Source organism: Lampetra fluviatilis, chromosome 52 (assembly GCF_964198595.1).
Source record: "Lampetra fluviatilis chromosome 52, kcLamFluv1.1, whole genome shotgun sequence".
NCBI classification, from domain to species: Eukaryota; Metazoa; Chordata; class Hyperoartia; order Petromyzontiformes; family Petromyzontidae; genus Lampetra; species Lampetra fluviatilis.
Genome location: NC_136326.1, coordinates 7,336,530 through 7,408,618, shown reverse-complemented (window position 1 = coordinate 7,408,618; position 72,089 = coordinate 7,336,530). Strand labels below are relative to the sequence as shown.

Here is a 72,089-nt window from a genome sequence, read left to right as displayed (position 1 = left end):
GGCACTAACACTAGATTAGAGGTATGCCTATCCATAATGAGCACATCTTATTATTATACCCGATGTTATTAAAATCCAATGAACGGGTTCATGAAGATTGGGAGGACAACATAAGGCGAGATGGATGCGGATGGGTCCCAAAATAAGTCCCCGGAACAGAATCCCAAACGGCTTCCGGCTGATCACAAGCGCTGGCTACGTGAAGCAAGAACCCACCACCACCACCGCTGCTCCCACCCCAGCGTGGACGACGTAGCGAGTCAGTCCGAGCACGTTTCACACGGTGGAATCCCGCGAGCGAGGTGGATGAATAAAAACACTGGTCAACACACTTTTTTCTGGCATAAGGAAATTCCAACGGTTCTAAGGTAATTTTGGGGTGCTGATTCCAAATCTGGCATCAGTTTTTTGTCTATCGCATCAAGTTTTTGAGATATCAAATATTGCATTTTCAATAAAAACCGCAGAAGAAAAATATTAAATAAATGTGGATATCTACATAAAATGATATTATAAACACACTATCCTAAAAATACAGCACCATATTTTAACACTAAAGCAGTCACTGACTCGTAACAACTTGCAATTATAAGTGACAAAGTTAATTTCGGGTAAAATCAATGAAAATGGGGTATGCCCATAGCATAAAAATGAGATGTGATAGAGCAAATCTGAGATCAGATTTGAAATCAGCACCCTGAAATGAGTCTAAAACAGCTGCAAAAGTCCAGGCCAGAGAATTTTTTATTTTTTTGTTGACCAGTGTAATTGATGTCTGTATTACAGCCCTCATTGGCTGACATGTGCGAAAAGGACTTCGAACGAGCTCAACTTTATGGTTTATCCGCAGATAATGTGCAGAAACAGAGACCATACTTTGAGGCTTCACTCCCGAATGTGCCCCGAGATCTTTCTCGCCCCCCTTTTTCTAGAAGATTCTCACCTTTCTTCCAATCCCCTTTTCCCTTTCCCAACAGTAATCAACAATAAGTAATATTAAAAAAAAACTTTTCAAAAAACACGTTTTAATGAAATGTACCGTACTAGTAATGTAAGAACTCCACGACTCCAGGAAGTGGCCCTGAAGCTTGCCATAACGTACCGGTCCGTGGTGATTTAAGGCCAACGTCAGTTGAGCGTGGATAATTATACCCAAGCCGAAACATAACATGTAAAAAAGAATGTTTAAAAAAATATATTTTTAATTTCTAATGATAGAATATAGTATTGTCATCAGTATGACATAATTATACCAAGTTTGCAGTCGATACCACATTGGGAAGTGGGTACAAATTTAGTTACAAGATTTGAGGATACAATAGTTAATAAAAAGCGTGTAATAAGAGGTTTTTTGGTTCTGGGTTAGATTGTGTAAATAAATAAATGTGTCGCTAAACCCGCCACCACCCGACACAGCCAGTTAGTAAGGGTTGTCACGCAAACAGAACGTGGCCAATTCGTCACAAGTACAGCACACGGGTGTGTTGGAGAGCAAAGCCACAACATTTACAATCTGAGTACGACGTTTCGTCAGTAATTACACAACTAGCTTCATCAGGCGACAGTCACGTTTGTGAAGGAACCTTCCTGTTTCGTCCCAGAGAGGGGCAGATGTGATGCCAACACTTGTGAGCACTTTTTTTATTCTTGGTTTTTTTGGTAAAGTCGCGTAGAAGGGATATAATAAAATAAAATAATAAAAATAAAACATAATAAAATAATTCTATTATTTTAATATGTTATATTTTTATCATTTTGTATTCTTTTATTATTTCCCTTCTACGTGACTTTACCGAAAAAACAAGAAGATGAATCCCTGCAGTCACGAAAGCTTTAAATCGAAATTGTGAGCACTTTCTAATTATTTTAATATTCCCGCCTCTTCCCTTTGCACCAATCTATGATTTGAATGTTCCGATGCCTTCCAATCCGTTGGTGGCGTCACCGACCAAGTCGGTTGTCAGTGGCTCTGTTACTTATAAACTTGGCCTGCCTGTGAAGTCGTTACGACTTCTGGCAGGCTACCCCACACACACAAAGGGTTGGCCGCCGGCATTAACAGACTTACACACATGCAACGCCAACGTCAAAGAGCCATGTCGTGATCACGCCAACTATTTATTTATCGTGCCCACTCGCGCCAAGCCACGAGGCAGCTTCGTCGAGCGCCCGATCTGCTGCCTATCGCACGATCGCAATAGCGATTTCCCGTGTACGGGTAAAAACACACAGAGTACGTAAACGTAGTAGGAGGCTTTTGCGACCAATATTATCAATGAGGTTTTTTTTTGGTTAAATCGCGTAAATATCTGTCGTTAAACCCGCCACCACCTGACAAAGCCAATTAGCAAGGTTTGACACGCAAACAACAACGTGGCAATTCGTTATTAGTTCAGCACACACACGGGTGTGTTGGAGAGTAAACATTTACAATTCGAGTACGACGTTTCACCCGGTAATTATTTAAGACCAAAACATGAGGATTTCTCCACGACTCTGGCTGTCGCTTCACAAGGATGGTTTTTAATTAGCGGCGAAACCTTTTGACTTAAAGCTTTCGTGACTGCAGGGATTCGTATTCTTGGTTCTTTCGGTAAAATCACGTAGAAGAGAAACAATAAAATAATAAAAATATAAAAATATAAAACAATAAAATTCTCACGACGTTTCGATTGCAACACAAGCAATCATCATCAGGTGTGAAAACCACAGCAAGAAAATGTTCTTGCTGTGGTTTTCACACCTTGGTTTACTCTCCAACACACCGGTGTGCTGAACTCACATCGAATTGGCACACTCTGTTTACGTGACAAACCTTACTAATTGGCCGTGTCGGGTGGTGGCGGGTTTAACGACACAAATTTATAATTACGCGATCTAACCAAACCAAAAAAAACCAACCCTATTATGGATACGTACAGATATTTATCTTCCACGAATATCGCGGGTGAGAGCCTTTGTCTCGAGGCAGGGTGAGAGAGCCACCTGCCAAGAGAAACCATGCGGTCAATCCCTCCTCTGCTCAGAGTAGGGCCTGGGATAAACAGCCTATGCGGGAGCGTGGCGAAACACAAGTGTCGGATTTCACACAGAGAAAGAGAGAAGAGAACACACATCGGACGAACAAGAAAGGGTTTAAACATACGGGCTAACCGCCTTGAATTGTTGACACTTTGCCCAGTTGTCTACACCGACGAGTTTGGTTATCTCTCCGAGGTATGGTAATCTCTCCGAGGTCGGTAAAAATGAGACGCCGCTCTGTAGGCAAGTCGACAGTTGGTTAAGCTGTGGACAAACTCACCCCCTGCCATAGGAACGTGGAATACCCACCACTGGCTCAGGGCTGTAAATGGGAGGGATGAGCACCCAATGCTCATTTGAAGAGGAAGTCACCGATGGCGAGTCCACACGTGGACACTGACCGGCGTGGAGAGGTACGATCAAACAGCCACGGACAAATCCGCGTGACGTGGAGAAACCATCATCCAGGAGTGGATTGACAAAGGGCGGTACATAAGTACAAAGCTTGTCCGGCGGTACTGGTAAAACCCCCATTAATCAATCAACTACTTAACTGCATTTCCACCTGCATGACTGCATGCACTCGACACAACTGAAGCATAAAGGTGGACCCGCTTTGCCAATATTTAAGTGTGAATTTTTTTTAACAGGTTTTACCCTTTCTGCCAATAAAACATAAAGGGTGAAACCTATTATTATTACTTTTAGTTTTTTTCGGTAAAGTCACGTAGATAAAAAAAATGAAAACCACTAAATTAAATCACGACGTTTCGGAAGCAACACAAGCCCCCGTCCTCAGGTGGAACCGCCACAACAAAATTGCTGTAATTTAGTTGTTTTCATTTTTATTTATTTCATTTTTCATCACCGTGACTTTACCAAAAAAAACAAAAGTATGGATCCTTGCAGTCACGAAAACTTCAAATCTAGAACTATTATTATTACTTTGATACTGGAAAAAAGATCCCATTTCATAGCTGCTCACCCCTAGTTATAAATGCTCTGATAGTGCATTGTCCTTGTGCTGTTCGCATTTTGGCATCCTCTGGTCTGACACTGCTGAGACAAGGCCCTAAAGAAAGCTGCCGTCTCTTGTGCAGGCCAACCATTCTCAAAGACAATGCCCATATATTATCCGAGCATGTTTGTTTGCATGTTCACCACAAGTAAAGACAATGCCCATATATTATCCGAGCACGTTTGTTTGCATTTTCACCACAAGTACGTGGTTAATGCAGACTTTATTCCTTGCAAAAGGTTTTAATTTGGCGTTTGAACATCTTAACACCTCCTGTTTTATTACCAGAACGGTTAAAACCTATTCTTATTTGTTCGTACAACGGAAGCAGTGCACGTGTACGAATATTGAATGAGCAGGTTTACAATAGGCGCTATATCGAAAACCTATACACACACAACCTATACCAAAAGCATGCACATTATTAACCTTTTCTGTTTTAAAAAAGTACAGACGCTTTGTTTATCCACTGCTGGATAAAGCCCCAACCCCAAGCCGTGCAGATTATGGGGCTTGTGGTGACCATACTTCACCACACCACCGCCAGTGTGGGTTTGAAGGGTTGGCGGCCAGAAACGGGTCCGGGAATCGAAGGCGGTTCGTAGGGCAGTGCGCTAACCACTGCACCACCGCTCCTAGGTCGCAAAACATTAATTACACCCGATAAAATCCGATTACATTCCCATACACGCCGATCAATATCGATCGTCGTAATCAATTTACATTCTATCGGGAACGTCACTTAGACGGTTCATAGATGAATAATAAAATAGCCCCCCGCATTCGCTGATTCGTAAGAATATTGTCGCTGCGTTAACCACTGCATCACCGCTCCCCACGCTGCGTGCACCTTAATTAACGTGTTAATTGGACACAGCGAGTAAGCGAGTGTTATATGGGGGGGGGGGGGGGTAATGTGTTCACTATGATGTAGGTAGGGAGGGACATTTAAAGGTAAATGTGAAAGACTAAACCGATAGCCACGTGTCACACAGAAAAATATCCCCCGTATAGCACCGATGAAAGCCGGCACGGCACACGAGGTAGCCAACACCACGCCCGGCCGCCTTTGTCTCCACAGTGGCGATGTTTACTACACACCGCACCGGGTACTCATTTGAGGCCGAGTAGACCTAGGGGAGGAGGCCCAGGATCGGTTCAAATAATCGTCACTGGTGTTGGCCGTGATCTCGGGTAGCCGGCTTCGTAGTGCAGCGCGCTAACCGCTACACTACCGCCACGTGTCTCACACACACACAGACACGTGTCACAGACACGTGTCACACTCAAGACACGTGTCACACACACACACAGACATACGTGTCACACACACACGTGTCACACACACACAGACAGGCAGACACGTGTCACACACACACACGTGTCCCCCACACACACACACACGTGTCACACACACACACGTGTCACACACACACACACGTGTCACACACACACACACGTGTCACACACAGACACGTGTCACACACAGACACGTGTCACACACAGACACGTGTCACACACAGACACGTGTCACACACAGACACGTGTCACACACAGACACGTGTCACACACAGACACGTGTCACACACAGACACACACGTGTCACACACACACGTGTCACCCACACAGATACACGTGTCACACATACACACACACGTGTACACACACACACACACGTGTCCCCACACACAGACACGTGTCACACTCGCACACACAGACACGTGTCACACACACACAGACACGTGTCACACACACACAGACACGTGTCACACACACACAGACATGTGTCACACACACACACAGACGCGTGTCACACACACACAGACGCGTGTCACACACCCAGACACGTGTCACACACAGACACGTGTCACACACAGACACGTGTCACACACACAGACACATATCACACACACAGACACGTGCCACACACACAGATACACGTATCACACACACATAGACGCGCGTCCCACACACAGACACGTGTCACACACACAGACACGTGTCACACACACACAGACACGTGTCGCACACACTCCTCCAATACAGCACAGCGGCGCTTAGCTCGGCAATGCCCGCGTTTAAAACGCAGGCGTATTGCGCTTTCAACGCAGGCGTATTGCGCTTTCGAAAGTGTCAACAAAGTCACGCCAAAATGTGGTCACACGCAACATTAGCACAAGACGCGCCTTCGTGTTTGCATATTCTTTGGTTCGTTCGGTCTAGTCGCGTAGATGTATATTTTTATATCTACGTGAACATACCGAAAATAAAAACAAATAATATTAATTCCTGCAGTCACGAAAGTTTCAAGTCAACATTTAAATTCGTATTTGCGGTAAAATATCCGCTGAACGTGTCACACGGCGCGTACGGCGACCGCGATAACCACGGCCACGAAACGCAGCGCGGCCCCCGGGCGAGGCGCCTCGTAGCCGGGCGGGCGAACTCAGGCGAGCCCGAGGCTGGCCCTTCTCGATGAGGCCTACTCGGGGTGGGGGGGGGGCTACCGCCGAACTCGTCTCAAATCACAGAAACATTTCTCTGTTTATGGCGAGTCGCGTCGAGTCGTCCCTCGGTGGTGGAGCGAGGTTGTTGGTGGTGGTGGTGGTGAGGGGTGGTGAGGAGTGGTGAGGGGCGAGTGTTTGTGTGGCGGGTGAGAGGCGAGCGAGCGAGCGAGCGGTCCAACTCACCCTTGAGGCGCGAGACGTCTGCAACAAAAGGCGCCCCGGAACGCGCATTGAGGAGTGCACGCGGGTGGGGGTGGGGGGTGTGAGGGTGGTGAGGGTGGGGTGTGGTGGAGGTGGTGGTGGTGGTGGAGGGGGTGGTGGGGTGACGGTGGGTGGTGGGTGCGGGGGGTGTGAGGGTGGTGGGGGTGGGGTGGTGGTGGTGGAGGGGGGTGGTTGGGATGGGGTGATGGTGGGGGTGGTGGGGTGCGGGGGTTTGTGAGGGTGGGGTGGTGGTGGGGGTGGGGTGTGGTGGGGGTGGTGGGGTGGGGGGTGTGGGGTTGGGTGCGGGGTGGGGGTGGTGGGGTGTGGGGTGCGGGAGCTTGTGAGGGTGCTGGGGGTGCTGGGGGTGAGGTGGGGGTTGTCGGGGTTGTGAGGGGTGGTGGGGGGTGGTTGGGGTGGGTGCCCGGGGTAGGGGGGTGGGGGGCGGGGGTGGTTGCCCCCGCCCCCCACTCGGGCGACTGGATGCGAGCCACAACGGGGCACTGCCCGCAACCGCAGACAAAGACAAAGCTGCCCCAGGTGGAACCCGCGCCGACTGGGTGGGTGTGGGGCAAGTGCAGCCCGTTCGGGAGTTCAGCGAGCCGAGCAACCCCCCCCCCCCCACCTATAAAGGCCGGGCACGCAACACGGAGGTCAACAACAACAACAACCTCCATTCGCCAACCAAGTGGCGGTGACGTCGCCACGCCGCCTGTGCCAGGCTAAGTGCACCTTAAGGCCACGTGAAGTGCCGCACGCCCGCTGACATGCATTGACTCGCTGAGATGACCGACTGAGATGACTGAGATGACTGAGATGACCGACGGAGATGACTGAGATGACTGACTGAGATGACTGACTGAGATGACTGAGATGACCGACTGAGATGACCGACTGAGATGACTGAGATGACTGAGATGACCGACTGAGATGACTGACTGAGATGACTGAGATGGCTGACTGAGATGACTGAGATGACTGGCTGAGATGACTGAGATGACCGACTGAGATGACTGAGATGACCGACTGAGATGACTGAGATGACTGAGATGACCGACTGAGATGACTGACTGAGATGACTGAGATGGCTGACTGAGATGACTGACTGAGATGACTGGCTGAGATGACTGAGATGACCGACTGAGATGACTGAGATGACCGACTGAGATGACTGAGATGACTGAGATGACCGACTGAGATGACTGACTGAGATGACTGAGATGGCTGACTGAGATGACTGAGATGACTGACTGAGATGACTGGCTGAGATGACTGAGATGACCGACTGAGATGACTGAGATGACTGAGATGACCGACTGAGATGACTGACTGAGATGACTGAGATGACCGACTGAGATGACTGAGATGACCGACTGAGATGACTGAGATGACCGACTGAGATGACTGAGATGACCGACTGAGATGACTGAGATGACTGAGATGACCGACTGAGATGACTGACTGATATGACTGAGATGGCTGACTGAGATGACTGAGATGACTGACTGAGATGACCGACTGAGATGACCGACTGAGATGACTGAGATGACCGACTGAGATGACTGAGATGACCGACTGAGATGACTGAGATGACTGACTGAGATGACTGACTGACTGAGATAACTGAGATGACCGACTGAGATGACTGAGATGACCGACTGAGATGACTGAGATGACTGAGATGACTGGCCGATGCAACCACCCGTGCCCCCTACTGTGGATGACGAGACAGAGAGTGGCCAGCACCACGCCCGGCCGCCTTTGTCTCCCCAGTGGCGATGTTTACTACACACCGCACCGGGTACTCATTTGAGGCTGAGTCGACCTAGGGGAGGCCCAGGACCGGTTCAGATAAATCGTCACTGTGTGTTGGTGGCCGTGAGCGGGAATCGAACTCGGGTCGCCAGGTTCGTAGTGCAGCGTGGCGCTCCCACTGTGGATACCACCACCACCACGGCCGCCTTAGTCTCGCCCTGGTTCTGTTGTTACGAAACCACAACCATCGTTGAAAACCACCGATTATAAGCCCAATTTTAGGGCTGAGTCGACCCAGAAGAGACCACGCGACTGGTTCGAATAGTCAAATTTTCGTTGCTGATGTTGGCCGTGCAGTTTGCAATCCGCTAACCACTTCCGCCCTAACAGGCTGTTGTGGCAAGAGTTGTTAGCGAGCACCTATTAGGGTCAGCACGGCACACGATGGCAGGGTGGCGTGGCCACTAAACACACCCGGGCCGCCTTTGTCTCCCCAGTGCTGACGTCTTACTACACACCGCACCAGGTACTGATTTTTAAGGTCGAATCGACCTAGAGGAGGTCCAGGACCGGTTCAGATATTTGTCGCCGGTGTTGGCCGTGATCTGTCATTCGGGTCGCCGGGTTCTTCAGCGCAGTGCGTCAACCAGTGCGCCACCGCTCCCCCTAAACACGCCGTGACGACACTCGGAAACACAACTGTGTGTGGCCTGAAACCAATATATAATAGGCGACGTTTTGGGCAATGGGCCTTATTCAGCTCCGGCTGAAATGCATCCTTGATTTTACAGCGATAGGTGTGATTATAACAAAGGCATTTAAACAAAAATACATAGTGCTTAAACCATTAACGTTACATAATTTGTGCGACTAAATACACATTCTATTCAATTGCAGTATTCTCGATTGTTATTCACCTCTGTAAACCGGCCGCCTTTAGTTCGAATTCCCGATCACGACTCACATCAGTGGCGAGTGTTACCTGAACCGTGGGGAGGAGGTCTTCATCCAGCAGTCGACTGACCAAGAGAAAATATGTAAATTGATCATTATTGGCTAAATAGTTTTTACTTAAATCAAGGTCGTTGAATGAACTTAAGTTTATAAACAAAAGTGCAGTGGCGCTCATCTATCCAGTTTAACTGCCCCGAGCCAGTGTTGGGCATTCCACATTGCTGTGACGGGAGCCAGTCCAGCCATCTGACAACCAATGTGGATGTCACGTGAAGTGGCCTCACGTTCGCTCAGCGCTGGCACGTGGAGACACGGAGACACACGTGGAGATACGGAGACACACGTGGAGACACGCGTGGAGACACGGAGACACACGTGGAGACACGGAGACCCAAGCCGAAACATAACATAAAAAATAATGTTTTAAAATATGTTTTCTATTTTTTATGATAGAATATAGTATTGTCATCATTATGACATAAGTATACCCAGTTTGCAGTCGATACCACATTGGGAAGTGGGTAAAAATTGAGTTACAAGATTTGAGGATACAACAACAACGACGACAACAACAGACAGAGTGAGTTCAATGAAAGCGCGTAATAAAAACATAAATTGCCACGCGTGCACGCGTTTAGCGACGCGCCAACTCCTCTTCATCTTCGTCGCCGTCATCTCCGGAAACTCGTGGCCGTCAAGGATCACAGTCCTCCATCCACGTGGGTGGCTCACGGAGATCGGGTGCCGCGCGTTCCGAGTGGGCTGGGTGGCGCCGGGTTCGAGTTCATTTTATTTGTTGCACGGATGACGGTTCCCGTTCAGCCCGTTGTCGGGGCTGTGTCGCGCGGCAGATCCGGAGTGCGTGAGCCTAGCAGCAGCAGCAGCGGCAATGTGGTTCAGGAAGATCGATGCCAATGTTTGCTGCTGAGGAGTGTTTTGTGAGTGAGTTGGCAGGGGGAGTGTGAGCTGTGAATCCATGAGGCGGAGTGTTTTGTGAATGAGTTGGACGTGGGAGTGTGAGCTGAGAATCCATGATGCGGAGTGTTTTGTGAATTAGTCGGCCGGGGGAGTGTGAGCTGAGAATCCCTTCAGAGGAATGTTTCGTGAGTGAGTCGGCCGGGGGAGTGTGAGCTGAGAATCCCTGAGGCGGAGTGTTTTGTGAGTGAGTCGGCCGGGGGAGTGTGAGCTCACCATCCCTTCAGAGGAGTGTTTTGTGAGTGAGTCGGCCGGCGGAGTGTTTTGTAAGTGAGTCGGCCGGCGGAGTGTTTTGTGAGTGAGTCGGCCGTAGGAGTGTGAGCTCACCATCCCTTCGGAGGAGTGTTTCGTGAGTGAGTCGGCAGGGGGAGTGTGAGCTCAGCATCCCTTCAGAGGAGTGTTTCGTGAGTGAGTCGGCAGGGGGAGTGTGAGCTCAGCATCCCTTCAGAGGAGTGTTTCGTGAGTGAGTCGGCAGGGGGAGTGTGAGCTCACCATCCCTTCAGAGGAGTGTTTCGTGAGTGAGTTGACCGGGGGAGTGTGAGCTGAGAATCCCTTGAGAGGAGTGTTTTGTGAGTAAGTCGGCCGGGGGAGTGTGAGCTCACCATCCCTTCAGAGGAGTGTTTTGTGAGTGAGTCGGCCGGCGGAGTGTTTTGTAAGTGAGTCGGCCGGCAGAGTGTTTTGTGAGTGAGTCGGCCGTAGGAGTGTGAGCTCATCATCCCTTCGGAGGAGTGTTTCGTGAGTGAGTCGGCAGGGGGAGTGTGAGCTCACCATCCCTTCAGAGGAGTGTTTCGTGATTGAGTCGGCAGGGGGAGTGTGAGCTCAGCATCCCTTCAGAGGAGTGTTTTGTGAGTGAGTCGGCCGGGGGAGTGTTTCGTGATTGAGTCGGCAGGGGGAGTGTGAGCTCAGCATCCCTTCAGAGGAGTGTTTCGTGAGTGAGTCGGCCGGGGGAATGTTTCGTGAGTGAGTCGGCCGGGAAAGTGTGAGCTCAGCATCCCTTCAGAGGAGTGTTTTGTGAGTGAGTCGGCAGGGGGAGTGTGAGCTGAGACTCCGTGCGGTGGAGTGTTTCGTGAGTGAGTCGGCAGGAGGAGTGTGAGCTCAGCATCCCTTCAGAGGAGTGTTTTGTGAGTGAGTCGGCAGGGGGAGTGTGAGCTGTGAATCCATGAGGCGGAGTGTTTTGTGAATGAGTTGGACGTGGGAGTGTGAGCTGAGAATCCATGATGCGGAGTGTTTCGTGAGTGAGTCGGCCGGGGGAGTGTTTCGTGAGTGAATCAGCCGGGGGAGTGTGAGCTCAGCATCCCTTCAGAGGAGTGTTTCGTGAGTGAGTCGGCAGGGGGAGTGTGAGCTCAGCATCCCTTCAGAGGAGTGTTTCGTGAGTGAGTCGGCAGGGGGAGTGTGAGCTCAGCATCCCAAGCACTGCTGCTGTGTGAGTGCCCGGCCTGGACAAGTCTGATCTTGCCCGCGATTGTTCAAATCGCGAGCCCTCACAGCCGGCAGCGTCACGCTACCGCGATACGATATCGAATTCCACGATGTGGCGATTATCGTGATATCGGGTCGTTCGCCCATGAACGTTGTAATCAATAGGGGGGGGACTGCCCCCCCCGCCCCTCTCACCTTTGACCTTGAGACCCCGAATATCGGTGTTAAATTAATAGTTCTAAAGAAAAGCCTACCGATATTGTTTGAATGCGACAATCAGTTGATCGATACGTTCATTCATTCATTCATTGATGCGAGGGTTTGATCAACGTTTCGTGACCGCACCCCCCTCTGGGAAGTGTCGATACCCCCCCCCCCCACCACTTTTTATAGATTTCACATTTGATTAGTGTATCGGTTTTTGTGTGCTTGTTCTGTGGGTTAGACTCGCTTCCCCTCCCACCCCGCCATGCGAATGTGGAATTTCCACCACTGTCTCTGCACGGCTGTAAAAAAAAAACCAGGAGGTGAACACAAATGCACCTCCCATTAGCGCGGTTGGCTACGTACGGTGCAGAAGAAGTTCAATGTACAATGCAGATGGCATCGCACGCTGCTCATTCGCGCAGCGGATAGCAAACACACAACACGGAACAAATTCGTCAATGGCAACACAAGTTTGTCTTCCATAAGATGTTTTGTTGGGTTCGATCGCGTTGATATAAATGTGTCGTCTACCGCTTTGGCGGGAGTGAAGGCAGCAGTGGAAGTACCTGTCCTCGTCATAGACACGTAGAATTGCCGTCACTGGCTCCAGGCCTGCCGATGTGTGGCTGCTTGCAGCATGAACGTTCAATGTAAATAGAGCTGGGACGACCTGTAGTGAACGCTCTGTCCGCAAGAGGGCGCCGCGCCCCAGCTCCCCTCCCTCCATGCCCCCCACCACCACCAAGTTCATTCCACTGCTGGATGAGAGCTTCCCCACGCTCCGTCGACCATACTTCACCACGCTGGTCAGGGATGCGGCTGCTGGAGAGGGTGTGGCGAGCCCACGTCGATTTCAAGGGCGTCGTGGTGACTGGGAGATGTTTACTACCTCGCCTGGTATGCAGGAGGTCGTGGGTTCGATCCCAACGCTGACATCTGCTGTATATTTGGAGTCTGCGTGTCTCTCTCTCTGTCATCATCACGGTGGCTAGGAGATGTTGACTACCTCGCCTGGTATGCAGGAGGTCGTGGGTTCGATCCCGACTCCGACGCCTGCTGCTGTGTATTTGGCGTTTGCATGGTGGCTAGGAGATGTTGACTACCTCGCCTGGTATGCAGGAGGTCGTGGGTTCGATCCCGACTCCGACGCCTGCTGCTGTGTATTTGGCGTTTGCATGGTGGCTAGGAGATGTTAACTACCTCGCCTGGTATGCAGGAGGTCGTGGGTTCGATCCCGACTCTGACGCCTGCTGCTGTATATTTGGCGTTTGCATGGTGGCTAGGAGATGTTGACTACCTCGCCTGGTATGCAGGAGGTCGTGGGTTCGATCTCGACACTGACGCCTGCTGTATATTTGGAGTTTGCACGGTAGCGAGATGTTAACTACCTCGCCTGGTATGCAGGAGGTCGTGGGTTCGATCCCAACGCTGACATCTGCTGTATATTTGGAGTCTGCGTGTCTCTCTCTCTGTCATCATTACGGTGGCTAGGAGATGTTAACTACCTCGCCTGGTATGCAGGAAGTCGTGGGTGCGATCCCGACTCCGACGCCTGCTGCTGTATATTTGGTGTTTGCATGTCTCTCTTTAAAATATTTGGCTGCTGTGAATTCCCACGCGGTGATGATGAGTCTCGACTTGGTTGAGCTCTCACTTGCGGCCAGGTCGCTTCTGAAAAAGAGCCACGGAGCTCAGTGGGGCCTTAGGGGCCGTCCATAAATGACGTCACGCGATTTTGGACGATTTTTGACCCCCCCCCCATCGTCACAAAAAGTCAGACCCCCCCCCCTCAAATATGACGTCACAAAACTCTGCCCCCCCCCCCAAACAAAATAAAAAATGCTTCAAATCGCTTTAAACTATTGTCATTGTAGCGCGTATTTAATGTGGCGCTGCACTCTGATGTTGTAGGAGAAAACATTTATTAAAAGTCTATTTAATTAAGTGGAACGTGTTGTCTATATTTATTTAAAGTTGCGCATTTTGATGTGACGTCACGTTTCTCAAACCCCTCCCACCCCTCGTCACACATCGTCACAAATGTCTGCCCCCCCCTAGGTGCGTGACGTCATTTATGGACGGCCTTACCCGGTACAAAAAAAACCCAGAACAGCAGAGTAGAGCTTGGTTGTAAATTTTCGCTCACGGCCGACCATCAGTGAACCCAGTCATGGACCTCTCCTAGGTCGACTGGGCCTGAAACGAGTACCTTGTGCGATGTGTAAACATCGGCCCGGGCGTGGTGTTGGCCGCCCACCCAGCCCACCCAGCCCACCCAGCCCGGGTCGTGCACCTTCCCTTACTGGACATCTGAGAGAAAAAGAACCGAGCTTCCATAGCTCACCGGATTCCTCCGCTATAAAGATTCCGATTCTTATTAATAGGTGCTCGCAAACAGCACCTCGCGCCAACAGTCTACGTCGGCGACGCGGGAGGGGGTGGCGGGGAGACTCGGCGTCTTCTGTTTTGGGGAGCGGTGGTGCAGCGGTTAGCGCTACGCTGCGTTCCGCAACCCGGCGACCCGGGTTCGATTCCCGTTCACGGCCAACACCGGTGACGATTATCTGAACCGGTCCTGGGCCTCCCCTGGGTCGACTCAGCCTCAAATGAGTACCTGGTGCGGTGTGTAAAAAATCATCGCCACTGGGGAGACAAAGGCGGTCGGGCGCGGTGTTGGCCACCCACCCCCCTCGTGTAGCCGCAGTTCCGGTCTTCATAGGTGCTACTCGCTAGCAGCACTTGCCCCAAGTCTGTTGCAGGCTACACGGTTGGGTCTCTGTCTTTGTCTTTGTATTGGAACAATGCTGCTGCTGCTATTTGGACCAAATTGCTGCTCCACTCCAAAACGCACCCGCCGTGGCAGCGGGGGCGGCAAGGGGCAGCTAGGTCGGGGATGCCGCAGCTGTTTCCAATTCCAGAAGAAGACAACACAAAAGAGAAACCTCTCTCCGGGTTGCGTTCTGCAGAGAAGCAACGCTGCCGTGATCTATCCGCAGCTGGGCGAAAGGCCTCCTCGTTCACGTGATCAAGTTCATTTATTTATATTCTTTACTTGATTACAGCTATCGTGCTGTGACGGTTCCACCTGAAGACGGAAGCTTGTGTTGCCTCCGAAACGTCGTGATTTTTATTTCATTTTACTTTTATTAATTTAGATTTTTTACCTACGTGACTTTACCGAAAAAACCTAAGAATATGAATCCTTGCAGTCACGAAAGCTTCAAATCTAGAATTCATGTATTTATTCAAGTTCATTTATTAGGTATAGCCCTGTGAGCCATTCGGCTCTTGAATCGGGTGCAACCGCAACTAACATGATGCAGCAATAATTCGCCCGAACACGCAGTCGGCGTTTCGCGAGCAATATTAGATCCCTGGGAGGTTTTGTCTGGGTTGGAGCGTTAAATGTGCGTCGCTAAACGCGCCACCACCCGGACACGGCCGACCAGGGGAGACAAAGGCGGCCGGGCGTGGTGCTGGCCACCCACCCCCCCTCGTGTAGCCGCAGTTCCGTTCTTCATAGGTGCTACTCGCTAGCAGCACTTGCCCCAAGTCTGTTGCAGGCTACACGGGTGGGTCTCTGTCTTTGTCTTTGTATTGGAACAATGCTGCTGCTATTTGGACCTACTGCTGTTCCACTCCAAAACGAACTCGCTGTGGCAGCAACAAAAACCGTGGCAATTCGTTGCTAGCAAGGCACACCCGGCGAGGTGGAGAGTAAACACACAACAACATTTAGAATCTCGATTTGAAGCTTTCGTGACTGCAGGAATCCATACTCTTTGGTTCTTTCGGTAAAGTCACGTAGGTAGAAATAAAATAACACGAATACAACTCCTTTGCCCGATGACGACCGCTTGTGTTGCGCGATCGAAACGTCGTGATTTGTTTGATTTTATTTCTAACTACGTGACTTTACCGAAAGAACCAAAGAGTGAACATCTACAATCTCGAGTCCCGTGACGATGCACCGGTAATGATTTAAGATCGCCTGATGATGCTGCTGGTTGTTGTTGTTGTTAGCGGCGAAACGTCACGGTACTAGAATTGTAAATGCTGTAGCGAGGTTTACTCTCCGACACACAACCGGTTAGCGCTGACCTAGAAACGAATTGGCACGTTTTGTTGACGTGGCAAACCTCACCAAATCGGCTGCTGGGTTGCGGCAGGTTTGACGACACATTTATATTCGCGTGGTCTAACCCAACAACAACCTCTGTTTTGTGGATAACAGATCCACCGTGCTTCGTCGCCACGAAATATTAAAAAAATATCTTCTTCCCTAAAATGTTAATCCGCCGTCACTGACTGAACACAAAACGGAGCTCCGTTGACGGTGCTGAGAGGCCATCAAACAAAGATCCGTTCGAAAAAGAAAAATTCGGGTGGGGAACGTCCGGCCCACGGGCCGTATGAGGCACGCGAAATCATTTGGTGTGGGCCCTGCCAAAGCAACCGCAGGCGGGACTCGAAATTCAATAAATCTAGGAGCAAACCTGGAAAAGCAGTTGCGAGTAGCAGCAACATCATCAACACCAGCTAACATCGCACGCAAAGAGAAGCAGTTCCAGCCATCGCATTAGGGGTGAGTTAATGAAATGTTTGACCAAATATAACGGGCTAATTTTGAAGTTGATAATTTTGTACGGCCCGCGAATGATGTTATCAATATCCAAATGGCCCTTGGCAGAACAAAGTTTCCCCGCCCCTGGCCTGGACGGTCCCTGTAGAGGACAGCCAAGTTTCGGGGGGGGGGGGGGGGGTCCTTCTTTCACTCGTCAGGGTGGCCGGGTGACCGCACCGACGTTGCAAAACTCCCTTCGCCTGCAACGTGGGGGGGGGGGGGGGGGTCTGGTCGAGGAGGCGCCGTGGTTCGGCTCGCCAGGAGAAGGTGAGAGAGTGAGAGCGAGAGAGAGTGAGAGCGAGAGAGAGTGAGCGAGAGAGAGTGAGCGACAGAGAGTGAGCGAGAGAGTGTGAGCGAGAGAGTGTGAGTGAGGGAGAGCGAGAGAAAGTGAGCGAGAGAGAGTGAGCGAGAGAGTGTGAGCGAGAGAGTGTGAGCGAGAGAGTGTGAGTGAGGGAGAGCGAGAGAAAGTGAGCGAGAGAGTGTGAGCGAGAGAGAGTGAGCGAGAGAGAGTGAGCGAGAGAGAGTGAGCGAGAGAGAGTGAGCGAGAGGGGGGTTACATAGAGCCCAGTAAAAAAAAATTACGAAATGATGAACGAAACAAAGTGCCGAATACACCGAGCATCTTCTTGTTTCCACTGATCGTAAAAAAAAGAGCGAGAGTGAGCGAGAGGTGGGGGTTTACATAAAGCAAAGTTATTATTAATTTTTTTTTTACAAAATGATGAACGAAGAAAAGTGCCGAATACACCGAGCATCTTCTTGTTTCCACTGATCGTAAATAAAAAAGAGAAGGCGACACGCAGCAAAATGCGGACTCGCCTCCGCCCCCTTACAGTTCCCTTGGCCCACGAGAATGCAGATCGGCAAAGTGCCGGCTCGCACCACCCGTCCTTCCTGTATGGGATAGCGTGTTGCCCCCTCGCTCGGCCGGTGGTGGGAGTTTTCCCTGGGTCCTCCATTCTCTCCATCGAGATGAAAACATCGCCCCGGGTGCTCATTTGAGGCCCAGTCGACCCGATTCTCCGCTGGTGCTGGCCGCGAGCGGGAATCGAACTTGGAGTCGGTGGGGCTCGTCACGAAGCACACTAAACCCGCTGCACTACCGCTCCCACACATTCACCACACTAAACCCGCTGCACTACCGCTCCCACACACTCACCGCTCCCACACACTAAACCCGCTGCACTACCGCTCACACACACTCACCACACTAAACCCGCTGCACTACCGCTCCCACACACTCACCACACTAAACCCGCTGCACTACCGCTCCCACACACTCACCACACTAAACCCGCTGCACTACCGCTCCCACACACTCACCACACTAAACCTGCTGCACTACCGCTCCCACACACTCACCGCTCCCACACACTCACCACACTAAACCCGCTGCACTACCGCTCCCACACACTCACCACACTAAACCTGCTGCACTACCGCTCCCACACACTCACCGCTCCCACACACTCACCACACTAAACCCGCTGCACTACCGCTCACACACACTCATCACACTAAACCCGCTGCACTACCGCTCACACACACTCATCACACTAAACCCGCTGCACTACCGCTCACCACACTAAACCCGCTGCACTACCGCTCCCACACACTCACCACACTAAACCCGCTGCACTACCGCTCCCACACACTAACCGCACTAAACCCGCTGCACTACCGCTCCCACACACTCACCGCTCCCACACACTCACCACACTAAACCCGCTGCACTACCGCTCCCACACACTCACCACACTAAACCCGCTGCACTACCGCTGCCACACACTCACCACACTAAACCCGCTGCACTACCGCTCCCACACACTCACCACACTAAACCCGCTGCACTACCGCTCCCACACACTCACCACACTAAACCCGCTGCACTACCGCTCCCACACACTCACCACACTAAACCCGCTGCACTACCGCTCCCACACACTCACCACACTAAACCCGCTGCACTACCGCTCCCACACACTAACCGCACTAAACCCGCTGCACTACCGCTCATACACACTCATCACACTAAACCCGCTGCACTACCGCTCACACACACTCACCACACTAAACCCGCTGCACTACCGCTCCCACTCACTCACCGCTCGCACACACTCACCACACACACACGCCACTTATTATACACATCCGGTGGAAACTGCTGGCGGAAATAGCCGCAATCAGCTGCTTCGTGACCTTTACGAGACGTGGGTCGTCGGGGTGGAGCCGGCGGCAAGAGCCACAGGTCACGTGGTTGCGCGCCGCTCAGCTGATCCACGGCGCCATTGAGGCTCGTCGACCTGCCGACAGCCCTGCAGAGCGCAGCGGCCGCCATTCCACATTGCTATGGTGGGGGCGAGATGATCCAAAGGAGGGCAACATCTTGTTTGACTTCCCCACGAACGTGGAGCTATTTTATCGACCCGAGAGGGGAGGTGGGGGGGGAATGATGGGCTGAGTCAATGCCACCAACCAGGATTTCGAACTCGCGACCTTCCGATCGCGAACCGCTCGCTCCGAGCCAGTGGCGGAAATTCCACCTTCCTATGCTGGGGGCGAGATTATCCATAGGGGGACAACCACCGTTGACTTACCGACGAAGTGGTGCCCATTTTATCGACCTGAGAGGGCGGGGGGGGGGATGATGAGCCGAGTCAATGCACCAGCCAGGATATTGAACTCGCGACCCTCTCTCTCCGCGAACATCAACGTGGCAGCGCCGTTGTTCGAATCGACCCGCGCGGTCCCCCCCCAGCTCACGACGACTCGACGAGTTTCCACGTCGCCTTTATTGCCAACGGATGCCGCGAGCCGGCGGCAGACCGACAAGACCACACCACGGACCCCTGCGACGCGACCGCTTGCCCACACAGCGGCGGCGGCGGTGGGCGCTGGTTCACATCAATATATTATCGTCATTATTGTTATTATACCGTACCGTAATAGACATCTCATCTCGGCCATCATCGCCACACTCGTACACCCAACGGGATTCTTTAAATACACAGCGACGACGACGCGTAGGTAGGTGGTGGTGGCGGGGGGGGGTGTAACGTCGTTCGTTTAAAACGCTCCGGGCCGCCCCCGTTATTCACCGCTCCACGCAAATCTCCGGGCAAGGGGGGGGGGCACCGCCACGTCGAGACCCACGGTGGGGGGGGGGGGGGGCGAGGGTCTCGTTCCATCGCGCGGGGAGTTTAAAAGCATAAATAGACCAGGGTGGGAGTTCACTCCCGTGCTGGATTGTGGATCGGAGGGAGTAAGGGGAGCAGAGAAGCTGTCAGCGAGAGTCTCACCCCACCCCCCGCGCTCAGATCCATTCGTGAGTTCCATCGCGCCGTCTGTGGGACGGCGGTTTGCTTAGCGACTTGTTAGCGGCGTGCGTCGCGACGAGGCTTCACCGGTTTTCCAGCTCGGTTCGGTTCCTAGGAGGCAACAAACATTGGTGGTGGTGGTGGTGCGGGCGGGGGAGGCGGGAGGGGGTGGTGGAACATCCGCTGTGTGGCACGCTGCCTCCTCTGAGAAGCCGTGCGGCGAGGGGGATATGGGGGGTGTGTGGGGGGTGAGAATCCCGTCGCGTGCCACCAACCCCGGGCCCCCCACGACTTGGGGCGGCTCCTCTCGCTCCTCCACCGCGGCGGTGTCGACGTCGCCACGGACGACGCCTCCCGCAGCCGCCCGGGCGAGAACGACGAGAAATACAATGAATAAATAAAGCCTCACCGCAGCAACAACAACCACAACAACAAAATGAATCCCTCCGAGCAGCGACGACGAGCGGCAGGAGGAGCCCGCCAACACACGAGGCACCGCGGGCACCACGGACCCGCGGCAGGGGTGGGGTGGGCGGTGTGCGAGGGGGTCGATTTCTCTTTTTCCACTACAACACGCGAGCCGGGGGGTAGTGGGGGCTCTCACACGATTGGCTGGCTGTCCACCGGACTATTCGGCGTGCCGACGCGGAACCAAACCATGCCACCGCGTGGCTACGCAAGGCAACAACATCGGAATCTGGCTCGGGGAGGGGGGGGGGCAAGCAGGGCCAGGGGACGGTGCGTTGCGTGCTACGTCCGCCGGCGTCACCGCGCCGGGTGCATCTCGGCGTCGATGGCACGGATTGGCTGCCGCGGTGGAAAAACGGACCAGAGGGGGCTTTGCCGAGCCACGCCGCGCCGAACGCCGGGCCTGTGGCGTGCGCACACCACAGGCAATACTCTGAACAAAACCCGTGCGTCCGCCTGCACGTGTCCCAGCAAGCAGCGATCACCACAGTGCAATGACCTCGGCGACCCGGGTTCAAATCCTGAATGGACGACGAAGCTGCCCTTAGGTCGACTCGGCCTTAAAAATTTCCACGGTGCGGTGTGTAAAACATCAGTACTGCGCAGGCGAAGGCAGCCCCGGGGGGGGGGGGGGTGGGGGTGGGGGGCCCAAGGTTCTAAGCGGAACCGCCGATGTGCCGTTCCGGCCTTAGCAGGCGCTCGCGAAAAATGGCGCTTTCCTTCACAAACGGGGGGGGGGGGGGGGGGGGGGGGGGGGGGACACGCGCTTTGCCTTCAAGGTGAGCCCCGAGGCACGAGCGCCGAGCCGACGGCTGCCGTCGTGGCGGAGTAGAGAGTCGAGATTCAGCCGGGCCACGCTGCAGGAAGCTGCGAGTGGCCCGGCTAACAAAAAAGAAAATGGGTCGGCGTCGCCTGCTGCAGCTCTTCATTGAAATGCGGAGATCTCCCCCCGCGGGGATCGGCCAGATCAATTGGACAAACGCGCCAGGTAGCGGTCGGGGCTCGGTAGCGGATCCGCCTCTCTCCCGGCTGGACTTGCAAAGGGGGGGGGGGGCAGTGGCACGGGGTGGACAGAGACAAACGCCTCTATCCTCCCCTCACCCCCCCACCCCGCCCCCACGCCCCCACCCCCCACCCCCCGTTGCCTTGAGACTGTTGGGGCAAAAGTGCTGTTAGCGAGCAGCGCCGAAGAAGGTGAGGTGGGGGGACCACACGCACACGCACACACACAAGACAAAGATCTCCTGTGTAGCCTTAACAGGCTGTGGGCGGCACGGAACACAAGGGGGTGGGTGGGTGGCCAACACCACGGCCGGCCGCCTTTGTCTCCCCGGTGGCGATGTTTCACAGGCCGGTTCAGACAACAGTCACCGGTGTTTGCCGTGAGCGGGAATCCAACTGGGGAGTTGCAGGTCTTCGTAGCGCAGCGCGCTATCCGCTGCGCTACCGCTCCCCACCACCACCACCACACACACACACGCACGCGCGCGCGCATGCACGAACGCGCATACGAAGACCCTTAATTCAAGTAATTGCCGAGGGCTGCACGCGACTGATTGTGCAGCAGCTACAACCCGGCGACACCGAATCGCCGACGGCGGCGGTGCGCGTGGGCGATCGCTCTTCTACGCTGGTTAATGCACATTTCTCCGAGGCACCGACGGGATTTGTATCGGAGGCAAATCGAGGATTCCGTGTGTGGGCGAGATCGGGATGGTGGTGTGCATCTAATCGACGCTGGGCGTGCTTGCGATCGGACAACACCCGGGGTGGGTTCTATGATCGGATGACACGGGGGTTCCGTTTCAAATCACAGCTAATATGGCAAAGAGAGTCATTTTAAAACCGTTGTCACCGCAAACCGCAATTCGAGAACTACATCAATATTTGTTACAGCCGCTCCATCCATCCGCCTGCTGGATGAAGTCATCGCTGCGGCGTGTCAAGTCACGTGGGTGGTCTGACCATACTTCACCGTGCCGGCGAACGGAACGGACACTTGGGGAGGGGGCGGGGCGGGGGGGGTGACGGTTCGGACGTCGCTCGCCACCCACCGCCTACCGCGGCCTAAAACCGACGGCGCCGCGGACGCGAGGAACCCACACGGCGACGCGTCACCGGCACACGACGCGTCACGGGGCGAGCGGTGGGGCGCGCGAGCGAGTCGGAGGGAGGCGGCGACGAGCCGAGCGCGAGACGTGGAGCGAAGTGGGCGACGCGCGACCGTCGCCATCGGCGTCGTCCTCGTCGCGGAGACTCCGTTGCCGCGGCGAGCGCGTTGCCGCGGCGACCCTGCTGCCGTGGCGACGCCGCCGCCGCTGCCGCCGGGACTCCTCAGTGGTCCAGGATGCGGAGATTGCCCGACACGATCTTGTTCTCGAGGAGGGCCCCCGTGGGGATGTCGATGCGGTCGCCGTGGTTTGCGATGATGATCACCGTGCCCTGCACGCCAACGCACGCCATGGGAGTCATCGGCAGGCCACGTCTGGATTCAAATTGAACGACGTTCATGTCGCCTCCACGGCGGCGTTTGGTTCCGTTCACAGGAGGCCGAGAAGGACGCAGGCATCCAGAACGAACGCCTCTGTTCCCAGAGCCAAACGTCATCGCTCCGTCCATGAATGGAACGTCACAGGAGGGAGGAGGGGGAGGAGCAGAGGTCGCAAACGGGTTTTGATTCCTTACCCGTACCCGGCCGCACCAGGGTCGCAAATGGGTACCCGTACCCGGCCGGGTACGGGTACCCGTTCCATACCCGTACCCTACCCGAAATGAGTGACAAACGGTTACTCACCAGTGACTCACAGCCTACCCGTACCCGGCCGCACCAGGGTCGCAAACGGCTACCCGTACCCGTACCCGGCCGGGTACGGGTAGCCGGGTATCGGGTAGGGTATGGGTATCGGATACCCGGTTGCGACCTCTGGGGAGGACGAGGGAGGGGGGAGGAAGAGGGAGGGGGGAGGAAGTGGGAGGAGGAACTGCAAAATCGAGAGCATCATCGCAGCTGGCGTTGGCCAACGGAGCGTGGGGCACGAGCCGAGGGAAGGCCCCGTCGGCTCGCCGCTCACCTTGAGAACGACGCCCTTGCCGAAGGTGACGTCCCCGGACACGGTGAGGTGGTCCAGCTCCAGCATGTCGGGGATGCTGGCAAAGCGGCGCAGGTAGTCTTGCACCTGCGCACCCCACAGGCAAAAGTTCCCCCCGTCAGCACGTGTACCTGCGTGTCCCACGTGTCCCACGTGTCCCGTGTTATCCACGTGTCCCACGTGCCCCGCATGTCCCACGTGTCCCACGTGTCCCTTGTGCCCCGCGTGATCCACGTGTCCCACGTGCCCCCGGCGCGTGCCTTGGTGAAGGAGCTGCCGAGCTTGACGAGCGGCACCGTCTTGAACTCGCGCGCGTCGCTCATGGTGAGCGAGCCGGCGCTGAGGCTGTACAGGTTGGACATGACGAGCAGCAGGTCGGAGGTCGTCTTGACGGGCAGGAAGCGCGAGCGGGGCACGTTGATGCCCAGCGCGTTGTCGAAGTTCTTGAGCGCCGCGCCCACGGCCGTCTCCAGCTGGATCACGTTCAGGCCCCCGTCCAGGGTCTGCGCCGTGTGGGAATGGGAATCGTCGAGATTTTTGACACCGCGGGAGGATTACGATGAGCTACAAAGATTTTTTTCACCAGGTGCTCAGTAGCGCGTGGGGGGGGGGGGGGGGCACGGGGTCAGAATGTTACGCCAACGACAAACACGCCCCCCCATACCCCCCTCGCACGGCTGCTCAGAGGAGCCAGTGCCACACAACGCATGTTCCACCAAACTACGGGAAAGGTAAACAGGTCCCTTTAAAAATACATATAAACACAAAGAAAACGAAATTTTTTTTTATCTTACCACTGGAACTATTCGCTTATTCTTCTTGGTTCTTTTGGTAAAGTCACGTAGAAGGGAAATAATAAAATAATAAAACAATAAAATTCTCACGACGTTTCGATTGCAACACAAGCAATCATCGTCAGGTGTGAAAACCAAAACAAGAAAATGTGAAAAAAGTGGCGGGTTTTTCAAATTTTCTTGCTGTGGCATTTTTTAAAATTTTCTATTTTATTTATTAAATCGAAATTTATTCGCTTATTTTTCAGGTGTGCGCAGTGCGCGCAGTTGAGCGGGTGCAATTGGGGACGAGCAGGTGTGCGCGCGCTGGGGGCACGGGGTTGGCGCCGGAGAGGCGGGAGATGGGGGCGATGATTGGGGATTAGCGAGTGTGCGGTTTATTCCGGGACGATGAGTGCGAGTAGCGGGAGGGGTTGTTCGCGGATCAAGAGAGGAGACGTCTCCGCTGGCGACAACCGTCAGACCCCCTTCATGCCAGACGTACTCCCCCTCGCAATCCTCGCGCGCTGCGTCACCACAGCTGCCACTGGGGGGTCCGTCCCCCCGCCAGGCCAGACCACGTAGCAATCGGCGACCCCTCCCGGGCAGACTAATTCCCCGCTCTGCGGACCACGTGCCGAGTCACCTTGCCCCGCACGAGGACGGCTGCCACTGGGGGTGCCCGCCACGCCGACGCGCTGCGGTGGGACGCCCTCCCCAAGGGTGGCACAGTCAGGTTTTTTTACAATCGGGTTTAATTGTTAAATCCTTTATATTAAGTTCGCGTGCTTGCTTGCTTGTTTGCGTGCTTGCTTGCTTAGGACCGTGCAAATCTTTCGGTCGTTTTTTAACCCACTTCCCGTGATCCAATCGAGCTGACATTTTCCACACAGACTCGTTGTGCGTGACAATTAATGTTCGTGAAAAAAAATTCCCCAAATTTTACACTTTTTAGGCAAAACAAAATTATTTTACATATATTCAAATAGAACGCATTCATGGCTTTGGCTGAACGTCAGAGTGTAAGAGCCCAGAGCGTAACCCCTCCACAGGCCGTGGCGGAGTAGCGCAGTTGGTAGCGCCCTCGCTTCCCATGCCAAAGGTCGCGGGATCGATCCCCGCGTCCTCCACAGGCGAATATATTTTTAAATCCTTTATATTAAGTTCGCTGCCACGCATATAAAGGATTTATAGTGAAAAACTTTGTTTTTACGGGTTATACTTATCTTTTTATATTAAACCCGATCATCTGAGATTGGGTGAAATCCGGTTTAATTGGTTCTAATTGCAGATCCGCACTTCGCCAACTTCTCAACGATGGGCTTCATCCATTCCAAGCTAAGGAACTCACTGGCGCCCACGATTGTGGAGGAGAAGCTCGTGTTCATCAAGACCAACCTGCCCGCCGCATTCTACGACTACCCCGTGCCCGACGGCCCCCCGAGTACGATGATAGCAGCACCGACGAGGAAGCAGCCTCAGCCTTGGATCAGAGTTTCGTATTCATCAAACCAGGTTTTAATTCCCCGAAATCGGGTTTAATTGTATTAAAGACAAAACCCGATGCCTGTCGCTGGAAAAATCGGGTTTTTTCCACCCATGGCCCTCCCTAGCAGCAGTGTGCCAGGCGAGGGGTGGAGGTGAGTGGTGGAGGTGAGTGGTGGAGGTGAGTGGTGGTGGTGAGTGGTGGAGGTGAGTGGTGGTGAGTGGTGGTGGTAAGTGGTGGTGGTGAGTGGTGGAGGTGAGTGGTGGTGAGTGGTGGTGGTAAGTGGTGGAGGCGAGGGGTGGAGGTGAGTGGTGGTGGTAAGTGGTGGAGGCGAGGGGTGGAGGTGAGTGGTGGAGGTGAGTGGTAGCGAGGGATGGATGCTAGCGGTGCAGGTTCGTAGCGGTGGTGGTGGTGGTCGTCGAGGGTCGAGATCGCACCTTGGGGTTCACGATGATCTCCATGTCCAGGTCCGTGTTCCTCTTGATGGCTCCGAGCGAGATCCACAGGTTGTTGGTGTTGAAGATCTTGAACTTGGTCACCGACTTGAACTCGTCCACGCGGTCCTTGGGCACCTGCGCGATCTCCAGCAGGCGCAGCTTCCCGTCGTACTGCATCAGCGTGCCGCCCTGCAAGGCCGCACGGGGAGGGGGGTCACGGTGGGGTCACGGCGGTGGTCAGCGGCGAATGGACGCGACGCGTGTGAGAAGCCGGGCCCGTCGGCGCTTCGACCTCCGAGCCGCCTGACCTCCGAGTTTGCCGGTGGCTTTTATGCGAGTCGGCGGCTCTCCGTTTCGAGTCGACGGAACGCGGCAAAAAAAAAATCGGTAAGCCAACGTCTCGGTGGTGCCGGCTCAAGCGGCTGTTGGGGCAAGTGCTGTTAGCGAGTAGCAGCACCTATGAAGGCCGGCACGGCACACGAGGGGGGTGGGTGGCCAACACCACGCCTCGCCGCCTCTGTCTCCCCGGTGGCGATGTTTACATTCTGCACCAGGTACTCATTTGAGGCCGAGTCGACCTAGGGGATGCCCATGACCGGTTCAGATAATCGTCAACCGGTGTTGGCCGTGAGCGGGAATGCAAACTCGGGTAGTGGGGTTCCAAGCGCAGCGTAGCGCTAACCGCTACTAACACTACCGCTTCCCCACACACGTACACATGCGCGCGTGCACACATGCACACACGCACACGCGACCAACCTTGACGTCGGCGCGTGTCTTGTCGGTGACCTCCATGACGAACTCGCAGCGCTTGCCGTTGGGCGGGTTCACCAGGTGGTTGAGGATGTGCAGGTCGACGGTGGCGCCCAGGTTGTCGATGTTGGAGACGAACAGGAACTCCTTGCCCTGCGCCAGCAGCTTGTCCAGCAGGCCCGAGTTGCGGAAGCTGTCGTAGATGTCGCCGTGGCCCGGCGGGTACCACGCCTCGTTGGCGCCGCCCGCGCTCGACACGTTCTCCGCCACGGGCAGCAGCGTCTCCTTGTTGATGCGCGGGTACCTGGGCGGTTGGGGAGGGGGGGGGGCGGTGGGGGAGACGCGGGAGGTGTCACGGGAGGGGGGAGACGGGGTCGGGAGACGTGGCGACGCCACGTGGTACGGAGGAGGGGGGGAGACGCGGGGAGGAGAAGGGACAGAGGACAAGGACGAGGGACATTGACGTGAGATGGAGGGGATCGGGGCGAGAGGCGAGAGATGCAGGAGACGGAGAGGGGGGCGTGGGCGGGAGACGCAGGGTACGGTACGGAGACGGGATGCGGGACGCGAGAGAGAAGATTACGGGACAAAGGGAAAATGCGTGGGACACAGGACACGAGACACAGGACACAGAGTGGGGGACAGCAGATACAGGACACCGATGAGGAATAGAGGAACACACGAGAGAGAGAGAGAGGGAGAGCGAGACATCGGCTAAAAGGCACGCGGAATGGATTTAGAACTACGATTCGGACAGAAATAAGTTTGATTCCACCAGGACGGGGAAACCGGGGCACGAGACGTTGTGATTGCTCCCCTCCCCCGCGGAACGGCGCTGGCGTGACCCAGGCGGCGTGGCTGTGGCACGGGGTGGAGGGGGGGGTGGCGACTATTCTTATCCCCGTGCCCTCTCTGCCGTTGCCACGTTTAGACCGCTCGGCAGGGAGTGGCCTCCGTCCGCGTCTCTCGCTGCCCCTTTATTTTGGGGTCAGCGATCTTCATCGAGCCGCCCGCCGTCCGTCCCCTTTTTTAAAAATAAGCGGCTCATGCGTGCGTCTGCACGTGCGTGCGTACGTGCTGGTGCACACGCGCGTTTGTGTACGCACGGAAATACACACACACGCGTACGTATGCGCACGCGTGTGTGTGTGTTTGTGCGCGCGTGTGTTTGTGCACGTGTGCGTGTGTGCGTTTGTGCGCGCGTGTGTGTTTGTACGCGCGTGTGTGTGCGTGTGTGTGTGTGCTTGTGCGCGTGTGTGCGTTTGTGTGTTTGTGCGCATGTGTTTGTGCGCGTGTGTTTGTGCACGCGTGTGCGTGTTTGTGCACGCGTGTGCGTGTTTGTGCACGCGTGTGCGTGTTTGTGCACGTGTGTGTGTGTTTGTACGTGTGTGTGTATATGTGCGCGTGTGTGTGTTTGAACGCGCGCGTGCGTTTGTCCGGTGAACGCCTCCCGGACCGCTCCACCAGCAGTTTCAACGACTCATGTTCCATCTGAAAGTAGTTCACGTGAACCGATGAATTTGTGTTCCCTCTGGCCCGGCGATTCGGCTTATTGGCCCCGAAATCAATTAACCGCGAGTCCCATCTCAAAATGATACAGTGGATAGGCCGGTGCTCTGGGGGGAGGGGGGGGGGTGACGGGGGAGGGGGAGCGTGTGGTGCAGGGTGAGATTCATCGGGGAGTCGACGAACAGCGACGGGCTTCTCACTCCGTCGTGTAAAAGCTGGAATCGCGAGGGTCAGGCGGGGACTCATTAGGTGAGCGTTACGCGATTTCATTTTATTTTTGTTGTTGTTCAAATCTTCCGTGAAGCTTCTGGGCCCCTACCAACCCCCCCCCCCCACATCCTGAACCGCAACCACGCAAACCCATGCCAAGCAGCAGATGCGGACACTCGGTGGTGGCGATGGTGATGACGACTACGACAAAGCACAAACGGGAGATTATAAACTCTGTGCAGCGACTGTGGTCACCGCCGCCGCCGCCGCCGCGGCCACGCAGAACGAACGGAACCATGGAACATAGAAACGCGAAGGTGGCTCCTGACGCGTAATCGCAGAGACCACAATGCCGTTTGCTCCTGACGCGACCGCACGGCTTCGTCAACCACCTCCACGCTAAAAACAAAAGAAAATCACGGCCGTTGTCCTCTCTACATGAACATCCGGCGGCCGCGTGAACAAGAAGCAGCAGCGGCAGCAGCTTTTGTTGTTGTCGTTGTTGCGACTGCGCGTCAGAAACCGGGCCCCTGGCTTACGTGCCGTTGCCACACGACCAGCGGGACGCAAGGTGACCTTGGGGAGAGCGCGCGTGGGGGGGGCGGGGTGGAGGAGGGGCGTGCGGGGGCAGGTGTGGAGGAGGGGCGAGCGGGGAGGCGGGGGTCGAGGGAGCGCGTCCGACCTGACCCCTCGCTGCTCCCGGAGTGAGCCGTGCAGTTTATTTCGGGACGACGAGTGCGAAGCGCCCGGAATAACTGCAGGAAATGTCACGGCGCCAGGAATAGGGCGGCGGCAGTGAGACGAGTTCGCAAACAGCTGGGCGCGTTTGCAAACCGCCGTTTCCACACGCACGGGGGGGGGGGGGGGGCGCAAACCAGCTGACCTCCACCTACTCGGAGAAAAGTCAGCCCAGTACGCGAGCCCGAGCCGCGACTGTCAAACGGCCGGCCGAGTCAAACGAGTGCGAGGACGCTACGGCTGCAGTCCTTTTGGGAAAGGGTCATCGGCCTTCCCTCCCGTCAGATCGATGCCCGCTCGCCGGCCATGTGCCGGAGTTGCCCAAGGCGAAACCACGAAGCAGCGTTCGCCGCCCTCTCCCCTGGTAGACCCGATGCCCGCTCGCAGACCGGCATCCGAGCCACTTTCTATGCCACACAGTGACAGCTACCCAAGGGGGTGCCCCCCTCCTCTCGAAATGATTTGAGACGCGACGCGGGGATGTTTTGAGAGGCAGGGGGAGTTCACGCGGGCGTCACCAAGCGCCCAAAGATGACTACCCATCAAGATTGTTGTCGCTATTTAGGGATTTAATGCAGGTGCAATACCAATTAAAGATCAAGTTACTAACGCAGCGGGCGCTGCCGTCTTACCGTGGATTATTACACCCGAGTTCATCTCCCGACTGGAGCGATTACACAGTAACCATGGTAATAGATTAACAGGGTGCCCCCCCCACCCCACCCCCCCAAAGTCAAAGATCCCCCGTGTAGCCTTAACAGACTGTTGGGGCAAGTGCAGTTAGCGAGCACCTACAAAGGCCGGCACGGCACTCGAGGGGGCTGGGTGGCCAACACCACGCCCGGCCGCCTTTGTCTCCCCAGTGGCGATGTTTACTACACACCGCACCAGGTACTCATTTGAGGCTGAGTCGACCTAGGGGAGGCCCGGGACCGGTTCAGATAAACGTCACAGGTGTTGGCCTTGAGCGGGAATGCGAACTCGGGTACCCGGGCTCGTAGCCACTACCGCTCGCCACCCCCCCCCAACCACGCCCGCCAGCGATCGCTCGCCGTACTTTGTGCCACACGCCTGGGCTTGCTTTCCGAGGAGGCCTGCGCCACACGCTGGGGCACCGTCGTTCTCACGCGGGTCCAAAGGTGCCAACGCCGGGGTGAGGGCGCGGGGAGGAGGAGGAGGGGGGGGTCACGGGAGTCGGCAGTTTCGTAACGAGCTCCATTAACGAGTCATGAAAGATAACGTTTTCTTTTTCCACATCCCATCAGACGCACACGCGGCCGGCCTACTGCTAAGGAGTGCGTCTTGTCCGTCAGTTCTCATGTCAAGGCCGAGGTCGGCTTGGGGGAGGGCCCGTGCTAGCAGTGAGCGGGAATCGAACTCCAGTCGCCGCTGCGCAACCGCCACGCGCGCACACACACGGTCTCTCGTACACATACGTACGAGCTCACACGGACACGGCAACGTACAACAACCGCCATTCGCCACCAAGTGGCGGTGACGTTACCACGACGCTTGTGCCAGGCCATGTGCACCTTGAGGCCACGTGAAGTGTCGAACGCCCGCTGGCAGGAGGTCACGGGGCAGACCCAGGTGCCACGGGTCGACTGACCGAGATTACCGAGATGACTGGCTGATGCACCACCTGAGCCACCCGGCGCTCCGCTCGTTGTTGTGAGCGTCGCTCCTCCGCCTTCCGTTGTTGTTGGAGGGCGACTGCCTCCAACTGCCCAGCAGCGTCCTTCACGAGCCTCCTCCACAGAGGCCGATCTTGACACCGCTGGTACCAGTCATCGGCAAATCCACTGAGCTCCACGTCCTCCTGTACCACATCACTCCATCTCTTCTCTAGCCCGTGCCGCGCCCGTTCAGCCCCCTCGATGCACGTACAGACGCACTCGCACACACGTACGCAGACAGATACGCACACTGCTTCCTGCTGGTGGGCGAGCGACGCACCTGCTCTGGTTGAAGGTGTAGATCTTGACCTGGAAGTGGCCGTACTTCTGCAGGATCTTCTGCGTGTCCTCGTCCGTGTTGAAAGAGTTCATCAGCACCAGCGGAACCTCGCTCTTGTGCGTCTTGTTGAGGTGCTGCAGCGCGGAACGACGGCGCAAGCGCAGAAAGTCGCGGGTCAACCCAGCGCCCTGCCGTGCCGCTCGCACCCCGCCGGGGTCAACGGGCGCAAGCCCTCGCAATTTCCGGCTCGTGCCACTGCCGGCGGATGGGTCTCCGCCGACTACGGGGAGCTTTCTAGGGAGCCCCTCTCTAGGTGGCATTTGGCCTACTCTTCCACGCTGGCCAGGCGTCTTGGAAGAGGTGGGAGCACGCACGGTTTGTGTCGTGTCGCCACGCTTCACCGTCGCGCCTCTCCTCACTGTTGCACTCACCACTATCCTCACCACCACACTCACCATCATACTCACCACCATCATACTCACCACCACCACACTCACCCACCACACTCACCCACCACACTCACCCTTGCCTCACCACCACACTCACTACCACACTCACCACCACGCTCACCACCACACTCACCACCACCTCACCATCACACTCGCCACCGCACTCGCCACCACCTCGCCTCACCGCCACACTCACCCTGGCCTCACCCCCGCCTCACCTCGATCTGCTGCACGGTGAGGTCCAGGAAGTTGTTGTCGCTGCGCACGCCGATCAAACTCTTGGGGCCCTTGCAGCCCATGCTGGTGCCCAGGCCGCCGTTGAGCTTCACCACCACCAGCTTGTTGAGCAGCGACGCCAGGTCCGAGGGCAGCTGCCGGCTGCGGATACTCTCGTACGGCTCGATCTAAGGGCGGCAGCGATAACAATCACGACGGTGATGATGACGGTGGCGTGGCGGGATGTAACGTGGTGTGACTGGGTGTCGCGTGGCCGAGTGTGGCTGGGTGTAGGTGGCTGGAAGCAAGGCGGTGTGACTGGGTGTAGCGTGGTTGGGTGTAGTGTGGCTGGAAGTAAGATGGTGTGACTGGGTGTCATGTGGCTGAGTGTGGCTGGGTGTAGCGTGGTACGACTGGGTGTAACGCGGTGTGTCCGAGTGTGGCTGGAAGTAAGGCGGTGTGTGACTGGGTGTCGCGTGCCCTGACGCACCGAGCCCTCGGGCGGGCGCTGGATCTTCTCCCAGTTGAGCGACGGCCCCTTCTCCCCAAGGAAGCGGTGGAACAGCTTCTGGAACCCATTGAAGTCCCTCTGAACGGCCTGCAGCAACACACAGAGGTCACACACACACACAGAGGTCACACAGAGGTCACACACACAGAGGTCACACACACAGAGGTCACACACACAGAGGTCACACACACACACAGAGGTCACACACACACACACAGAGGTCACACACACACAGGTCACACACACACAGAGGTCTTACACACACACAGAGGTCTTACACACACATAGGTTACACACACACACGCAGAGGTCACACACACACACACCACACAGAGGTATAACACGCACATCTCTACATCTCTGCTTTACTGTCCTGGTCAAGGCCTACCCATCAATAGACCAGGGCTCTGGGTTATTCTTCATGCTTTCGGGATCCCGGACCCATGCTCACAATCACGAAGGACCTTCGTCATGGCGGGAAGGTCAGGGGAAATTTACGTGGCAGGCAGTTGCAGCCTTAATCTGTTCATGTTTGAGTGCATACACGGATGTCATCTTGACTCCTACATTATTTAACATTCTTTTTTTGGGTTTAACACACACACACACACAGAGGTTACACAAAGCCAAATATCCCCCGTATAGCCTTTAGCAGACTATTGGGGCAAGTGTTGTTAACAAGCAGCGCCTGCGAAGGCTGGCACGGCACACGAGGGCGTTGGGTGGCAAGCACCACACTCGACCACCTTTGTCTCCCCAGTGCGGGTGATTTACACACCGCACCAGGTGCTCATATCGAGCTGCAGGCCTTCATAGGTGCTCGCCAACAGCACCCGCTCCAAAAGCCTGTTCAGGCGACACGGGGTATCTTTGTCTGTGAGAAAGCGTGCGGAGTTTGTGTGTTCTCTCCCCACCCTGTGTGGGTTTCCTCCGGGTTCTCTGACTTCCTGCCGTAGCGAACAAAAAAAACCCCCTAAAACCACGTGTAACCGGTATCGGCCAAAACATCACCAATGCCCACACATTTCCTGCAAGTTACTCAATTGGGATCGCACAGCACAGCACAGCAGCAACAACATCGACCCCCTCTGCTGTGAAAACCTTGGCAGGACCCTCCCGAAAAAAACCCCAGGAGTCTTGAGACTCGGCGAGGCTTCATCTGGGCAACCAAGCGCAAGTAGTCACGGCCTGAATCTGCGGTCAAACCCCAAACGACTCAACTGCAGCGTGCACGCGCGTTGAGCAACGCGCCAAATGTTCTCCTATCCGCTCGCCCGCTCAGTCGAGCTGACCGGCTCCCACAGCCAGCACCCTTGAGCCACGGGCGCTGACCCCGCAAAAGCAGAAATAGTATTCGTGCGGTTAGGTTCGGAGAGTCACGTGCTAACACCCCTCTCCCCTGCTGCGCCCGTTCTCAGCGACGCTGATGTTCTTTTAATGATTGTGGGGCTCCCTTTCTTTTGTTAGATGCCATCCACCTGCCCAGTAAAATAGCCGGGGAAACCGGCTGAACGGGATCATCTGCGTAAACATAAATCAAGACAGACGTCAACGCGAAAGGGGAGGTGGGGGGGGGCAAAGATATCCCCCGCGCGTAGCCTCAGCACACTCGTTGGGGCGAGTGCTGTTAAGCGTGCGCTGATGAAGGCCGGATTCGCGCACGAAGGGGGTGGGCGGCCAGCAGCACGCACGGCCGCATTTGTCACGAGGTACTGATTGAAGGCCGATCGACCGGGGAGAGACAAGGGACCCATTCAACATGTTCGCGCCGCCGCTGTCGGTCGCGGGCAGGACTCCAACTCGGGTCGCGGGGTTCGTAGCGCCGCGAGCCAAACGCCGTGCCACAGAGGTCGCAACCGGGTACCCGATACCCGTACCCTACCCGATACCCGGCTACCCCTACCCGGCCGGGTACGGGTAGCCGTTTCCGACCCTGGTGCGGCCGGAATCGGGTAGACCGTGAGTCACTGGTGAGTCACCGTTTGTCACTCATTTCCCAACGTCTTGTCTCTTCTCACAATTCAAGTTCCTAGAATCAACCCACCCGCGCCTGCAACATGGCTTCATCCCAGAGGTCGCAATCGGGTACCCGTACCTGTACCCTACCCGATACCCGGCTGGGTACGGGTAGCCGGGTATCGGGTAGGGTACGGGTACCCGTTTGCGACCCTGGTGCGGCTGGGTACGGGTACGGGTAAGGAATCAAAACCCGTTTGCGACCTCTGCCGTGCCACTTGCACCCGCCAGAAAGACAAAGATCCACCGTATAACCTTAAAAAGCTGTTGGGGCAAGTGCTATCAGCGAGCACGTACGAAGGCCGGAAGGGCAACACGAGGGGAGATGGCTGGCCAGCACCACACCCGACCGCCTTTGTCTCCCCAATGGCGGTGTTTACACACCGCAAACAGGTCCTCATTTGAGGGCGAGTCGAACGAGGAGTGGCACAGGACCGTTTCATGTATTTGCCACCATTAGATTTCGATTTAAAGCTTTCGTGACTGCAGGGATTCATCTTCTTGGTTCTTTCGGTAAAGTCACGTAGAAGGGAAATAATAAAATAATAAAAATAAAACATTAAAATAGTAAAAATAAAACATAATAAAATAATAATAAAACATCATAAAATAATAATAAAACATCATAAAATAATAAAAATAAAACACAATAAAATACAATTCTCACGACGTTTCGGCCAGAATGCAAGCAGCCGTCCTCAGGTGAAGAACAGGTCTGTCGCAAAGACAGCGTCTGCCACCATCGTCGGTCATAAGCGGGGCTCGAACTTAGGAGGCACACGCAGACCACCCCATTCCCGCATGGCCCACAGTTGCAAACCCATTTTGTTGTTTCTGCGTGGTGCTGAGGTGGGCACCACGCTCTGTCCACAGCGGCGGGCGGCCCAGCTGGCGCGACCCCCCGTGACCCCCCGTGACCCCCCGCGTCCCGTAGGGCCACCGCTGTGGGAGGGGGAGACTCGTTATGCCGCGGTGGCGAGATGTTAACTACCTCGCCTGGTATGCAGGAGGTCCTGGGTTCGACTGCGACCCTCACGCCTGCTGTGTATTTGGAGTTTGCGTGTTTTTCTCCCCGTGGGAGTGTGGTTTTTTCTCCGGGTCCTCCGGTTTGTCCCTCCACATTTATTGACATGCGTCTCTATTACTTTGATAATTTTTTTGCTTTAAATTCCCACATGATAGGGCTACTTTGCCGAGCTATATATTTGTGGCCGGGTCCCTTCTGAAAAGTAAGCTAATAGCTCCAGTGGCAAGATAGATTTTTTTAACTTTTATTTGTAAATATATCTTTTTCAAGTGATGAGTTTACCTTTCCTGCAGTTTACACTCCTATCGTGTTTGTCGTTGGCGTGACATTCTGGCCCCCCGTCCCCCCGCGCTACTGGGCACCTGGTGAAAAAGAGCTTCGTAGTGCTCGTCGAAATCCTCCTGCAGTGTCAAAAAATATTCCGACGATTCCCATTCCCACACCGCGCAGACCCTGGACGGGGGGGGGGGGGGCCTCAACGTGATCCAGCTGGAGACGGTGGTGGGCACGGCCCTCAAGAGCCGTCACTCGTGACGAGTTCGCTTCTTTAAAAAGAGCTTTATACACACCTCGGTGGGCCTTACCTGGCAAAATAAAAATTATTTCGAGTCGAGTTTTGAGTTACCTCCAGCTGGTCTTTGCTGCACGTGTGCAGCAGCTTCTTGAGCTCATGGTCCATGGACTTTTCGATCTCCAGCTGAACCTGGGCCTGGAACTGCGAGGTGGCATGAGCGGAGTCCATCGCTGTCGTCATCCCTGTGCGGGGTCACCGCCTGCAACAGAGACAACGGGAGGGTCCCACCCACCCCCGTGTTGCCTGTCACGGGCTGCTGGGTGCAAGCGCCGTTCGCGACGCCTGTTAAACGGGCGGCACGGCACACGAGGTGGGTGGATGGCCAGCAGCACCACGCCCGGCCAGCTTTGTCTCCCCAGTGCTCATGTTTAATACACACCGCGCCAGGCGCTCAGCTAAGGTTGAGTTGACCCGGGTGATTGTCCAGGACCGGTCTAAACATTTGCCACCGATATTTGGTCGCGGGCGGGGAATTTAACTGTGGCTTGGACGGGTTCGTGGCGCAGTGCTCGGACCACTGCGCCACCGCCCCCCCCTCCCCCCCAGCACGCGCAGAATATTTCCGATGCAAGTTCGGCAGGTCTGCAGGGCGGCGGGTATTGTGCACAACGGAAACGCTCGTGCCTCGCAGCGTTCGATCCGCGTCGCGGGCAACTTTCTGCGTGGAGTGTTGTACGTTCTCCCCACCCCTGTTCTGCACGGGTTTCATCCGGCTTCTCCGGTTTCTGTCGCACAGCTAAAATAAGACGACACAACATAACCGATAATCTTGTCCAAACAACATTGCGGCGATCCTGGGCTCAAACCCAGGTGTCAGCTGCCCGTGATGAGGACGCCGCGGAGGCTAGGAGATGTTAACTACCTCGCCTGGTATTACAGGAGGTCGTGGGTTCGATCCCGACCCTGACGCCTGCTGCTGTATATTTGGAGTTTGCGTGTCTCTCTCATCATCATCATCACGGTGGCTGGGAGATGTTAACTACCTCGCCTGGTATTACAGGAGGTCGTGGGTTCGATCTCGACGCTGACGCCTGCTGCTGTATATTTGGAGTTTGCGTCTCTCTCCCTGTGGTCACGTGGATTTTTCTCCGGGTCACCCGGTTTTTCCCTCCACGTTGAGCAATGTGCTCCGGGTATAAATTTCCACGTGACAAGCCGCTTCGTCGAGCTATCCTCTGTGGTGGCCAGGTCGCTTCTGAAAAAGCGCTACATAGCTCAGTGGGGCCTTACCTGGTAAAAAAAATAGTAATTTTAATAGTTTAACCAATGACTGCACAAAAATCTCCCCCGTCATATCAACTTCGGACCAGCACTTAATTTGGACCAAAATCCCGGCTCCAGCGATTAAACAATATATTGACGCTCTCATGCATGCACGCACGTGGAACTTCTTCCGCGCCGTACGTAGCCAACCGTGCTAATTGGAGCGGCAGAGCGGGTGGGAAAAATGCTGCTCCGAGCAGCGTGGTCTAGAGCGTCACTTGAAGAAGGCATCTCAGAGGTAGCTCTACGTTATCCGTTTCCGCGGAGAGTTGCGGCGCTCTGCGAGATGCGGCTGGACATCGGCTTAGCGATGCGACGCCGATAGCAACCGGTGGAACGACACAGGGGAAAAACAGGTTTGCAAAAATACGTTTGAAAAATGAGACGCCGTTTCGATTACAGGAATTTAAGCTCAGCTTCGTTTGAACCGATTGAAGCGAGCTCTCGAAGGAAGGTAGCGAATTAAATCCCCAGCACTCCGAAGGGGTTAACACTCACGCGAGGTTCATCCGAGGACAGAGACCGAACGACTCCGCCTCCCGTTCGCTTGGCAGAAGCACGTCATGCACGCTCTCGCGCGTCACGACATTGTTACACGGTGGCGGGGGATTAACGATAGCGACGGTGGCGACGATGGCGACGACGACGACAATGCCGATCGTGCGATCGCGTCGACGGAGTGACCGGCGCCCGAGAGCACGACCAGCGCGGAGATGGAGCGACGGAGGTCGGCACGCGTGCAGGCACCAGATGGATTGTGGCATCGCGAGACAGCGAATAGGTCACGTTTGACGATGCAGCAATCACGATCGTGATAATAAGATCAGAACCTTGACGACAACAACAACGATGATGATGATGCTAATATTGATCTCGATAACAATGATGATATCCGCAATGACAACGATGGCGAGGATGACGAGGATGACGCAACACACACTGACCGGCAACGCTCGTCGACCCGCAAGTACGCTGCGCCGATGAGCGGAGGAGAACGCAGGAGAGCAGTCGCTTGCCGAGCGGTAGGAGCAATGGGATCGGAGCGAATGAAGGTCAACACACTGCACCAGCCAGGAGGGGAAGGAGGGAGGGAGATGGGGGAGGAGAGAGCGCGGGGCAGGGGACGGGGAGCAAGGGGGGGTGGGGCGGGCAGAGGAGGAGGAGGGAAGCAGGGTGAGAGTGGGACAGGAGGAGATAGCGGGAGGGAGGAGAGAAAGGAGGAGGGAGCCAGCAGTGGAGGGAGAGTGAGAGGGAGATTTTGGAAAGAGCGGGAGGGGACAGTGAGAGAGGGGGCCGGGGTGATGGCGGGGGGGAGAAGGGAGGTGGAAAACGCTGAGCATTGCATTTTCTCCATCAGTGCGGCAGCACGTAGGCAGGCACGTATCCAAGCAGCGGCCAAATCGCCCACACGTACGCACACGTACGATCTGGCACGTACACACGTACGCATGTGTATGATCTGGCACGTACGCTCTGTGACGTACGCACACGTACGCATGTGTATGATCTGTCACGTACGATCTGGCACGTACGATCTGTCACGTACGCTCTGCCACGTACGCTCTGGCACGTACGATCTGGCACGTACGCGCGCTCGCTCACGCATGCTCCGTTACGTCTCCAAGGTGGGGGGGGTGGGTGGGTCTGGCAGGGTGAGGAGAACCCCGCGCCCTCCGACCCCTGCCTGGGGAGATGACGAGAGATGACGCACGGCAGAACGTGGGGGGGGAGAGAGAGAGAGGGGGAAATCGATGGCGCTACAAGGACGGCCCGTCCGCCCGCCCGCTCGCGGGCACGATCAGCGTCCGTGCCGCATGGAAATGGGGGCACAAAGGCGGCGCGGGGTTGTGGCTCTCGAGATCGGCAGGGCGTGGGTTCGAGTCCCAGTCGGGGTTTCACGAAGCCCATCGGAGACAAAGATCCTCGGCGTAGACTGCAGAGACCGTCGGGGCAAGTGCTGTTAGCGAGCGCCGTTATTGGCACACGAGGGCGCGGGTGACGTTGTACCCCCAGCACAAAGGCAAAGTTCCCCCGTGTAGCCTTAACAGACTGTTGGGGCAAGTGCTGCTAGCGAGCTGCGCCTATGAAGGCCGGCAGGGTACTCGAGGGGGTGGGTGGCCAGCACCACGCCCGGCCGCCTTTGTCTCCCTAGCGGCGATGTTTACACATCGCACCGGGCACTCATTTGAGGCTGAGCCGACCTGCGGGAGGCCCAGGACCGGTTCAGATAATCGTCACCCGGTGTTGGCCGTGAGCGGGAATCGAACTCGGGTCGCCGAGTTCGTAGGGCAGCGTAGCGCTTACCGCTACACCACCGACCGAACCCATTACCACCACTACCACTATCACCACAGTCATTTTCACCTCCACGGTGATTAGTTCCATTTCCAGGTCAGAGGGAAGGGCAGGACTGTGTCCATCGTCATCATCACCATCAATCGTACATCAAAAGTAATCATAAGATGATTTGCTGCCACTGCTGTGTAGGCATCGTTGCGCATGCACAATGAACAACACTCGGAACATTCGCCGACAATAATAGCACCACTGTGGCCTGAATAGAACGACAAATAAATAAATCCGTGTGCCAATTTGTGAAACAAAAACTGGTCATCAGTGTAAACAAGTGAAGTATTATCCGACTCTTAACACATTCCTGCGGAGGGAGCTGAGAGGAATGTTGGGTTGCTCGGTCAATGGCCAGGGTCAACGGCGGCGTGGTGTTTTCCGCAAATATGCCCGACTGTGAGGGCGGGCACAAGCCGGCGTGAGTAGGTTAAACATTGAGCTTTATATGGGCACCACGGGGTGACCAGCCCCTCTCCACCCAGCCCCACCCCTCCCACCCCCCACCCAGCCCCTCCCCACCCAGTCCCTCCCCACCCAGCCCCTTCCCACCCAGTCCCTCCCCACCCAGCCCAACCCCTCCCATTTTTGGATGCACGACGGACGGACAGAATAATCCCCTGTGGGCTGGTGTAACCAGGAGGTTCCTACCAGTATTATCCACTCCATGTCTCTAGCACAGTCATCATCATCATCCGGCAACTAAACCCGGCGCACATCACATCCAAAAGACACAATCAAATCTATAATTCTGTGTCCGTAGCTTTACAAAATTTATTTTCATTGTTACTATGAATAAGGGCCGTTGCCTGAAACGTCGTTCATTACATATATTCCTTTAAGGCCGCAGTTATCGTCAAACGTTTTGAGTTTTGCTTGCCTTAGACTGAAAACATTCATCCTTTATTATCATCAGTATTAATAACCATCAGTAATCATCGTGATGGCCAGCATCACGACGTTGACGACGAGAGCATTGGGAGCCATCTTCCCAATGCCAGGTGGAAGGACGAGGCAGGGATGAGTGATGAGGTCTCCTCCCAGCGCTGCTGCTGCTGCTGTTACTGCTACTGTTGCTGCTGCTGCTGATGCTGCTGCTGCTACTGATGCTGCTGTTGCTGCTGCTTCTGTTGCTGCTGTTGTTGCTGCTACTACCGATGCTGCTGCTATTGCTGTTGCTGCTGCTGCTACTGATGCTGCTGTTGCTGCTGCTTCTGTTGCTGCTGTTGTTGCTGCTGCTGCTGCTACCACTGCTGCAGGCCCGGTTCTCTGACCCGTGCGACATTTCATTTAAAATTCATCACCGCGGCGCCAAGAGAAGCCAGGCTTACGGGCGAGGAGGAATGCGATAACGGCAAGGCCGAGCAACACCCCCCCCGCCATTCATGCACGAGATGTACAATCGTGGGAGCAGTGGGGCAATGGTTAGCGCGCTGAACTGGGAACGCGGGCGCGCGCGTAGCCACATCCACGAAAGAAACAATTTAAAAAAAAAACGATTAAACCGCATTTTTATTTTACCAGTGTAGGCCCACCGAGCTGTGTCGATCTTTTTCAGCGAGCGACCTGGGCCACAAACGATCGCCCAACGAGGTGGCTTATCATCATCACGTGGAAATGTCGAGCAGCCAAAACACTCTAAGCACCTGACGTTGATTCTGACCGTGGAGGGAAAAAACGGGAGGACCTGGAGAAAAATCCACGCGACGAAAGGGAGTGAAAACACGTAACCTCCAAATATACAGCAGGCGTCAGGGTCGGGATCTAACTCACGACCTCCTGTACACAAGGCGAGGTAGTTAACATCTCATAGCCACCGTGATGATGAGAGAGACACGCAAACTCCAAATATACAGCAGCAGGCGTCAGGGTCGGGATCGAACTTACGACCTCCTGTATACCAGGCGAGGTAGTTAACATTTCCTAGCCACCGTGATGATGATGAGAGAGAGAAACACGCAAACTCCAAATATACAGCAGCAGGCGTCAGGGTCGGGATCGAACTCACGACCTCCTGTATACCAGGCGAGGTAGTTAACATCTCATAGCCACCGTGATGATGAGAGAGACACGCAAACTCCAAATATACAGCAGGCATCAGGGTCGGGATCGAACCCACGACCTCCTGTATACCAGGCGAGGTAGTTAACACCTCATAGCCACCATGACGCTCCACACTGGTCCAATCAGCCCCACAGCGGCCTGCAATGATGGAGAGGCCCTCATCCGGCAGTGGATTGACAAAAGGTCTGCGGCTGTACATCAGTGGTGGTCTATCGTTGTGATACGTTCACACATCGCACCAGGTACTCATTTGAGGCCGAGTCGACATAGAGGAGGCCCACGACTGGTGCTAACCACTGCACGACTGCTTCCACATAAACATAGAAAGATTCCACCATAGCCTCAACAGACTTGTGGGGCAAGCGCTGTTAGCGAGCACCGATGAAGGCCGGCACGGCACACGAGGGGGCGGGTGGACAGCACCACGCCCGACCGCCTTTGTCTCCCCAGTGGCGATGTTTACTACACACCGCACCAGGTGCTCATTTGAGGCCGAGTAGAACGAGGGGTCGCCGGCTCCGTAGCACAGGAAGTCAGCCGCGACACCGCAGCTCCCCCATAGAAATAAAGACAAACTCGCGCGCACACACACACAGAGCTACCGCATTCCAAGACGCACCACCCCAGATTTTTCTTTAAAAATATGTTGGGCAGAGGGGGCGGGGGAGGGAGGGGAGAGGAGAGTCGTATCAACGGGAGAATGCGGTAAGCTGCGTATTCTTTTTGCAAGCTCAGCTGACAACTTAAATATTTCGCCAGAGGCTGCAAGACTCCCAGGCAGCCACGTGGCTCACTCGCGGCTCGCGACCCCCGACGGTGCGTCCACCGCCCCCCCCCGCCTTGAACCGTCGCCACCACCGCCCCCGCCTTGCGCACCAGACGATTTCGCCACTCCGTCTCCCCGGCTGGTGACACCGCGAGGAGTCACCGCACCCCCCCCCCCTCCCGGCCATGCGTCACGCGTCCCGTGGTTCCGTCTCGGCGGTCGGTACGGCGCCTCCGACCTCGGCCTTCCCTCTCGTCCGCAGCGGCGGCCGTTCCTCATTCTGTTTCGGTCCCCGGTGGAAATTGCAGCGGTCGTGTTTCACCACGGGGTTTTTTTTTTTAAAGCGCCCTTTGAAGTCGTCGCTCGGGAGCACGTTCCCCCCCCGCTCTCTCCTCGCCGCCCCCCCCCCCCCACTTTGTTAATGTTTCCAAATCCACGCGTCAGAGGGGGGGGGGGGTAAAAATGACACGCGGATTATCGAAATCACTCGTGCGTGGCCGGCTTCGGGCACATCGGCACGTCGCCTTCCGGAACTAAAAAAATAAGGTCAACGCGTCGTTCGCCAACAACACCGTGTGCTCGTGGCCTTGAAAACAATAAAACAAATACAACTACGTACAATAGGCGACGTTTCAGGCAATGGTCCTTCATCAGAGCACGTAAAAGAGCATCTGCTACGGAGCACCACAGCCCGAAATGTCACCTATCACATATCCTTCTTTGATGGCCACGGTGACACCGACGGAGTTTGTGTTGCTTGCGCAGCGTCGCCAATGGAGAGGCGGCAGCAGCAGCAGCAGCAGCGGCAGCACCGGCGGCGGCAGCAGCATCATCATCATCAGCAGCAGCAACAGCAGCAGCAGCGGCAGCAGCAGCGGCAGCAGCAGCAGCGGCATCAGCAGCAGCAGCAGCATCAGCGGCATCAGCGGCAGCAGCGGCAGCAGCAGCATCATCATCATCATCAGCAGCAGTGGCAGCAGCATCATCATCAGCAGCAGCATCAGCAGCATCAGCAGCATCAGCAGCGTCCCCCCACATCGTTGTTTTTGCCAGAGCTCGGCCGCCCTTTAAATCGACGGCAGAACCCCCGACTCCCCCTCCCGTTCGGTGCCGGAGAGAAGGCGGCAAGCAATACGAACGAGAGCGCAAGAGACGCGCGACGTGGAAACGCGAGAGCGGTGAAACCGGAGCGCCCCCCCCCCCTCCACACCACGAGGGTCAGGGGGCATTCCTCACTAACGAAGCCCGGGCCAGCCGCCAATCAAACCCCCCCCCCCGCCACCCCCCCCCTGCACCCCGTAAGGAACCCCGAACAAAGCTTCTCCCTTGTGCGGCAAAACGCCACGACGGCAAACGCCGAACACAACTGCCAACTCGGCCACGCCGCCGGGTCGCCGCGGACAACTCGATGACAAAGACGAAGGTTCCCCCCCGTGAATAGCCTTCACAGACTGTAGGGGCAAGTGCTGTTAGCGAGCACCTATGAAGGCCGCCACGACGTTTTTTTGACACACCGCACCAGGTACTGATTTAAGGTCGAGCCGACCTAGGGGAGGCCCAGGACCGGTTCAGATAAATTGTCACCGGTGTTGGCCGTGAGCAGGAATCGAACGTGGGTGGTCGGGTTCATGGAGCAGCAAACTGTTGCACTACCGCTCCCCAACAACAACCGCCATGCACCGCTAAGTGGCGGTGATGTCACCACGACGCTAGTGCCAGGCTATGTGCACGTTAAGAAAGTCACGGGACAGACCCAGGTGCCATAGGTCGACTGAATGAGATGACTGGCAGATGGATCACCTTTGCCCCCTACTGTGCCAATTTGCTGTGTTTAAGCCACCCGGCGCTCCGCTCGTTGTTGTGAGCATCGCTCATCTGCCCTTTGTTGTTGCTGGAGGGCGACTGCCTCCAACTGCCCAGGAGCGCCCTCACGAGCCTCCTCCACAGAGGCCAATCTTGACACCGCTGGTACCAGTCGTAGGCAAGTCCACTCAGCTCCACATCCTCTTGTACCACATCACTCCATCTCTTCTGTAGCCTGTACCGCACCCATTTAGCCCCCTCGATCAGGCCGAATAAAAGCTGTTTAGGTATGCGGTGGCTGGGCATGCGGGCTACATGACCCAGCCAAAGCAGCCTTGTCTGTCGGAGGAGCTCACCGACGGGACTTTGTCCAGATCTTTCAAGGATTTGTGAGCTCCTCACACAATGCAGCCTGGTTAAACTCAGGATGGATCGTAGGCAGGCCAGCCTAAATGTTTCTAACCGGCGAAGATGCTCCGTTAGGGAGGTCCACGTTTCGCAAGCGTAGAGAAGGGAGGGCATGACCATGGCCGAGAAGACCTGAAGCTTCGTGTGGAGCGACAGAGCAGGTAGCTTCCACACAGCGTTATGCAGCCGATGAAAAGATGCCACTCGACTGATTCTAAGTGAGACCTCTGCTGTAAAACAAACTGGAGCCGGTCATGAGAAAACTGTCCAGATATGGACAACTCTGCACTCTCACCACAACTGCCTCATCACCAATTGGGAGTTGTGGGGGTGGAGTGTCAGATGGTACAAAAAAACCCAGACAGGTGCTTAGTTTTGGTGGGGCTGATGGAAAGGCCCCACCTCTTAGTGGCATGCTCCAGGTTCAGCAGCAGTGCCTCCAACTCCTTCTCTGAGTGAGCAGCAATCACCAGATCATCGGCATACTTAACATAATTGACCAATTGGGAGCCATCCCTTTACCAGACCCGGGTAATGATCATCCTCCCATTGTATCTGTACCAGATGGAAATTCCTCCGGTACAGCCATCGAAGGCTTCACGAACTACGTAGTAAAAATAGATGTTAAATAATATGGGAGCCAGAGGACATCCCTGTCGCACCCCAAGGTGAACAGGGAATGGCTCCGACTCCCGGCCACGTAGTTTTACCCAGGCCTGCTCACCATCATAAAGGTCATTAATGATTGTGAGCAAAGAGTCAGGGACTCCGAAAGCACAAACAACAACCCAGAGCCCAGGCCTACCGATGGTATCATAGGTCTTGATCAGGCCAATAAAGCAGAGATGTAGCAGATGGACAGAAAATATGGCATCTATGCAGGACCGCCCTTTCCTGAAACCACATTGGGGCTCCGGAAGCCTCTCCACAGCATGCCTGGCAAGGCGATGTTGAATAATCCTTGCCAGGACCTTTGCCGGCACACTGAGGAGGGAGATGCCCCTGTAGTTGTTACAGTCTGTGCGGTCCTCCTTCTTAAAGAGGGGGACCACCAGGGCATCCTTCCAATCCTGCAGAACCCGCCCAGTGGTCCAGACTGTTGTGATGATGAAATGTAGGGCAGTCTGTGCACAAACGCCACCCTCCCTCAGCATTTCGCTTGGAAGATCATCTCTGCCCAATGCTTTTCCTGGTCTCAGACTCCAGATCGCCTTCTGTACTTCCTCAACAGATGGCACCTCAGCCAGCCACTCACAGGGTGTGACTACTACTACTACTTCCAAAATTTGATGTCCCGCAGCCTCAGCAGGGTCATACCCACTTTGCCCCATGATGTTTTCCAGGCTGAGGGATTTACCCTGCCTCAAAACCTCATAGAAATGCTCAGAAAATCTGCAAACCTGTTCCTGGGGGTCGGAGATCAGATTACCCTCCTTTCCCCTAATGATGGTGATATATGTGGCACTGCAAGTTACTTTTTTATGGAGTGAGAGAGTGATTTGTGATCGTGGGCCACTGAGGCAGATTACATCTCCCCAGCAACCCACGGCCACCACCCATTATTGCAGCACCTCACGGCTCTCAGAGCGAAGGCTGCGGTAAGCCTCCTCATTATCGGACATAGGATGCTGTAGCCGATGAGAGTGGGCCTGTCGCTTTTTTTCAGCCAGCCTGAACACCTCCTCTGTCAGCCAGGGTCTCTGGGGAGGTCTGGACCGTGTGCCCAACGCAGCCATTGCAGCTGCATGAGCCACAGTCCTAAACCTCGCCCATTTCCCCTCGGCATCAGGAGGAGTGGGGAACGATGCCAACCCCAGCTGTAAGCGATGATGAAATCCCCGCTTGCAAATTTCATCTGCTAGCTGAGACCAGGCCACTGTGGATTTGAATGGGGTCCTGGGTGTACACCCACCACCCGAGTCGAAGAATGGCAGGCACATCTCACAGATGACAAGCCGATGGTCAGTGGACACATATTTACGTGATCTGATCTAACAAAAAAACCTCTATCATGGATAATATTGGTAGCGAAAGCCTACAACGTGTCAAACTGACAAACCTCACCAATTGGCCGTGTCGGGTGGTGCCCGATTCAACAACAAATTCATATTTACGCAATCTAACCCCAAAGAAACCTCCATTATTGATATTGGTCGCGAAAGCCTCCTGCCACGTGTTAAACCGAGTCAGCAGATCGCACTCCCAATGACCCCCCCCCCCCTTGGGCTCTCCTTGTGTAATGTCTCTTTCACGATGGCTGGTGGGTAGACTGGATTCTGGCAGCCCAACTAAACCAGCAGCATCGTCGTCATCATCGTTGTCATCGTCATAGTCGTCGTCATCGTCGTCGTCATCATCGTGTGCCTCCCGCCCCACGTACGCCGCCGCATTAGCAATTTTAATGAGGGGCTGTGCGTCAGTCTTGGCGTGGTCGAGGACTGGTTTTGCTGTTGTTTTGCCGCAGGAATGTATGTCCTTGTGCAATTTGCATAATGCATGGGCATAATGACTTTAAACCCCTCGCCAAACCTCCTACGCATTTCACAAGTAGTACTAATCGCATATCTGCATTTCCCATAAATATGCTAAATTCCTCTTGATATGCAAATTCTTTTGTCAAGACGCTCTTCGCCCCTCCACCCCAGCATAAATAGTCGCTCCAAGCCTGGGGCGTGCCATTCAGACTCTGCCTTCTCGACAGACCTGTTCTCCACCTGAAGACGGCTGCTTGCGTTGTGGCCAAAACGTCGTGAGAATTATTTTATTATATTTTTTATTATTATTTTATTTTCCTTCTACGTGACTTTACCGAAAGAACCAAGAAGATGAATCCCTGCAGTCACGAAAGCTTTAAATCGAAATTTCCTTTATACTTTTGTAATGACATAAATGAGCCATGCTATGGCGCCAGTGGGTGTACTATACCTAGAGGCTCACGAGAGGGCAGATTCCGGTTGTCACGGAGGTCTGGTCAGGACATGACAGTTTGGGTGAACGCGCGAGAGCACGTGACCGGACGAGGGGGCACGGGGGCCCCCAGGAGGGGGTGAGCGGGCCACGTGATGTGGACCCAGCGCCTCCTGGAAGGATCGAGATGGGGGCGTGTCCTGAGAGGGAGCGTGGCTGTTCGACGCGGGAATGAAGCAGAATTTCTTCGATCCTCGCTCTTCAGTCTCCGCATACACGACGACCCTACGGCGTGTCGGCTGTTCTGGTTCAACCATATCGTGATTCTGTTCAAATGGTTAGGTAGTTAGGAATGGCCACCACCTTACGTAGTTAACCCGTAATGTACATAGTTAACCTTGGAACGTTGAGCAGTGTTGGTTGTGTTCGTGAACAAACGTGTTGTTCCCAAGGCTTGGTGTGCGCCTGATTAGAACCCACTACACTTATATTTATCTTTAATAAGTGACTTGCTTACCCAGTCTTTATTTTATAGTTTTTTTGCATTGTTCACTGTTGTACACTTGTTGAAGCCTGTGCCCCTACTGGGCATCCTCATCAGATTCCTCCTCCAGTCGAAATAAAGATTCTGATTCTGACGGCGAGGTGTGTGGGGTGTGTGGTCAGCACCAGGCCCAACTGCCTTTGTCTCCCCACGGCGCTTAACGCCGAGTCGACCTCGGGGAGGGTTCCAGGATCGGTTGAGTTATTCGCTGGTCGTCGTTATCGGTCGCGAGTGGGAATCGAACAGGATAAAATAAAGATTCCGATTTCTGATCTAATACTTCACTGGAGATCGACGATAATGATCATATTTCAACTCCAGTCCCCCCGTGAACTGCCACATCCAGTTCCCACTCCTCCACGTTTACAAAGTCAGGGTCGAGTAAGCCATTACTCACTGCACACACCACATTATTGCTAGACAGTAGCCCCAAATGGCTACTGTTTAGCAATAAACAAAAATCCTCCGTATAGCCTTCAACAAATGGTTAGGTCAAGTCTGGCTTGGCACACGAGGGACGTGTGGTGGCCAGCACCCTGCCCGGCCGCCTTTGTCTCCCCAATGCTGATATTTTTACACACCACACTTGCTACTCGTTCGAGGCTGAGCTGACCTAGGGGAGGCCCAGGACACGTTTCGGATATTCGTTACCGATGTCGGAAGCTGCGAGCGGAATCGACCGTGTGTTTGCCGGGGGGTTTCGCAGCGAGCGATGCGCTCCCACAATCTTAGGGCACGCAGAAAGTGCGTCGTGATTATAGGGCACGCAGAAAGTGCGTCGTGATTATAGGGCACGCAAGGCGTGTGCAACAACGCGATTTGCAACATTTACGGAGGGAAGGAAAGTCGTAAAGTTGGGCGGGGGGGGGGAGTTGCGAGGATCAGGAGCCGAGTGAACCGTGCCCTCCGGGAACACACCTTCGTGACGTGCGCGATCTGCGTTGGTTGAAAAGAAATGTTCTCCCAACGCCTCTTAAATGAACCGGTCTGTCGCAATGGCATGGCAAGCGAGTGACACTCGCTTACAAAAATTCATCGCAGCCGCCAGTGCGTTGGGGAATGGGGTGGGGGCGGTTTAACTCAGGATTCAGAACAACCGAAGCGATCGAAGCCTCCGCTGCTCAAGTTTCGGTGCGAGGCTGCTCACTCTCCTCTGGTGACCCCAAGGTTTGCAACTCGCTTCCCCCAGCCGTCCACGTTGTCGGCTCCCTGTCCAGTCCACCGTCCAACTCCTTCCCCCTCTTGCCCGTCGACCGATGGCCCCCTCTTTGTCGCTCTTACAAAAGAAGCACGACCGCCGTTTCCGTACGGCGTCCTGAGCGTGCCCTCACAAGCAGGCTCCGTACAGAGCAACTTTTGAGTTGTGTAATCTGGATCGTGTGTGCGCAACGCTTCAAAGCGAGCCCGTCCGCTTCACGCGAAACACGCAAAACGCCCGCATCACTTTTCTACGGAAACAATCGCAGCGACCGGCCACATTCCAAACTACACGGTTGTTGAATGCGTAAACTAAAAATAATCGAACATCCCAAAAAAAATACAACAGCGAAAAAGCCCAACCCAACGCCGACTCCTCAACAGCTGGTCCAGACTCATCGATTCGGAGGAGCTTATTTACGAACCCCGGGAGGGGAGATAACGACGACATTGATGATGTCCCCCATTCGATGAGCGCGGTTGGCTACGAACGGTGGGAAAGAAGTTCGAACAAACGCACGCACGTGTCAATGATGACGACGACGACGGCGATGATGGGACTCCGCAAACTTGGCCTCGAACTGAACTCGTGGCGAGGACGTCCGCCGCTTAAACGAGCGACATCGCGGCTGGCGACGGCGAGATTCAGAGCTCACTTGAGCCAGCGGCCGCTTCCGCTGGACACACAACTCACACGAAGGGAACGGTGATCGACTCATCCAAGGGCTGCTCCTTCGCCAAGATACTTTTGGATGAAGGTCTCCCCCACCCCGCCCCCCTGGGTTTGTTTGACCTTACTTCACTGCACCGCGTCGAGCGCACGCAGACGCATCTTCGCCCGCATGCAAATCTCAGCTTTCTAAATACAGGCTCGAGAGCGGGTGGCACCAGACGACTTAAATGCGCGAAGGGCGCACGCGAGATATTACAGTGGCCTGGCGTCCCACCGTGAATGAAAAGCAACCGACAGTGACCTTTGGTTCCGTTCATTTGATTGTTTTTTTATTGAACAAGCCCAGAACTCTGGGAGACAACCCAAGATAAGGCGAGGGTCAACCTGGGGGTACTTCTTCAAACCGCAAATCCTCACGTCTCAAACAAATCTCTGAACACGCGAGTCCAGGCGTGCGTTGCGCAATAGCCAACAGCACTTGCCCCAACAGACTGTCGGGGCAAGTGCTGTTAGCGAGCACCTATGAAGGCCGCCACGGCACACGAGGGGGTAGGTGGCCAGCAACCATGCCTTGCCACCTTTGTCTCCCCAGTGGCGATGTTTACACGCCTTACCAGGTACTCATTGAGGCTGAGTCGACCTAGGGGAGGCCTAGGACCGGTTCAGATAATCGTCACCGGTGTTGGCCGGGCGCGGAAATAGAACTCGGGTCACCGGGTTCGTAGGGCAGCGGAGCGCTAACCGCCACACTACCGCTCCTCACCCACCACCGCTCACCATCATCATCATGATCAGCCGTGGTTAGTCCACTGCTGGATGGAGGAGGCTTCTCCAAGTCGTCGCCACGTCCCACGATCATGCGACGTGACAATCTATCAAAGGACCCGCCACGCGTGCCGGTTTGAATCGCTCCGTCTCCACGGTTGATGTCCTCTCGGACGCGTTCCAACTCCTTGACTGCCGCTCCATCACCGTTCATGACCATCGGTCATCCTCCCTACCAGCGACGTGTCGGTCACGGTGGTGAGATGTCATCTCTCTCGCCTGGTATGCAGGAGGTCGTGGGTTCGATCGCATGTATATTTGGAGTTTGCATGTCTCTCGCTCTCTCTCTCCCCGTGGTCGCGTGGATTTTCTCCGGGTCGGCCTGGTTTCCCCCTCCACATTTAGAATCAACGTCGTACGTTTAGAGTAATTGGCCGCTATGAATTTCCACGCGATAAGCCACTTCGTTGAGCCTTTTCTGAAAAGGAGCTACGTAGCTCAGTGGGGCCTTACCTGCTAAAATAAAACAAATAGTTTATCATTTTAGTGTTTAGTAAACCGCCCCAAGCCCTTGACTTGTGCCCCGACAAAGCGTCATTTAGCGGGAGTTAGAAAAACATTAAAGTGTCACCGGAACACGCAGAGAGCGGCACTCAAATCTGTTGGCAGCCCTGAGCCAGAGGTGGAAATTCCACATTCCGATGGCAACCAAAGCCCATCCCCCCACCACAGCAACCCGACCTAATTCCCATGACGAAATCACATGAACTGCACCCAATCTCGTCCGATATCGTAAGCTAAGCAGTCACCAACTAGTCACCACCTTCAATAATCACTCTACCACCAACTACCACCTCTATCACTAGCCATACAATAGCCACTTTGGATACCAAAATACGGCCGAACACTCACGACTGGCAACTCCACGAGTCAACATCACCTCCACTGTGACCAGCAGCACCATCCACCATCACCTCCATCATCACCTCCACTATCTCCACCACTACCACTCATCACCATTATCACAACCACCACGACCACTATCACCACCACCACTCATCACCATCCACCATCACCTCCACTATCACCTTCATTATCACTCATCATCACCATCATCACAACCACCACTCACCACCACCACACCACTCATCATCACCATCATCACAACCACCACCCCTCACCACCACCACACCACTCATCATCACAACCACCACAACTCACCACTCATCATCACCATCATCACAACCACCACCACCACTCATCATCACCATCGTCACAACCACCACCACTCCACTCATCATCACCATCATCACAACCACCACCCCTCACCACCACCACACCACTCATCATCACAACCACCACCACTCACCACTCATCATCACCATCATCACAACCACCACCACCACTCATCATCACCATCATCACAACCACCACCACCACCACTCCACTCATCACCATCATCACAACCACCACCACACCACTCATCATCACCATCATCACAACCACCACACTACTCATCATCACCATCATCACAACCACCACACCACTCATCATCACAACCACCACCACTCACCACTCATCATCACCATCATCACAACCACCACACCACTCATCATCACCATCATCACAACCACCACACTACTCATCATCACCATCATCACAACCACCACCCCTCACCACCACCACACCACTCATCATCACCATCATCACAACCACCACACCACTCATCATCACCATCATCACAACCACCACCACCACTCATCATCACCATCATCACAACCACCACCACCACCACTCATCATCACCATCATCACAACCACCACTCACCACCACACCACCAATCATCACCATCATCACAACCACCACTCACCACCACACCACCAATCATCACCATCATCACAACCACCACCACTCACCACCACACCACCAATCATCACCATCATCACAACCACCACCACTCACCACCACCACAACCAACACCACAACGCACGACCACCTCCGGTATGACGCTGTCATCCGCACTGGAGTGTACGCGTGAGGTTACCCCGTGGAGTGAACGAGTGAGGTTACCCCGTGTGTTGAACGCGCGAGGTTACCCCGTATGGTGAACGCGAGGTTACCTTCAGAAGTCACTGCGCCAGCGAGGAGGTGAAACGAAACGCGCCGCCTCGGCCGTTTTGAACTCCTCGGCCTCCCGTAGCCGCGCAACGTCACCTAGGGTAGTGACGTCATCGAGAGATTATATTACCCCGCCCCTCAAACACAATGCCCCTCACCCTCCCAACCCCGCCCCTCACCTTCCCAACCCCGCCCCTCACCCTCCCAACCCCGCCCCTCACGCGCCTAACCCCGCCCCTCACCCTCCAAATCAAGACCCTTACCCTCCAAAACCCGCCCCTCATCTTTCTAACCACGCCCCTCACCCAAACCCCGCCCATTACCCTTCAAACCCCGCCCCCGAACCCTCCCAACCCCCAAACTCCGCCCCTCTTCCCCCTCCCCTAAGTCTGTCCCCCCCCCCCCTGAACCCCACCCCTTCCCACCCCGAGCACGTGCGAGCCCGGTTGCCTCTGTCAACACGATCAATGCAGACAAGCGTGGGGGTTTTCAACCTTGCCCCTAGACTTCTTGGTTCTTTCGGTAAAGTCACGTAGAAGGGAAGTAATAAAATAATAAAAATAAAACATAATAAAACAATTCTCACGACGTTTCGGCCACAACGCAAGCAGCCGTCCTCAGGCGAAGAATGAGAACATTATCAAGCTAGGAGCTTATATAGGTGTTGCGAGGAGGAGCGCCTTAACAAAAGAATGTGCATATGAAGAGGAATTTAGCATACCAATGGACAATGCGTAGGAGGTGGGCGGAGGGGTTTCAAAGTCCCATTATGCCCATGCCATTATGCAGGATCAACAGCACCACGGGGGGGCGCAAGGAACAGCGTTAATAAAGGAAAGGAATGTTAGTGATATGTAGCTGCATTTACCAAACAACCACGTAGAAAACCAAAGTAAAAACTACATAAAAAACTAAAATATAAACTGAAACTTACTATACTCTACAATAAGCTGAGTTACTAACAACAAATAATAAATTACAATTCTACGTCGTAAGAAGTATATAATATACTTCCATCTAAACTTTATTCTCTTAGCATATACAGTACTATATACTGCCATAGATAAACCCAACATTAAATTATATACTGTATTGCTGTAAACCACCCTATACTTTATACATTTTAATATAACACTATGTATTATTCAACTCACCCTAATGTGTATCGAAATGGTTTATTACGTCCTTCCAATGATTGCTAAGCCTGAATCCATCTTCTCGGTTAAAATTGTCTCTGTGTTTGTATATGTGAATCGCCTCATGAACGAATCTCTCATGATAGCCAGATGGATGTCCTAATCAAAAGGAGACCTGATGGTTCAATGAGCCACTCTGTCTACAGGAAAGCCACCCACACGGATGCTTATCTAAAACCGGATTCCCACCACCATCCATCCCAGAAGAATTCCCTCATCAAGACTCTATATCATAGAGCCCAATGCATCTCCGACCATGAACACATTTCCAGGGAACTCAAACACGTACGCCAAGCTCTTAAAGCTAATGGTTACTCCGACTACACAATCCGCAAAGCCATCACTCCAACCATCAAGAAAGATCCTGTTGAGGAGCTTTTCAAGACCATCACCTTACCCTACATTGCTGGGGTCACAAAAAAGATCTCCAAAATCCTGATTAAACACAAGATCCAGGTCCGATTCAACACAGTACATAAAATCCGTGATCTGGTACCATCTGTAAAAGATGTGATTCCAGACATACAGTACCCTGGCGTCTACAAACTAAGTTGCCTCTGTGGTAGCAGTTACATTGGGGAAACCAAACGACACGTCTCAGACCGCATTCGTGAACATAAAGCTGATCTAAAACACGGTAGGACAAACACCTCAGCCGTGGCAGACCACTGTTACAACTCAGTGGGCTCACATGACATTGACTTCTCCAAGACGGAGGTTCTCTGCAAGCCATCTGGCTATCATGAGAGATTCGTTCATGAGGCGATTCACATATACAAACACAGAGACAATTTTAACCGAGAAGATGGATTCAGGCTTAGCAATCATTGGAAGGACGTAATAAACCATTTCGATACACATTAGGGTGAGTTGAATAATACATAGTGTTATATTAAAATGTATAAAGTATAGGGTGGTTTACAGCAATACAGTATATAATTTAATGTTGGGTTTATCTATGGCAGTATATAGTACTGTATATGCTAAGAGAATAAAGTTTAGATGGAAGTATATTATATACTTCTTACGACGTAGAATTGTAATTTATTATTTGTTGTTAGTAACTCAGCTTATTGTAGAGTATAGTAAGTTTCAGTTTATATTTTAGTTTTTTATGTAGTTTTTACTTTGGTTTTCTACGTGGTTGTTTGGTAAATGCAGCTACATATCACTAACATTCCTTTCCTTTATTAACGCTGTTCCTTGCGCCCCCCCGTGGTGCTGTTGATCCTGCATAATGCATGGGCATAATGGGACTTTGAAACCCCTCCGCCCACCTCCTACGCATTGTCCATTGGTATGCTAAATTCCTCTTCATATGCACATTCTTTTGTTAAGGCGCTCCTCCTCGCAACACCTATATAAGCTCCTAGCTTGATAATGTTCTCATTCTTCGCCTGAGGACGGCTGCTTGCGTTGTGGCCGAAACGTCGTGAGAATTGTTTTATTATGTTTTATTTTTATTATTTTATTACTTCCCTTCTACGTGACTTTACCGAAAGAACCAAGAAGATGAATCCCTGCAGTCACGAAAGCTTTAAATCGAAATTTGCCCCTAGACCTCAACCCCAGTTGCACGCTGAGTGAAGACGTTTATCCCAGCCCTACGGAATTCTCGGGATAATTGAAAGACGCACATCCCTCCAAAGTTGTTTTTAGTTTTGCCCCTGTCCCCAATACTGCGATAAAAGTCTGCTCACACGCGCACGCAACGCACCGGAGTATGAAATGCAACCTTGGAGTTTTTAATTTTGATTATATTTTCTTGCTGTGGTTTTCACACCTGATAATGGTTGCTTGTGTTGCAATCGAAACGTCGTGAGAATTTAATTGTTTTAGCTTAATTATTTTATTATTTCCCTTCTACGTGACTTTACCGAAAGAACAAAGAATACGTGGAGTTTTAGTTTGTTTTGTAATCTTTAATTCCAGGTGAGAAAATGTGCGGAGCGGTGGCGCGTCGCGCTATGAAAACCTGCGGACCGAGTTCGATTCACGGCTAACTGACCAACAACACTGACGAACATCTGAACCGCTGCTGGGTCTCCCCCCTAGGTCGACTCAGCCCTAAACGAAGACCTGGTGCGGTGTGCGTACCAACAGCACTGGGGGAGACAAAGGCGGTCGGGCGTGGTGCTGTCACACCACCTGGTGTGCCCTCACAGTCTGGCAAAGGCTGCACCTGGGACCTTTGTGTGACCTCTGCGGAGACATCCCTGCTCGCTAACAGCACTTGCCCCAACAGTCTGTTAAGGCTACACGGGGGAACTTTGCCTTGGTGCTGGGGGCAACTGCTGTGGCTGTTGTTTCTACAACGCCGATAAGGAAACTTGACCCTTGGGTTTCGCACGTAAACAGTATAAAGATAAAGCCCCCCCCCCCCTGTGTAGCCGACACCGTTACGTTGGGGGCAAGTGCGGTTTCGGGAGCACCTAAAAATAAAAACCCGGCACGGTCGGTGTGGCGAAAAACCACGTCGGGCCGCCTTTGTCTCCCCAGTTTTAAGACGCCGCACCGGGGGTACTCGTTTGAGGCCGAGCCGACCTAGGGGAGGCCCAGAGCCGGTCTCGGATAATCGCCTCTGCGTTGTCGGTCGTGGCGCAGGAATCAAACGCTGAGGGTTTGTAGCGCGACGTTTCAATCGCTGCTGTGTGCGCGTCTCTGGTTTGGCCATGTTTGTTTTTTGTAGTACAGAGTTAGACTGGTGGCCTTAATCTAAGTTGTCTTGTGGTTGTTGTTGTTGTTGTTTGACTTGCATCCCACTGGGATTTGTGCACACAGGGTTGGTGTACGGTGTTTTTTCTGCAATATTTTGCTGTCTTTTCTTGGATCTTCTGTTTGCACTCACTTTAAGATGTTTTCTTGTTCATGTTTTTGTTTTTTGTTTGTTGCGGTTGCACCCGATTCAAGAGCCGAATGGCTCACATGGCTCTATACTTAATAAATGAACTTGAACTCGCCAGAGCGCCGTGACTCACGGACTCGGTCACTTGCCGCTGTAAGGGGGGGGGGGGGGCGCTCCGTCCTCTCTAAAACAAAATGCAGCCCCGTGCAGTGCTGCCACCTATTTGCAATAGCCGCTGCGTTGACTACTGCAATTGACAATTGAGAACGTGGCACGTGAGTGATGATGGCATTTAGATTAAAAAAAAAAGTGAATTTAAACCGCGTTTTCAAATTTAAGTGATGTCGTTCTTTCACACAGTTTGTCGAACACACAATATCATGGTGGTTATCAAGGGGGGACCCCCCCCCCCCACCCACTCCAACGCGTAGCTTTGGCCAAGGCACCTCCTGCCTGCACTCACGCTCGTTACGCCGCTACTGGCTTTGGGCGATGCCACGTCAGGCCGCCTTTATCTCCCCAGCGGTGACGAAGATTCCCCCGTGTAGCCTCAACGGACTGTAGGGGCAAGTGCTGTCGGCCAGCGGCGCCTATGAAGGCCGGCACGGCACACGACGGGGGGGTGGGTGGCCAGCACCACGCCCGACCGCCTTTGTCTCCCCAGTGGCGATGTTTTACACACCACACCAGGTACTCATTTGAGGCTGAGTCGAGCTAGGGGGAGGCCCAGGTCCGGTGTTGGCCGTGATCGGGAATCGAACTCGGGTCGCCGGATTCGTCGCACAGCGCGCTAACCGCTCCACCACCGCTCCCCACAAAGACCAAGATCCCCCGTATCGACATACCAGACTGTTGGGGCAAGTGCTGTTGGCGAGTAGCACCAGTGATGACGACGCGCGCACGCACACGCACACGTGCGTTTTATCTTCTTGGTTCTTTCGGTAAAGTCACGTAGAAGGGAAGTAATAAAATAATAAGAATTATTTATTATTTATTTTTTATTATTTTATTATTTCCCTTCTACGTGACTTTACCGAAAGAACCAAGAAGATGAATCCCTGCAGTCACGAAAGCTTTAAAACGTGCGTTTTACTGAAGCATCCAGGTGAGCACGTGTCACCTGGCACAGGCCCAAAAGGCCCAACGGTCAGCAACAAACGGCACTTTCACCGTGAACGTCGCGACACGTGAGAAGTGTCTCGCGCGTCTAATTGCGCAGGGCTGAGTGTTAATGACACCTTGGAACGAGAGAGAGAGGGAGGGAGAAGGTCGTTTCAAGTTTCAAGTTTCATTTATTTGGTATAGCCCTGTGAGCCATTCGGCTCTTGAATCGGGTGCAACCGCAACAAACAAAAACATGAACAAGAAAACATCTTAAAGTGACTATGTGACTAAGTGCAAACAGAAAATCCAAGAAAAGACAGCAAAGTATTGCAGAAAAAGCACCGTACACCAATTCTGTGTGCAAAAATCCCAGTGGGATGCAAGTCAAACAACAACAACCACAAGACAACTTAGATTAAGGCCATCAGTCTAACTCTGTACTACAACAAACAAACATGGCCAAACCGAAAACTTTTCAAAAATCACCAATATAAAGCCAAAAAAAACCCCCGTAAAAACAAAGTTTTTCACTATAAATCCTTTATATGCGTGGCGGCTAGAGTCCTCTTGTCCTCTGGCTTGAGATGGCTGCCACCTATGGGTAAGATGATTGCCTGCCACCATTAATCAATTGGTAATTAAATATAAAATTTTTACCTAAAAAGTGTAAAATTAAAAAAAAAATGTCACGAACATTAATTGTCACGCACAACGAGCCTGTGTGCAAAATGTCAGCTCGATTGGATCACGGGAAGTGGGTTAAAAAACGACTGAAAGATTTGCACGGTCGTAAGCAAGCAAGCAAGCGCGCAAGTGAACTTAATATAAAGGATTTAACAAGTAAACCCGTAAAAACAAAGTTTTACACTATAAATCCTTTATATGCGTGGCGGCTAAAGTCTTCTCGTCCTCTGGCTTGAGATGGCTGCCACCTATGGGTCAGATGATTGTCTGCCAGTATTAAGCAATTGGTAATTAAATATTTCATTTGTTTTTCCTAAACAGTGTAAAATTTTGGGAATTTTTTTTCACGAACATTAATTGTCTCGCACAACGAGTCTGTGTGGAAAATGTCAGCTCGATTGGATCACGGGAAGTGGGTTAAAAAACGACCGAAAAATTTGCACGGTCGTAAGCAAGCAAGCAAGTGCGCAAGTGAACTTAATATAAAGGATTAAAAAAGCAATAAAACAGTGGGAGAGGGTGATGTGATCTTCCATTCAACTCCACTCACCTGGATCATCTGCGGTTGCATCATGCGTGTGGAGCTCGGAGTCGTCATGCTCATTGCAGACACGACCACTCATCACCATCGTCGTCGTCCGCAAAACTCAACACGGCGTACGCGACGCGGACACCAGATGTATTTTGCTCTGCTGTGGATGTAACTTTAAATCGTTTGTATGTCCAACGATGAATGACCACTGCACGACACGTGACCTATCATATACAGGGTGTCCGTGAAGTCTGTATTACTGGTAGGAACCTCCTGGTTACACCAGCCCACAGGAGATTATTGTGTCCGTCCGTCGTGCAGGGAAGGGCTGGGTGGGGAGGGTGGGGAGAGGCTGGGTGGGGAGGGGCTGGGTGGGGAGGGTGAGGAGGGGCTGGGTGGGGGGTGAGAGGGGTGGGGCTGGGTAAGGGGTGGGTGGGTAGGGAGGGGCTGGTCACCCCGTGGTGCCCTTATAACAGGACCCTGCGGGGTGGGCTGGTAGGAACGAATAACCAAAGAATATAAACATCATGTATTATTACACTTGTTTAGCCAGGAAAGCCCCACTGAGTCTAAAGGTTTTGTAGGGTCCTGCCAAGTGTTTGCAGTAGGGGGCGATGTTGCTACACCGAATCGGACGATACGAAGGGAGAGTGTGAGGCCTAGTTCTAGGCTTTAGGCCTAGCTGTAGGCGTTAGGCCGCTGTGAGTTAATTTGTAATTTAAATGTTTAATTATTTATGTAAAAGCTTTAAATGTAAATGTTTCTATTTAAAAACATCAGGGAATGTAACATTGTAAAACATTAACTCCCTTTCACACATGCGGGGGTACGATATGAAGGGAGAGGTTGAGGCCTAGTTCTAGGCTTTAGGCCTAGCCGTAGGCTTTAGGCCGCCGTGAGTTAATTTTAAAATGAAATGTTTTTATTATTTATGTAAAAGCTTTAAATTTAAATGTTTCTATTTAAAAGCATCAGGGAATGTAACATTGTTAAACTTAACTCCCTTGCACACACGCGGGGGTACGATACGAAGGGAGAGTGATAGGCGTAGTTCGAGGCTTTAGGCCTAGCTGTAGGCTTTAGGGCGCTGTGAGTCAAATTTGAATTTAAACGTTTTAATTAAAAGCTATCTGAGGGAATTATAAGGGAATGTTACACTTGTTTAGTCAGGAAAGCCTCATTAATTTAAATGTTATAAAGCTATCTGAGGGAATTATAAGGGAATGTTACACTTGTTTAGCCAGGAAAGCGTCACTGAGTCTAAAGGTTTTTGTAGGGTCATGCCAAGTGTTTGCAGTAGGGGGCGATGTTGCTACACGGTCGGACGGACGGTCGGACGGACGGACGATATAATCTATTGTAGGCTGGTCCACTTCGTTCCTACCAGTAAAACTCAACGTTTAACCTACTCACGCCGGCTTGTGCCCGCCCTCACAGTCGGCCATATTTGCGGAATACACCACGCCGCCGTTGACCTTGGCCATTGACCGAGCAACCCAACGTTCCTACCAGCTCCCTCCGCAGGAATGTGTTTTATTGAACTAATGGTATGTACAGGGACTTCTCTACTTACGAACATTCTACTTACGAACTTTCAAAGATACGAACAAACCTGTCCGTATGTCCAGTTGTCCGTTCGGACCGCGAGTTGTAAATTCAACTGCCGCGCAATAGATGGCGGTGGTGACATCTACATCTGCAGAATGTGAAGAACGAGTGGCATCTACATCTGCAGAACGTGAAGAACCAGTGGCATCTACATCTGCAGAACGTCAAGAACCATTGGCATCTACATCTGCAGAACGTGAAGAACCAGTGGCATCTACATCTGCAGAACGTCAAGAACCAGTGGCATCTACATCTGCAGAACGTGAAGAACCAGTGGCATCTACATCTACAGAACGTGAAGAACCAGTGGCATCTACACCTGCAGAACGTGAAGAACCAGTGGCGTCTACATTTGCAGAACGTTAAGAACCAGTGGCATCTACACCTGCAGAACGTGAAGAACCAGTGGCATCGACATCTGCAGAACGTGAAGAACCAGTGGCATCTACATCTACAGGAGATTGTACGACTTTTTAAAGCCATTCCCAGTGTTTCGTGTACATGCCGTGCAACATGTTTGGAATCGCCAGGAGTAAAGTTGGACCCCCTCACTCCCCTCCCCTCCCAGCAACGCCGTTTCCATCTCTCGCAATCCCGCGATGTAACAATAATCCCATCGGATGCGACACGCGAGTCGATTTAGTCGCTCCGTCTCCACGAGGGTTGTACATCACTCGTGCGCGTCCCGTCACGTGGGCTGCCACTCGGCTGCTCGTCTCCTGTGGCAATCAGTTAAGCCCCTCAACGTCATCATCATCAGCAGCAGCGCCACCCATTCATCATCAGCATCAGCAGCAGCCTCCACTCATTCATCATCAACACCATCATCAGCAGCAGCGCCACCCATTCATCAACACCACTATCATCATCAGCAGCCTCCACTCATTCATGATCAACACCATCATCATCATCAACAGCGCCACCCATTTATCATCAACATCATCATAATCAGCAGCAGCGCCACCCATTCATCATCGACACCATTATCATCAACAGCAGCGCCACCCATTCATTATCAACACCATCATCATCAGCAGCGCCACCCATTCATCATCAACACCATCATCATCAGCAGCAGCGCCACCCATTCATCATCAACACCATCATCGTCATCAGCAGCGCCACCCATTCATCATCAACACCACCATCATCATAATCAGCAGCAGCGCCACCCATTCATCATCATAATCAGCAGCAGCGCCACCCATTCATCATCAACACCATCATCATCATCATCAGCAGCGCCACCCATGCATCATCAACACCATCATCATCATCATCATCAGAAGCAGCGCCACCCATTCATCATCAACACCATCATCAGCAGCAGCCTCCACTCATTCATCATCAACACCATAATCATCAACAGCAGCGCCACCCATTCATCATCAACACCATCATCAGCAGCAGCCTCCACTCATTCATCATCAACACCATCATCATCAACAGCAGCGCCACCCATTCATTATCAACACCATCATCATCAACAGCAGCGCCACCCATTCATTATCAACACCATCATCATCAGCAGCGCCACCCATTCATTATCAACACCATCATCAGCAGCAGCAGCGCCACCCATTCATTATCAACACCATCATCAGCAGCAGCCTCTACTCATTCATCATCAACACCATCATCGTCATCATCAGCAGCGCCACCCATTCATTATCAACACCATCATCATCAGCAGCGCCACCCATTCATCATCAACACCATCATCATCATCATCAGCAGCAGCGCCACCCATTCATCATCAACACCACCATCATCATAATCAGCAGCAGCGCCACCCATTCATCATGATAATCAGCAGCAGCGCCACCCATTCATCATCATCATCATCATCAGCAGCGCCACACATTCATCATCAACACCATCATCATCATCATCAGCAGCGCCACCCATTCATCATCAACACCACCATCATCATAATCAGCAGCAGCGCCACCCATTCATCATCATCATCATCAGCAGCGCCACCCATTCATCATCATCATCAGCAGCGCCACCCATTCATCATCAACACCATCATCACCATCAGCAGGCGCGATCTGTCCACTGCTGGATGAAGGCCTCCTTCCCTAAGCTGTCACCAGCTCTCATGGCACACAAGCCGATTTCCATTTCATCTCGGGCTCGTTTCATCCTTCGGCTGCCAGTCCAACGTTCGTCTCGACCACCGGGGGCCTCACAGCCGCGACGCTTCCTGCTCCGGCCCAACTTACTTTTCTCGAGGCCATACGGGGGTCTCTTTGTTTTGTAAATACGTTGTTCGGTTTTCTTTTGGTGTGGTTTTTACAAAAGCCCTCTTGGGTTTCCAAGCTCACCTGCACACTTTAAAAAAATGTAAATAATAAAATAATAATTAAATGTGTGTCTCTCGGTGTCCCCCCCCCACCCCATCCCGAGTGTGCCATATCATCTCCGCGCCTCTTTGCGACACGTTTCAGATGTTGTTCTGTTGGTTCAAATAATTTCCGGGTTTCTAACTCGAGGGTCGGCGCGCGTCTGACACTTTGTGGCCGTGGTTTGGCATTTTTAATCTCGCTCAGCCACACGATCGTGGGCACCTGTGACAAAAAAAACGACTGTCACCATCCTCTAGGGTTTTTTTCGGTAAAGTCACGTAGGAAAAAATAAATAATGAAAGTAAAAATAATATAAATAATAATAGAAATGAAATTATAAATCACGACGTTTCGGAGGCAACACAAGTCTCCGTCATCAGGTGGGACCGTCAGTTTCCGTCACCATCGGTGACAAAGACTTGGACACGCGTGAAAGAGACTGAACATGCGTGGAAAAAGAGCTTTATCGCTAATCGGATTCCTCCGGTATAAATAAATATTCAGATTCTTCGGAACAAAAAAAACATCCCGAAACAACAACATCGGATGGGACCCGACAAACGAGCAAAACTCGTTTCGCTGGCCTACGGGGAAGGTTTACAGCTGGAACACAAATACAAGATCCTTCCCCAGACAATCACTCAGCTGCCCGAGGGCTTGTCGCGCCCGGTGAATACTGCAGCGTGTGTGGTGGTGTGTCGCCCGGTCCTGGGCGTCCCCTAGGTCGACTCAGCCTCAAATAAGTGCCTGGTGCCATGTGTGAACATCGCCACTAGGGAGACAAAGGCGGCCGGGCGTGGTGCTGGCAACCCACCCCCTCGGCCTTCGTAGGTTCTACTCGCTAACAACACTTGCCCCGATTGTCTGGTTAAGGCTATACGGGGGATCTTTGTCTTTTTGTATTAACCGTGAACCAACGACGTCAGTCGCGAAACAAAGTGACGTCACCGTGGAACAAAGTGAGGTCACCCTGGAACAAAGTGAGGTCACCGTGGAACAAAGTGAGGTCACCGTGGAACAAAGTGAGGTCACCGTGGAACAAAGTGAGGTCACCGTGAGACAAAGTGAGGCCACCGTGGGTCAAAGTGACGTCACCCTGGAACAAAGTGAGGCCACCGTGGAACAAAGTGAGGTCACTGGAACAAAGTGAGGTCACCGTGGACAAAGTGAGGTCACCGTGGAACAAAGTGAGGTCACCGTGGACAAAGTGAGGTCACCGTGGGTCAAAGTGACGTCACCCTGGAACAAAGTGAGGTCACCGTGGACAAAGTGAGGTCACCGTGGAACAAAGTGAGGTCACCGTGGACAAAGTGAGGTCACCGTGGACAAAGTGAGGTCACCGTGGAACAAAGTGAGGTCACCGTGGAACAAAGTGACGTCACCCTGGAACAAAGTGAGGCCACCGTGGAACTAAGTGAGGTCACTGGAACAAAGTGAGGTCACTGGAACAAAGCAAGGTCACCCTGGAACAAAGCGAGGTCACCGTGGAACAAAGTGACGTCACCCTGGAACAAAGTGAGGCCACCGTGGAACTAAGTGAGGTCACTGGAACAAAGTGAGGTCACTGGAACAAAGTGAGGTCACCCTGGAACAAAGTGAGGCCACCTTGGCGGCGTGCCACCCTCATGGTCCAAATTCGTGAAAAATTCGAGAAATTGCTTTACATTCCAAACCACTCACATTGGGGTTACACCACAAGGCAAGCGGGCAACATCGCACAGGCATCTTGGGCCTGTGCCTGTAAGCGTCACTGCAACACACGTACACACGATTGCTCAACGAAGTGGGCTCATCTTCGCGTGCATATTTATAGCAGCAGCCAAAGACTCTAAACGGGTGATGTTGATTCTAAATGTGGAGAGGAAAAACCGGAGGACCCGGAGAAAAATCCACGCGACCACGAGGAGAGAGAGAGAGCTAGAGACGCAGACTCCAAATATGCATTAGCAGGCATCGTCAGGGCTTGGATCGAACCCATAACCTCCTGTATACCTGGCGAGGTAGTTAACATCTCCTAGCCACCTATGCTGCCCACTGCACCAACTTGCCGCGTTTTATCCGCCCCAGCGCTCCGCTAGTTATTGTGAGCGTCACTCCTCCGCCCTCAATGTACATATGTACGTTGAACTTCTTCCACATCGTACGTAGCCAACCGTGTTAATCGGAGGGTGGGTGTGCGTGGGTGAGTGACTGTGTGTGTGTGTGACTGTGAGTCTGTGTGTGTGTATGTCAAGGACAACAAACTAAATAACAAGCAGCAGTAGCTGCATATCACAAACACGCAAACTCCAAATATACAGCAGGCGTCAGGGTCGAACCAACGACCTCCTGCATACCAGGCGAGGGAGTTAACGTCTCTCCACCATGCAAACTCCAAATACACAGCAGGCGTCAGGGTCGGGATGGAACCAACGACCTCCTGTATACCAGGCGAGGGTGTTAACATCTCACCACCATGTAAACTCCAAATACACAGCAGGCGTCAGGGTCGGGATCGTACCCACGACCTCCTGTATACCAGGCGAGGTAGTTAACATCTCTCCACCATGTAAACTACAAATATACAGCAGGCGTCAGGGTCGGGATGGAACCCACGCCCTCCTTCATACCAGGCGAAGGTGGTGGTCCTAGCCACCGTGACTATGTACCCGTTTGCAAGGCGGCTGAACTGAGATACACCTGGCCACCACCACCACCACCACGTGCATCCCCATGCTCACACACGACCCAGCAGCAAAGTTCACTCAGCGCAGAGACATTGGAGTGCACGCTCTACCGCAGGCCTCCCCAAGCCCCGTGCCGCGGCCTGCTAGGAACCGGGCACCAAAGCAGCACGAGATGAGAGAGGTCATTAATTCTAGATTTGAAGCTTTCGTGACTGCAAGGATTCATATTCTTGGGTTTTTTCGGTACAGTCACGTAGGTAAAATGTATTAATTAAAATTAATAAAAGTAAAATAAAAATAAAACAAAAATCACGACGTTTCGGAGGCAACACAAGCTTCCGTCTTCAGGTGGAACCGTCACAGCACGATAGCTGTATCATGTGATACACCACCTACACCACTACACAGCTATCGTGCTGTGATCGTTCCACCTGAAGACGGAGGCTTGTGTTGCCTCCGAAACGTCGTGATTTTTATTTTACTTTTATTAATTAGAATTTAATTTTTTTACCTACGTGACTTTACCGAATAAACCCAAGAATATGAATCCTTGCAGTCACGAAAGCTTCAAATCTAGAATTAATACCCTCTACGGGAGGAATTCCACCTATCTGTTAGAGTTTTTAACAGACAACGAGACAAGAAGTCACAGCTTCTCGAGACGCTGGCCTTCCTCAAGAGATGCCGAGATAACAAGGTAATACCCATCGCTTTCACACTCACATCTGCTGACAAATACTGTTTCTTGGAATTTCTCTCACTTGATACAGCCATCGTGCTGTGACGGTTCCACCTGAAGACGGAAGCTTGTGTTGCCTCCGAAACGTCGTGATTTTTATTTAATTTTTATTTTACTTTTTTAATTATAATTTTTTACCTACGTGACTTTACCGAAAAAACCCAAGAATGTGAGAGCGGTGAGTCCGTGCGTGGAACCCGCCCGCCCCCATTGTTTCAGCACGTTCCTTCGGAGTGGGCAGGTGGGAACTCGGTTGGACAGCGCATTCGTGCCATCCGTGTTGGATACCGTAGTCGTGTTGGAGGTTGTAGTATGCACGACAGACAGACAGATAATCCCTGGCGGGCAGTGTGGAACCTGTTGCTCTTACCTGTATTTTTAAATCCTTTATATTAAGTTCACTTGCTTGCTTGCTTGCGCGCTTACGACCGTGCAAATCTTTCGGTCGTTTTTTAACCCACTTCCCGTGATCCAATCGAGCTGACATTTTGCACACAGACTCGTTGTGCGTGACACTTTATTTTCGTGAACATTTTTTTCCAAAATTTTAGGATTTTTTTTTTATATTTAATTACCAATTGCTTAATGGTGGCAGGCAATCATCTGACCCATAGGTGGCAGCCATCTCAAGCCAGAGGACGAGAGGACTCTAGCCGACACGCATATAAAGGATTTATAGTGTAACACTTTGTTTTTACGGGTTAATTTGTTTTACCACTTCCATCCGCGTCTCTTTCCCGCACTGCGCAATTGTCTCAGTGTCACCGTTTTGGTGAGCCCACAAGCTCTAACCCCCTAGTAGCCACAATTAGTAAAACACAAACGTCGCTGGAGTGCTTCTTCGAAAAGGGTGAAAGACCCAATGATGACCCCCCCCCCATCCCGGTCAGTGAAAAAATTGCTGCTGTAACGGACAACGAAAAATAATAAAACACGCTCGCCCTTTCTGCCCCCAGCCCCCCTCTAACCCGCTCTCCGTTATTGCCCCCCCCCCAAACTCCCGCCTCTTCGAGAATGCCCCTTGACTCCTCTGTCATCTAAAAATAAAAACAAATCTCCATTCGACGCCGAGCTGTGTGGGGCTCTTTGTGAGGCCCTCGACTTGTAATTGCGAGCGGCTCGCGTATCGCTCTCCGATTACGTGTTTTAGTTGTTGTTGTGTGTCAGGGTGTGTCGGGTGTGTGTATGTCGGGTGTGTGTGTGTGGGATGTGTGTGTGTGTCAGGGTGTGTATGTCGGGTGTGTGTGTGTGGGGTGTGTGTGTGTGGGGTGTGTGTGTGGGGTATGTGTGGGGTGTGTGTCAGTGCGTGTGTGTGTGTGGGATGTGTGTGTGTGTCAGGGTGTGTATGTGTGGGGGCGTGTGTGTGGGGTGTGTGTGTGTGGGGTGTGTGTGTGGGGTATGTGTGGGGTGTGTGTCAGTGCGTGTGTGTGTGTGGGATGTGTGTGTGTGTCAGGGTGTGTATGTGTGGGGGCGTGTGTGTGGGGTGCGTGTGTGTGGGGTGTGTGTGTGGGGTATGTGTGGGGTGTGTGTCAGTGCGTGTGTGCGTGTGCGCGGTAGTGTAGCGGTTAGCGCGCTGCGCTATGAACCCGGCCACCCGGATTCGATTCTAACTCACGACCAACACCCAGTGACGATTATCTGAACCGGTCCTGGGCCTCCCCTAGGTCGACTAAGCCTCAAATGAGTACCTGGTGCGGTGTGTAGTAAACATCGCCATTGGGGAGATACAGGCGGCCGGGCGCGGTGTTGGCCACCCACCCCCTCGTGTACCGTTCCGGCCTTCATAGGTGCTCGCTAACAGAACTTTCCCCTACAGTCTGTTAAGGCTATATGGGTGATCTTTGTCTTTACCTTTGACAGCCCACCCTGCCCTATTTCTGCTCGACGTCTCCGAAACCGAACATCGCACCTACGATAACAACACGGCACACACACACAGACACACACACACACGGCACACACACAGACACACTACACACACACACGGCACACACACACACAGACACACACACACACGGCACACACACAGACACACTACACACACACACGGCACACACACACACAGACACACACACACTACACACACACAGACACACTACACACACACACGACACACACTACACACACACACAGACACACACACACTACACACACACAGACACACACACACGGCACACACACACACACGGCACACACACACACACACAGACACACACACACAGACACACAGACACACACACACAGACACACACACACAGACACACACACAGACACACACACACACAGACACACACACACACACACACACAGACACACACACACACAGACACACACACACTACACACAGACACACACACACACGGCACACACACACACGGCACACACACGGCACACACACACACAGACACACACACACACGGCACACACACACACAGACACACACACACACAGACACACACACAGACACACACACACACGGCACACACACACAGACACACACACACTACACACACACGGCACACACACACAGACACACACACACGGCACACACACACAGACACACACACACACAGACACACACACAGACACACACACAGACAGACACACACACACAGACACACACACGGCACACACACACGGCACACACACAGACACACACACACACACAGACACACACACACAGACACACACACACACACAGACACACACACACACACGGCACACACACACACAGACACACGACACACACACACACGGCACACACACACAGACACACACACACACAGACACACACACAGACACACACACACAGACACACAGACACACACACACACAGACACACACACAGACACACACACGAGTCGGCGGTGTGGCCAGCACCGCGCCCGGCCGCCTTTGTCTTCCCCAGTGGCGATGTTCTTCGTTTGTCTCGCACACCCGCAGCAGGTAGTCTCATTTGAGGCTGAGCCGACCTAAGGGGAGGCCCAGGACCGATTCAGATAAGCGCAATCACCGGCGTTGGCCCGTGAGCGGGAATCGAACCCGTGTCGCCAGGTTCACAGTGCAGCGTAGCGCTAACCGCTGCACCACCGCTCCCCATGCATCCGCGTAGACTCGCACAAAGATTGCCCTGTGCAGCCCCGAACAGACGTGATTTGTTTGATTTGATTTCTAACTACGTGGAATTTACCGAAAGAACCAAAGAGTGTGGAGTCACGAAAGCTTTAAATCAAGACCCCAACAGGCTGTTGGGACAAGTGCTGTTAGCGGGCACCTAGGAAGGCACGAGGGGGTGAGGGCAGAGGTCGCAACCGGGTACCCGATACCCGTACCTTACCCGATACCCGGCTACCCGTACCCGGCCGGGTACGGGTAGCCGTTTGCGAGCTGGTGCGGCCGGGTACGGGTAGGCCGTGAGTCACTGGTGAGTAACCGTTTGTCACTCATTTCGGGTAGGGAACGGGTAGGGAACGGGTACCCGTACCCGGCCGGGCGACCCTGGTGCGGCCGGGTACGGGTAAGGAATCAAAGCCCGTTTGCGACCTCTGGGGTGGCCGGGATCACGCCCGGCCGCCTTTGTCTCCCTTGTGGGGATGTTTACACACACACACACAGCACCAGCCACTCATTGGAGGTTGACACACAAACACACACAAACACGCGCGCACACGCAACAGGGGACCCACAGTGATGCTCGCGTTTCACTTTCACGGCAAATTAAAAATAAGGAATAAAGCACGTGGGTCTAAACTGGGAGCAGATGCGGGGCTTGCTTAATCTGGGGGGGGGGGGGTCACGCAGGCGACGGGGAAGTTCTGGTTGGCCGCACGCTACCCCCTCTGAGAACCCGCGGGGGCCTCCGAGCGAGTGGCACGCAGCACGGCGCCAGCTGCGGTCACAGCCGCAACGAGCAGACCCGTCACTCGGGCGCCGGGGATTAAATAAACAACCCACAGCACCCCAGCACGCACCACAACATACACAGCACACCACCCCCACACCACCCCCACACACCAGCCCATACCACACCACACCAGCCCGCACCACAACACACCAGCCCGAACCACAACACACCACAACACACCAGCCCGAACCACAACACAACACACCAGCACACACCAGCCCGCACCACAACACACAATCCCCACACACCAGCCCGTACCAGCCCATACCACAACACACCAGCCCATACCACAACACACCACCCCCCCCACACCAGCCCACAACACACCACACCAGCCCACACCCCAGGCACACATAGGGTGCTCTCTCTCTCGATTACACACACGTATCAACAACTCGTCAATGGGAGTTGGCCAAACGTCCTTGTGTAGGATCACAGAGCTTGGGCAATTGTTGGCGCTCGTGCTGGATCCAAGGTGGGGAAAAAGGTGGGGGGAGGGGGGGTATACCGTGCCGATACCTCGAGTATTTTACCACGGATATTTTACCACTTGACGCCGTACATGGACTAGATTGTTGCGTGTTGGTGTAGGACCCGAGTTACTAGACGATAAACATTTATTTTACATTTTAGACCAGGTAAGACCCCACTGAGCTGTGTAGCTCTTTACCGGAAGCGATCTGGCCATCGCAAAGGATGGCCCCAAAAAAGGGGCTTCATCATCACCATCACGTGCAAACGTATTGCAGCCAAATACTCCGAAATGCACGGCGACTCTAAATGTCGAGGGGAAACCGGAGGGCCCGGAGAGAAATCCACGCAGCCACGGGGAGAAAGTGTGAACACGCAAACTCCAAATATAGAGCAGGCGTCGAACCCACGACCTCCTGTACACCAGGCGATGTAGTTACACAAAGTCTCCCCCCCCCCCACTGGTTTGAAATTCCACCTCTCGCCTACGAAGAACTAAAACCCCGGCGACCGCTACAATCGTTTTCAACAAGTCATTTATTCAAACGCCTCTTGCAAAACATGGCAGCCCACCGCCACCGCCGCCGCTTTCCTCTACAAATATATAAAAAAAACAGCGACACACAAACGTCCAGTGATCCGGCCGGCGCCGCGCGTTCAGGTCGCCGCGCGTTCAGGTCGCCGCGCGTTCAGGTCACCGCGCGTTCAGGTCACGTGGGCACGGCGCACCTCGAGGCCGCGTGAAAGCGAGGAAGTCTCGCCTCTGCTGGGAGGAGATCACGGGGAGAGACCCTGGTGCCATGGTGTTGACCGACTGCGACGACCGGCACACAACCTGTGCCCCCCCACCCACTGTGCCGACCTTGCAGCGTTTTAGCCGCCCGGTGCCCCGCTCGTTGTTGTGAGCGTCGCTCCTCCGCCCTCCGTT

At 53.6% G+C, this 72,089-nt stretch overlaps 3 protein-coding genes across 4 annotated transcripts in view; all 3 read right to left on the bottom strand.

The window, feature by feature from the left end:
- LOC144949123 (E3 ubiquitin-protein ligase pellino homolog 1-like) overlaps positions 1–6,828 on the bottom strand; it is a 33,728-nt gene extending 26,900 nt beyond the window's left edge. The window contains exon 1 of the mRNA XM_078878980.1: positions 6,730–6,828. Coding sequence (XP_078735106.1) covers positions 6,730–6,777 — 48 coding nt within the window. The 5' untranslated portion in view covers positions 6,778–6,828. The remainder of the gene's footprint in view (positions 1–6,729) is intronic.
- Positions 6,829–21,206: 14,378 nt separating this feature from the next.
- On the bottom strand, positions 21,207–53,166 carry UGP2 (UDP-glucose pyrophosphorylase 2). Of its 2 annotated transcripts, XM_078878978.1 has the most exons (11): positions 53,064–53,166; positions 38,415–38,531; positions 36,259–36,406; positions 32,570–32,677; positions 32,082–32,267; positions 31,415–31,548; positions 27,008–27,305; positions 26,249–26,437; positions 23,813–24,055; positions 23,535–23,639; positions 21,207–22,905 (listed from the first exon to the last, which is right to left on the bottom strand). In XM_078878978.1, the coding sequence occupies exons 3-11, from the start codon at positions 36,385–36,387 to the stop codon at positions 22,798–22,800; spliced, it is 1,500 nt and encodes a 499-aa protein (XP_078735104.1). In that variant the 5' UTR covers positions 36,388–36,406; positions 38,415–38,531; positions 53,064–53,166; the 3' UTR covers positions 21,207–22,797. The 2 variants fall into 2 exon arrangements, with proteins under 2 accessions (XP_078735104.1, XP_078735105.1); XM_078878979.1 differs by lacking the exon at positions 38,415–38,531.
- An 18,524-nt stretch (positions 53,167–71,690) lies between these two features.
- EXOSC5 (exosome component 5) overlaps positions 71,691–72,089 on the bottom strand; it is a 22,424-nt gene continuing 22,025 nt past the window's right edge. Inside the window, exon 6 of the mRNA XM_078878776.1 lies at positions 71,691–72,089. This exon is cut by the window's right edge and continues 936 nt beyond it. The gene's annotated coding sequence lies outside the window, so the exon portion shown is untranslated.

What these genes read in the sequence shown, in the direction of transcription:
- UGP2 (XM_078878978.1), bottom strand. Translation starts at nt 36,387, where the DNA reads ATGACGACAGCGATGGACTCCGCTCATGCCACCTCGCAGTTCCAGGCC. An exon ending in TACACCTTCAACCAGAGCAG is followed by an intron (nt 27,306 to 31,414) that starts GTGCGTCGCTCG and finishes CCAACCGCCCAG; the next exon opens with GTACCCGCGCATCAACAAGG. An exon ending in TCGGCAGCTCCTTCACCAAG is followed by an intron (nt 23,640 to 23,812) that starts GCACGCGCCGGG and finishes TGGGGTGCGCAG; the next exon opens with GTGCAAGACTACCTGCGCCG.